We start from the raw sequence: 72,089 nt of genomic DNA on the forward strand, positions 1-72,089 counted from the left end.
GTGTGATACTGTATATAGGGGTGCACTGACCTCTGTGATACTGTATATAGGGGTGCACCGACCTCTGTGTGATACTGTATATAGGGGTGCACTGACCTCTGTGTGATACTGTATATAGGGGTGCACTGACCTCTGTGTGATACTGTATATAGGGGTGCACCGACCTCTGTGTGATACTGTATATAGGGGTGCACTGACCTCTGTGTGATACTGTATATAGGGGTGCACTGACCTCTGTGAGATGCTGTATATAGGGGTGCACTGACCTCTGTGTGATACTGTATATAGGGGTGCACCGACCTCTGTGAGATGCTGTATATAGGGGTGCACCGACCTCTGTGTGATACTGTATATAGGGGTGCACCGACCTCTGTGAGATACTGTATATAGGGGTGCACCGACCTCTGTGATATACTGTATATAGGGGTGCACCGACCTCTGTGATATACTGTATAGAGGGGTGCACTGACCTCTGTGAGATACTGTATATAGGGGTGCACTGACCTCTGTGATACTGTATATAGGGGTGCACTGACCTCTGTGATACTGTATATAGGGGTGCACTGACCTCTGTGAGATACTGTATATAGGGGTGCACTGACCTCTGTGATATACTGTATATAGGGGTGCACCGACCTCTGTGAGATACTGTATATAGGGGTGCACCGACCTCTGTGAGATACTGTATATAGGGGTGCACCGACCTCTGTGATATACTGTATATAGGGGTGCACCGACCTCTGTGATATACTGTATAGAGGGGTGCACTGACCTCTGTGAGATACTGTATATAGGGGTGCACTGACCTCTGTGAGATGCTGTATATAGGGGTGCACTGACCTCTGTGACATACTGTATATAGGGGTGCACTGACCTCTGTGATACTGTATATAGGGGTGCACTGACCTCTGTGATACTGTATATAGGGGTGCACTGACCTCTGTGTGATACTGTATATAGGGGTGCACTGACCTCTGTGAGATGCTGTATATAGGGGTGCACTGACCTCTGTGTGATACTGTATATAGGGGTGCACCGACCTCTGTGTGATACTGTATATAGGGGTGCACTGACCTCTGTGAGATACTGTATATAGGGGTGCACTGACCTCTGTGATACTGTATATAGGGGTGCACTGACCTCTGTGAGATACTGTATATAGGGGTGCACTGACCTCTGTGATACTGTATATAGGGGTGCACTGACCTCTGTGATACTGTATATAGGGGTGCACCGACCTCTGTGAGATACTGTATATAGGGGTGCACTGACCTCTGTGATATACTGTATATAGGGGTGCACTGACCTCTGTGATATACTGTATATAGGGGTGCACTGACCTCTGTGATACTGTATATAGGGGTGCACTGACCTCTGTGATACTGTATATAGGGGTGCACTGACCTCTGTGATACTGTATATAGGGGTGCACTGACCTCTGTGATATACTGTATATAGGGGTGCACCGACCTCTGTGATACTGTATATAGGGGTGCACTGACCTCTGTGATATACTGTATATAGGGGTGCACTGACCTCTGTGAGATACTGTATATAGGGGTGCACTGACCTCTGTGTGATGCTGTATATAGGGGTGCACCGACCTCTGTGAGATACTGTATATAGGGGTGCACTGACCTCTGTGATACTGTATATAGGGGTGCACTGACCTCTGTGATACTGTATATAGGGGTGCACTGACCTCTGTGATACTGTATATAGGGGTGCACTGACCTCTGTGATACTGTATATAGGGGTGCACCGACCTCTGTGTGATACTGTATATAGGGGTGCACTGACCTCTGTGATACTGTATATAGGGGTGCACCGACCTCTGTGTGATACTGTATATAGGGGTGCACTGACCTCTGTGAGATACTGTATATAGGGGTGCACTGACCTCTGTGATACTGTATATAGGGGTGCACTGACTTCTGTGAGATGCTGTATATAGGGGTGCACTGACCTCTGTGAGATGCTGTATATAGGGGTGCACTGACCTCTGTGAGATACTGTATATAGGGGTGCACTGACCTCTGTGAGATGCTGTATATAGGGGTGCACTGACCTCTGTGATACTGTATATAGGGGTGCACTGACCTCTGTGATACTGTATATAGGGGTGCACTGACCTCTGTGAGATACTGTATATAGGGGTGCACTGACCTCTGTGATACTGTATATAGGGGTGCACCGACCTCTGTGTGATACTGTATATAGGGATGCACTGACCTCTGTGAGATACTGTATATAGGGGTGCACTGACCTCTGTGAGATGCTGTATATAGGGGTGCACCGACCTCTGTGTGATACTGTATATAGGGGTGCACTGACCTCTGTGTGATACTGTATATAGGGGTGCACTGACCTCTGTGATATACTGTATATAGGGGTGCACTGACCTCTGTGAGACGCTGTATATAGGGGTGCACTGACCTCTGTGTGATGCTGTATATAGGGGTGCACTGACCTCTGTGATACTGTATATAGGGGTGCACGGACCTCTGTGATACTGTATATAGGGGTGCACTGACCTCTGTGAGATACTGTATATAGGGGTGCACTGACCTCTGTGATACTGTATATAGGGGTGCACTGACCTCTGTGATACTGTATATAGGGGTGCACCGACCTCTGTTATACTGTATATAGGGGTGCACCGACCTCTGTGTGATACTGTATATAGGGGTGCACTGACCTCTGTGATACTGTATATAGGGGTGCACTGACCTCTGTGATATACTGTATATAGGGGTGCACTGACCTCTGTGATACTGTATATAGGGGTGCACTGACCTCTGTGAGACGCTGTATATAGGGGTGCACTGACCTCTGTGAGACGCTGTATATAGGGGTGCACTGACCTCTGTGTGATGCTGTATATAGGGGTGCACTGACCTCTGTGATACTGTATATAGGGGTGCACGGACCTCTGTGATACTGTATATAGGGGTGCACTGACCTCTGTGAGATACTGTATATAGGGGTGCACTGACCTCTGTGATACTGTATATAGGGGTGCACTGACCTCTGTGATACTGTATATAGGGGTGCACCGACCTCTGTTATACTGTATATAGGGGTGCACCGACCTCTGTGTGATACTGTATATAGGGGTGCACTGACCTCTGTGATACTGTATATAGGGGTGCACTGACCTCTGTGATATACTGTATATAGGGGTGCACTGACCTCTGTGATACTGTATATAGGGGTGCACCGACCTCTGTGAGATACTGTATATAGGGGTGCACTGACCTCTGTGAGATACTGTATATAGGGGTGCACTGACCTCTGTGAGATACTGTATATAGGGGTGCACTGACCTCTGTGAGATACTGTATATAGGGGTGCACTGACCTCTGTGACATACTGTATATAGGGGTGCACTGACCTCTGTGATGCTGTATATAGGGGTGCACTGACCTCTGTGATACTGTATATAGGGGTGCACTGACCTCTGTGAGATACTGTATATAGGGGTGCACTGACCTCTGTGATACTGTATATAGGGGTGCACCGACCTCTGTGAGATACTGTATATAGGGGTGCACCGACCTCTGTGAGATACTGTATATAGGGGTGCACTGACCTCTGTGAGATACTGTATATAGGGGTGCACTGACCTCTGTGAGATGCTGTATATAGGGGTGCACTGACCTCTGTGATACTGTATATAGGGGTGCACTGACCTCTGTGAGATACCGTATATAGGGGTGCACTGACCTCTGTGATACTGTATATAGGGGTGCACTGACCTCTGTGATACTGTATATAGGGGTGCACTGACCTCTGTGATACTGTATATAGGGGTGCACTGACCTCTGTGATACTGTATATAGGGGTGCACTGACCTCTGTGATACTGTATATAGGGGTGCACTGACCTCTGTGAGATGCTGTATATAGGGGTGCACCGACCTCTGTGATATACTGTATATAGGGGTGCACTGACCTCTGTGAGATACTGTATATAGGGGTGCACTGACCTCTGTGATACTGTATATAGGGGTGCACTGACCTCTGTGATACTGTATATAGGGGTGCACCGACCTCTGTGTGATACTGTATATAGGGGTGCACCGACCTCTGTGATACTGTATATAGGGGTGCACTGACCTCTGTGATACTGTATATAGGGGTGCACTGACCTCTGTGAGATTCTGTATATAGGGGTGCACTGACCTCTGTGATACTGTATATAGGGGTGCACTGACCTCTGTGAGATGCTGTATATAGGGGTGCACTGACCTCTGTGAGATGCTGTATATAGGGGTGCACTGACCTCTGTGATACTGTATATAGGGGTGCACTGACCTCTGTGAGATGCTGTATATAGGGGTGCACTGACCTCTGTGATACTGTATATAGGGGTGCACCGACCTCTGTGATACTGTATATAGGGGTGCACTGACCTCTGTGAGATGCTGTATATAGGGGTGCACTGACCTCTGTGATACTGTATATAGGGGTGCACTGACCTCTGTGAGATGCTGTATATAGGGGTGCGCTGACCTCTGTGATACTGTATATAGGGGTGCACTGACCTCTGTGAGATGCTGTATATAGGGGTGCACCGACCTCTGTGTGATACTGTATATAGGGGTGCACTGACCTCTGTGATATACTGTATATAGGGGTGCACTGACCTCTGTGAGATGCTGTATATAGGGGTGCACTGACCTCTGTGAGATGCTGTATATAGGGGTGCACTGACCTCTGTGATACTGTATATAGGGGTGCACCGACCTCTGTGAGATACTGTATATAGGGGTGCACCGACCTCTGTGAGATACTGTATATAGGGGTGCACTGACCTCTGTGATACTGTATATAGGGGTGCACTGACCTCTGTGAGATACTGTATATAGGGGTGCACTGACCTCTGTGTGATACTGTATATAGGGGTGCACCGACCTCTGTGAGATACTGTATATAGGGGTGCACTGACCTCTGTGAGATGCTGTATATAGGGGTGCACTGACCTCTGTGAGATACTGTATATAGGGGTGCACTGACCTCTGTGATACTGTATATAGGGGTGCACTGACCTCTGTGTGATACTGTATATAGGGGTGCACTGACCTCTGTGAGATACTGTATATAGGGGTGCACTGACCTCTGTGATACTGTATATAGGGGTGCACTGACCTCTGTGAGATACTGTATATAGGGGTGCACTGACCTCTGTGAGATACTGTATATAGGGGTGCACTGACCTCTGTGTGATACTGTATATAGGGGTGCACCGACCTCTGTGTGATACTGTATATAGGGGTGCACTGACCTCTGTGTGATACTGTATATAGGGGTGCACCGACCTCTGTGTGATACTGTATATAGGGGTGCACTGACCTCTGTGATACTGTATATAGGGGTGCACTGACCTCTGTGTGATACTGTATATAGGGGTGCACCGACCTCTGTGTGATACTGTATATAGGGGTGCACTGACCTCTGTGTGATACTGTATATAGGGGTGCACTGACCTCTGTGAGATACTGTATATAGGGGTGCACCGACCTCTGTGATACTGTATATAGGGGTGCACTGACCTCTGTGAGATACTGTATATAGGGGTGCACTGACCTCTGTGATACTGTATATAGGGGTGCACTGACCTCTGTGAGATACTGTATATAGGGGTGCACTGACCTCTGTGTGATACTGTATATAGGGGTGCACTGACCTCTGTGAGATACTGTATATAGGGGTGCACTGACCTCTGTGAGATGCTGTATATAGGGGTGCACTGACCTCTGTGATATACTGTATATAGGGGTGCACTGACCTCTGTGAGATACTGTATATAGGGGTGCACTGACCTCTGTGAGACACTGTATATAGGGGTGCACTGACCTCTGTGATACTGTATATAGGGGTGCACTGACCTCTGTGAGATACTGTATATAGGGGTGCACTGACCTCTGTGTGATACTGTATATAGGGGTGCACTGACCTCTGTGAGATACTGTATATAGGGGTGCACTGACCTCTGTGAGATACTGTATATAGGGGTGCACTGACCTCTGTGAGATACTGTATATAGGGGTGCACTGACCTCTGTGATATACTGTATATAGGGGTGCACTGACCTCTGTGATACTGTATATAGGGGTGCACTGACCTCTGTGATATACTGTATATAGGGGTGCACTGACCTCTGTGAGATACTGTATATAGGGGTGCACTGACCTCTGTGTGATACTGTATATAGGGGTGCACTGACCTCTGTGAGATACTGTATATAGGGGTGCACTGACCTCTCTGTGAGATACTGTATATAGGGGTGCACTGACCTCTCTGTGTGATACTGTATATAGGGGTGCACTGACCTCTGTGTGATACTGTATATAGGGGTGCACTGACCTCTGTGATATACTGTATATAGGGGTGCACTGACCTCTGTGATACTGTATATAGGGGTGCACCGACCTCTGTGTGATACTGTATATAGGGGTGCACTGACCTCTGTGATATACTGTATATAGGGGTGCACTGACCTCTGTGATACTGTATATAGGGGTGCACTGACCTCTGTGAGATACTGTATATAGGGGTGCACTGACCTCTGTGTGATACTGTATATAGGGGTGCACTGACCTCTGTGAGATACTGTATATAGGGGTGCACTGACCTCTGTGAGATACTGTATATAGGGGTGCACTGACCTCTCTGTGAGATACTGTATATAGGGGTGCACTGACCTCTCTGTGTGATACTGTATATAGGGGTGCGCTGACCTCTGTGTGATACTGTATATAGGGGTGCACTGACCTCTGTGAGATGCTGTATATAGGGGTGCACTGACCTCTGTGATACTGTATATAGGGGTGCACCGACCTCTGTGAGATACTGTATATAGGGGTGCACTGACCTCTGTGATACTGTATATAGGGGTGCACTGACCTCTGTGATACTGTATATAGGGGTGCACTGACCTCTGTGATACTGTATATAGGGGTGCACTGACCTCTGTGAGATACTGTATATAGGGGTGCACTGACCTCTGTGAGATACTGTATATAGGGGTGCGCTGACCTCTGTGGACCGTGTTAACCCCTCACCTGCCACAATCCCTCTCATCTCTTGCAATCTTACACATTCAGGCCAGGATGCAGTCACACAGATGTGGCCCTCAACTAACACAGGGGCCCCATTCCACCCTGGACCTCTGCACCCCTATAGCACCATTACAACAGTCACCGACCAATAATTGTGACTGGGAATGGTTGTGCTTCTACAGTCACATGACCGCGCGCTCCCATTTTACACAGTTGCTATGACGACTCATGTGGCGTCAGCAGGACCAAAAGATGGAGGCCGCGGCCATCAGCAGGACCAAAGATGGAGGCCCCGGTCATCAGCAGGACCAAAAGATGGAGGCCGCGGCCATCAGCAGGACCAAAAGATGGAGGCCGCGGCCATCAGCAGGACCAAAGATGGAGGCCGCGGTCATCAGCAGGACCAAAAGATGGAGGCCGCGGCCATCAGCAGGACCAAAGATGGAGCTGTGTATCGTGTGATACTGTCTTGTATCTAACCCCTTGTGGTGCTGTCTGATGTATCTAATCCCGCGTGGTGCTGTCTGATGTATCTAATCCCTTGTGGTGCTGTCTGATGTATCTAATCCCATGTGGTGCTGTCTGATGTATCTAATCCCGTGTGGTGCTGTCTGATGTATCTAATCCCGTGTGGTGCTGTCTGATGTATCTAACCCCTTGTGGTGCTGTCTGATGTATCTAATCCCGCGTGGTGCTGTCTGATGTATCTAATCCCGTGTGGTGCTGTCTGATGTATCTAATCCCGTTTGGTGCTGTCTGATGTATCTAATCCCGCGTGGTGCTGTCTGATGTATCTAATCCCGCGTGGTGCTGTCTGATGTATCTAATCCCGCGTGGTGCTGTCTGATGTATCTAATCCCGTGTGGTGCTGTCTGATGTATCTAATCCCGTTTGGTGCTGTCTGATGTATCTAATCCCGCGTGGTGCTGTCTGATGTATCTAATCCCGCGTGGTGCTGTCTGATGTATCTAATCCCGCGTGGTGCTGTCTGATGTATCTAATCCCGCGTGGTGCTGTCTGATGTATCTAATCCCGCGTGGTGCTGTCTGATGTATCTAATCCCGCGTGGTGCTGTCTGATGTATCTAATCCCTTGTGGTGCTGTCTGATGTATCTAATCCCTTGTGGTGCTGTCTGATGTATCTAATCCCGCGTGGTGCTGTCTGATGTATCTAATCCCGCGTGGTGCTGTCTGATGTATCTAATCCCGCGTGGTGCTGTCTGATGTATCTAATCCCGCGTGGTGCTGTCTGATGTATCTAATCCCGCGTGGTGCTGTCTGATGTATCTAATCCCGTGTGGTGCTGTCTGATGTATCTAACCCCTGGTGGTGCTGTCTGATGTATCTAATCCTGGGTGATACTGACACATCTCATTACACACCGGAAGTCAGTTGTGCGCCATATAATATCTTCCCCCACAGGGCTCCAGGCCTCGCGTTCTCTGCTCCACGGAGTTGAGCTCCCTCCCCGGAACATTGGTGCTGTGGCGCTGTGTCCGGGGGAAGTGATTATCAGGACACGCTTCATTAGGCGCTCCGTTACCATGGCTGCGGCTCTCGGGTGATTGGCAGGTGAGCTGCTGGATGCGGGGAAGGGGGTGAACCGAGAAGGGGCCCCGACCAGTCCACAGGAGCCGGGATGTGTGTGACCAGCGGAGCGGTGCAGAGAGCAGAGCAATGGGGTGCGGGACAGGGACGCTGACTGCTGGGGTGCGGGACAGGGACGCTGACTGCTGGGGTGCGGGGCAGGGACGCTGACTGCTGGGGTGCGGGGCAGGGACGCTGACTGCTGGGGTGCGGGACAGGGACGCTGACTGCTGGGGTGCGGGACAGGGACGCTGACTGCTGGGGTGCGGGACAGGGACGCTGACTGCTGGGGTGCGGGACAGGGACGCTGACTGCTGGGGTGCGGGGCAGGGACGCTGACTGCTGGGGTGCGGGACAGGGACGCTGACTGCTGGGGTGCGGGACAGGGACGCTGACTGCTGGGGTGCGGGACAGGGACGCTGACTGCTGGGGTGCGGGACAGGGACGCTGACTGCTGGGGTGCGGGACAGGGACGCTGACTGCTGGGGTGCGGGACAGGGACGCTGACTGCTGGGGTGCGGGGCAGGGACGCTGACTGCTGGGGTGCGGGACAGGGACGCTGACTGCTGGGGTGCGGGACAGGGACGCTGACTGCTGGGGTGCGGGACAGGGACGCTGACTGCTGGGGTGCGGGACAGGGACGCTGACTGCTGGGGTGCGGGACAGGGACGCCTGACTGCTGGGGTGCGGGGCAGGGACGCCTGACTGCTGGGGTGCGGGGCAGGGACGCCTGACTGCTGGGGTGCGGGGCAGGGACGCCTGACTGCTGGGGTGCGGGGCAGGGACGCCTGACTGCTGGGGTGCGGGACAGGGACGCCTGACTGCTGGGGTGCGGGACAGGGACGCCTGACTGCTGGGGTGCGGGACAGGGACGCCTGACTGCTGGGGTGCGGGACAGGGACGCCTGACTGCTGGGGTGCGGGACAGGGACGCCTGACTGCTGGGGTGCGGGACAGGGCGCCTGACTGCTGGGGTGCAGGACAGGGACTGCTGGGGTACAGGACGCTGACTGCTGGGGTGCGGGACAGGGACGCCTGACTGCTGGGGTGCGGGACAGGGACGCCTGACTGCTGGGGTGCAGGACAGGGACGCCTGACTGCTGGGGTGCAGGACAGGGACGCCTGACTGCTGGGGTGCAGGACAGGGACTGCTGGGGTGCAGGACAGGGACTGCTGGGGTGCAGGACAGGGACGCCTGCCTGCTGGGGTGCGGGGCAGGGACGCCTGCCTGCTGGGGTGCGGGGCAGGGACGCCTGACTGCTGGGGTGCAGGACAGGGACGCCTGACTGCTGGGGTGCAGGACAGGGACGCCTGACTGCTGGGGTGCAGGACAGGGACGCCTGACTGCTGGGGTGCAGGACAGGGACTGCTGGGGTGCAGGACAGGGACGCCTGCCTGCTGGGGTGCGGGGCAGGGACGCCTGCCTGCTGGGGTGCGGGGCAGGGACGCCTGCCTGCTGGGGTGCGGGGCAGGGACGCCTGCCTGCTGGGGTGCGGGGCAGGGACGCCTGCCTGCTGGGGTGCGCGGCAGGGACGCCTGACTGCTGGGGTGCGGGGCAGGGACGCCTGACTGCTGGGGTGCGGGGCAGGGACGCCTGACTGCTGGGGTGCGGGGCAGGGACGCCTGACTGCTGGGGTGCGGGGCAGGGACGCCTGACTGCTGGGGTGCGGGGCAGGGACGCCTGACTGCTGGGGTGCGGGGCAGGGACGCCTGACTGCTGGGGTGCGGGGCAGGGACGCTGACTGCTGGGGTGCGGGGCAGGGACGCTTGCCTGCCTGCTGGGGTGCGGGGCAGGGACGCCTGCCTGCCTGCTGGGGTGCGGGCAGGGACGCCTGCTGCTGGGGGGCAGGGACGCCTGCCTGCTGGGTGCGGGGCAGGGACGCCTGCCTGCTGGGGTGCGGGGCAGGGACGCCTGCCTGCTGGGGTGCGGGGCAGGGACGCCTGCCTGCTGGGGTGCGGGGCAGGGACGCCTGCCTGCTGGGGTGCGGGGCAGGGACGCCTGCCTGCTGGGGTGCGGGGCAGGGACGCCTGCCTGCTGGGGTGCGGGGCAGGGACGCCTGCCTGCTGGGGTGCGGGGCAGGGACGCCTGCCTGCTGGGGTGCGGGGCAGGGACGCCTGACTGCTGGGGTGCGGGGCAGGGACGCCTGACTGCTGGGTTGCGGGGCAGGGACGCCTGACTGCTGGGTTGCGGGGCAGGGACGCTAACCCAGCAGCAGTCGTGTCGCACCAGATGGAGGGGAAGGGGGACCCTTATCTACGGATGGGAAATAGAACGGACACCCCTGACTAACCCTAAGCTGGCACCTGTCTGCCCTGATACCCTAGACGGGGTGTGAACCCGTGCGGCGAGCAGGATGCCTAAACCCTCAGTCACCCTAACAAGACTAGACTGGGGAAAGGCAGATGGGAGCACTAGTCACCATCACTCATGTCTAGGAGAACAACAGGGGAAGACAGCAACAAACAAACAATCTACAGCAGAGATAGACTTATCCAGTCACGAGCAGAGAAGGTGATCCCAATAACGACAGTCCACGCCCGACCAGAGCTCCACAGCAATACCGTCAAACGATCTCCTTCAAAGGTCAGAATAGCACTGGAAGTAAGGACTATATCTGGCAATGACTGCAAGTGAAACTGAAACTAATATAGTAGCTGGGAGTGGCAGACAGGACTCACCTGAGAAGGATGCCTACAAACTCCCAGTCAGGACAAAAAGGTTCACAAGCCAAAACCCAGATGACATACCCTGAACCACGGAGCAAACTCACAAGCTATCGCGAGTAGCAAGTCGCTGCGACCTTCTCCTCCCAGACCTGTTGACAATTTCTTCGAAAAGAAAGCACACGGACGCCATTCACCAGGGGACGGGCCCTGAGAAAGTACCGCTCCCACCCCCACCTCTGATGCGTCAACCTCTACAATAAAAGGAAGCGAGACATCTGGCTGTACGAGAATAGGGGCCGAGGTGAATCTCTCCTTCAGAGATGTAAAGGCAGTTTTGGCTGCATGTGACCATTTGGAAAAATCGGATCCCTTTCGGGTCATGTCCGTCAGTGGTTTGACCACCAAGGAATAGTTCTTTATAAACTTTCTATAAAAATTGGCAAACCCCAGGAAGCGTTGCAATGCCTTCAGGTTCTCAGGCAGATCCCAGTCCATAATCGCCCGGACTTTCTCTGGATCCATGCGGAAACCTGAATCTGACAACACATACCCCAGAAATGGCAGTTCTTTTACGGCGAACACATTTCTCTAATTTAGCAAACAATTTGTTGGCCCTTAATATCTGCAGCACTTGTCTCACGTGGATCTTATGTGTCTCCAGATCCGGAGAATAGACCAGGATGTCATCAAGATATATCACAACAAATCTCCCGATAAGGTGACTAAAAATATCGTTGACAAAATGTTGGAACACCGCAGGCGCATTAGTAAGACCAAATGGCATGACCAGATTTTCATAGTGCCCTTCTGGAGTATTAAAAGCCGTCTTCCACTCATCCCCCTCTTTGATGCGAACCAGGTTATAGGCTCCTCTGAGATCCATTTTAGAGAACCATTTAGCACCAGCAACCTGATTAAAGAGGTCGGGAATGAGAGGAAGAGGATAGAGATCTCGGATAGTTATCCGGTTTATTTCCCGGAAATCCGGGCAAAGACGCAGGCCCCTATCTTTCTTTTTAACGAAAAAGAACCCTGCAGCCACGGGTGAAGAAGAGGGTCTGATGTGTCCCTTAGCCAAACTCTCCGAAATATAATCTTTCATAGCCTTCCTCTCCGGGCCGGAAAGATTGTATAACCGGGTTTTAGGTAGATTTGCCCCAGGCACAAGATTAATCGGGCAATCATATGGACGATGAGGTGGTAACCCCTGACAACCCTTCTCAGAAAACACATCCATAAAATCTGACAGAAAGGCAGGTAGAGATGTTACAGAGAGTGTAGAGAACCTACTACTCAAGCAGTTGTCCTTACAATGTTCACTCCACAATCTCCCCGGCCTGCCAATCCACCACTGGATTGTGGGTCACCAGCCAGGGAAGCCCCAATACCATAGGAGCCGGGAGACCGTCCAGGACATAACAAGAGATAATTTCTTTATGGAGGTCCCCTACCTGCAGATGGATGTTATGGATGATCTGAGTAAGAGGGGAGGAGTCGATGGCAAAAACAGGAATAGTTCTGCGTACCGGTTCCGGAGTAAAACCCAGAGCCTGAGCAAACCGTGAATCCACCAAGTTGACCCCCGCCCCACTGTCCAAAAAGACGGAACAGATCTCAGTCTTATTGCCCGCCTCAACTGTAGCGGACAACAAAAACTGAGACATGCGTATGGAGGAAACGAATACGCCCAGACTGTTATCCTCCGCACAATCTGGGGACTCTAGTTTTCCGGCGGCTCCCTTGTTTGTGGTCTCTTGGGTTCTGAGGGACATACCTTTACAAAATGACCCCTCCCCCCACAACGAAAACAAACCTCTGACCTACGGCGGACCTTAGAAGGATTCACCCGTCTAGTGGCGCCCCCAATTTGCATTGGTTCGACTAGATCATAACAAACCGATCCCTGCCCTATAGAGGCCTCTGTAGAATTCAATAGTCTCTCCCTGAGTCGTCTGTCGATTCTTATGGACAGAGACATAGCAGCCTCAAGAGACCCAGGGACCTCGTATACCGCCTGCGCGTCTTTTAATTTTTCAGACAACCCCTGGCAGAACTGACTCCTAAGGGCCGAGTCGTTCCATGATGTATCAGTAGCCCACCTACGGAATTCGGAACAATATAGTTCAGCAGACCGGTTCTCTTGCCGAAGTCTACGTAGCTTAGACTCAGCCAGTGAGACCCTGTCCGGGTCATCATATACGAGACCCAGGGCTTTAAAAAACTCCTCCACTGATCGTAAGGCCGGAGAGTCTGATGGTAGGGAGAAAGCCCAAGCCTGCGGATCTCCTTGCAGGAGCGAAATTACAATGCCCACCCGTTGTTCCTCACCGCCGGAGGACCTAGGGCGTAACCTGAAGAACAATTTACAAGCTTCTCTGAAGGTTACAAATTGGTCTCTTCCTCCTGAGAACCTATCAGGTAAAGCCACTTTTGGCTCAGGAGTACCCTGGTTTCCCGTAGCAACGGTGGAACCCAAGGATTGCTGCTGCTGCAGCACTGTTGCTTTTAATCCTGGCACTTCAAGGGATAACCCCTGTAATTGTTTCGCCAAAACCGTAACCGGATCCATAGTGGAACAGAAAAATACAAAGCAAAACAGCAAGCAAAAAAAAAGAAATGTCACTTTTTTTTTTTTTTTAAATGGCCAGATATACTGTCACGACCGCTATCCAGCAGCAGTCGTATCGCACCAGACGGAGGGGAAGGGGGACCCTTATCTATGGATGGGAGATAGAACGGCCACCCCTGACTAACCCTAAGCTGGCACCTGTCTGCCCCGATACCCTAGACGGGGTGTGAACCCGTGCGGCGAGCAGGATGCCTAAACCCTCAGTCACCCTAACAAGACTAGACTGGGGAAAGGCAGATGGGAGCACTAGTCACCATCACTCATGTCTAGGAGAACAACAGGGGAAGACAGCAACAAACAAACAATCTACAGCAGAGATAGACTTATCCAGTCACGAGCAGAGAAGGTGATCCCAATAACGACAGTCCCCGCCAGACAAGAGCACCGCAGCAATACCGTCAACCGATCTCCTTCAAAGGTCAGAATAGCACTGGAAGTAAGGACTATATCTGGCAATGACTGCAAGTGAAACTGAAACTAATATAGTAGCTGGGAGTGGCAGACAGGACTCACCTGAGAAGGATGCCTACAAACTCCCAGTCAGGACAAAAAGGTTCACAAGGCAAAACCCAGATGACATACCCTGAACCACGGAGCAAACTCACAAGCTATCGCGAGTAGCAAGTCGCTGCGACCTTCTCCTCCCAGACCTGTCTGGATCAGTCACGGGGCAGGGACGCCTGACTGCCGGGTTACGGGGCAGGGACGCCTGACTGCCGGGTTACGGGGCAGGGACGCCCGACTGCCGGGTTACGGGGCAGGGACGCCCGACTGCCGGGTTACGGGGCAGGGACGCCCGACTGCCGGGTTACGGGGCAGGGACGCCCGACTGCCGGGTTACGGGGCAGGGACGCCCGACTGCCGGGTTACGGGGCAGGGACGCCCGACTGCCGGGTTACGGGGCAGGGACGCCCGACTGCCGGGTTACGGGGCAGGGACGCCCGACTGCCGGGTTACGGGGCAGGGACGCCCGACTGCCGGGTTACGGGGCAGGGACGCCTGACTGCCGGGTTGCGGGGCAGGGACGCCCTGCCTGCCGGGTTGCGGGGCAGGGACGCCTGACTGCCGGGTTACGGGGCAGGGACGCCTGACTGCCGGGTTACGGGGCAGGGACGCCTGACTGCCGGGTTACGGGGCAGGGACTGTGACGCCGACTCCCGGGGGTACAGCGAGGTGACTGTGCTTGATCAGATTATTAGTGGTGTCATCTCTTTCGTTGCAGGTCATGTGAGTCACGTTGATGTGGTTCCGCCGGTTGTGGGGCCCCTCGGGGTTAATATGAGGTTGGTTCTGCAGCGTCTGGATTCTCGGGGTGATTCCCAGGAGCGCTGATCCACCATGAGCGTGGGGCGAGTGCCGCTTGCGGAGAAGGCCATGTCAGAGGGATACGCCCGGCTGAGATACCGCGATACCTCGCTGCTTATATGGCAGCAGCAGCAGCAGAAGCTGGAGACGGCCCCCCTCGGCACTTACCTGAGCCGCAGTCAGAGCATGTGGTACTCACAGTACGGGAACCAGTCCATACTGGTCCGGGATAAGAACAGCATCTCCCGGGACACCGGACAGTCCAAGTTCTGCACGGTTATGTGACTCGGCGTCACCGTAGATTTGGCACCACTGGAATAGAGACTGAACCTCATCACGTACAGGCCCCCCCCCCCCCTATAGTCTGCGGGGGGGCCTGTGTACACACGGCAAGCACACCTAGGGGCCCCACCCCACCGTCATGGGTTTGGCAGTCTACATAAGGGAATAGGACATGTGACACACACACTGATGACATCAGCGGTCCTGAATGCTGCTGCTACGGCCATGTGTGACATCAGGGGTCTGAGGTGAACCCCATTCATTGCCTGATGCTGACAGAGAAAGCCAAGTGCAACCAATCCCACGGTGCGCCCCTGTCTGGGATGTCGTGGATGCTGCGTGGCGGGCGGCTGCACTATTATCACTATTACTATTGTGTGCTGTACGTTGTTTTCACGCTGTATTCAGAGTAAAGCTGCTGCTCGTCTCCTCACCACTGTCATGGCTGCCGGGGGGGGGGGAGAGAGGCACGGTTACCGCTAAAGTGTACGGACCACCTTGGGGCAATTTAAAATAATCAGTGCGTGCAAGCTGTCACTTTGTGTTTTCTTTGAATCCTGTCATCTGACGACTCACGTGCAGCTCTGTTCTCCTGACCTCAAACACTCATTATATCTCAATTCTTATCACACTAAGGCCTCATGCACACGGCAGTATTTTTTCACGGTCTGCAAAACGGGATTCCGTTGGTCCGTGACCGTTTTTTCGTCCGTGGGTCTTCCTTGATTTTTGGAGGATCCACGGACATGAATAATAAGTTGTTTTGGTGTCCGCCTGGCCGTGCGGAGCCAAACGGATCCGCCCTGAATTACAATGCAAGTCAATGGGGACGGATCCGGTTTGACGTTGACACAATATGGTGCAATTGCAAACGGATCCGTCCCCTATTGACTTTCAATGTAAAGTCAGGAGTCCCTATCAGAGTTTTCTCCAATCCGATGGTATATTTTAACTTGAAGCGTCCCCATCACCATGGGAACGCCTCTATGTTAGAATATACCATCAGATTTGAGTTACATTGTGAAAACTCATATCCGCCAGTATATTCTAACAGAGGCGTTCCCATGGTGACAGGGACGCTTCTAGTTAGAATATACTAAGAACTGTGTACATGACTGCCCCCTGCTGCACCTGAAGGGGTTAATTGTGCGTATCATATCCCCCTGTAAGAGATCAGAGCTACACATGAGCCGTCAGATGACAGGATTCAAAGAAAACACAAAATGACAGCTTGCACACACTGATTTTTTTAACCCTTGTATCTCAGAAACAGCTGAACATTTTTAATAAAGAGAAATTGAAATGCAATCAAAGAAAGTTATAACGTATCCCAAGGCCTCGTTCTCATCGCTTGCCCGATCCTCTCCTTCAGCACCGGATCCCCACTGACCGCAGTGAGGTCCAGCGGCGATCCGGCAGATTGCTCGCATAAATGCCGGGTTTCGGCCGGGCATAAACCGCTGCACGCATGGTTTTCTTCTGGCCGGACCCCATTACAGTGAGCGGGGATGCCTGCCGCATCCACAAACTGAGGTCCTCTGGAGACCTCCCAGCATCCCCTGAATGTTATCTGACCCGCAGAGGATCCGCTCCCAGCACCGGGCGTGCCACTCGCTGATGCAGGAGTTATTTCCTACTGAATCCAACTGCAGCGCGTGAACACGGCCTAAAGGAGAAACCGCCAGAGGCTGCTCCTCGTACAGGTCACACACTTCTCGCCAGTCTGCCCAGTACGTCGTGTCACTGGGCGACCGCATCAGTCAGGCAGCGCTATAGCAGGGACACCTCATACACAGGGAAAAGCTCATCCACCATGACCGCTGCAGAGGAAGGGACCGGGACTGTGGGAGATCACAAAGGAGCACCTCCAGCTGTACTGAAACTACCACTCCCAGAATCCTCATGCTGGGAGTTGTAGTTTCACAGCAGCTGATCTACGTGCACCTCCTCTCTGGCCTTAGGCCGGGGCCTACAGTGGCTTCTGGGTCCTCACGGAGAAGCCTCGAGGATTTCACGAGTATAGAAACCGCTCCCGTCATCAGGGGAAAGACGTAAACACTCACATTCGCTGGGACAGAGAGACGACACAGGTAAAAATAGACAACTACTTTTATTGTTCACAAACCCTTTAAAATGCGCCAGTATGAACAGCGAGCTACAACCTCACAGCTGCCATCTTGGTTTTTGTATTTTGGTAGCTGCTAAAAATGGATATAACAGCCTGAACTGTGAAAAACACGAAATGGAAGAAACCAGAGGACGAGGCAGGAGACCAAAAATGTAAAAAAATAACCGTCTTCTAATCCAGAGCCGCTGATCTCCTCCAGCAAGGAAAGGGTCAACACCAGAAAAACAAAAGTCCTCTCCCATTTCATGCAAGTCTAGAAGAAGAAGCAACAACCCTTCCGTTGTGGACGTTCATACTGTGCGGCCACGACCCGTCCACCGCCGCTGCTCCGGCATAAAAAACGCAATATATTTATCATTAAAGCCCAAGCCCCCAATATATAAAACATGGATGTCAGAGTATATACACACACCACAACATGGAGCGCGCCCCCTCCGTCTGCAGGGTAAACATGGACGCCAACCCTCCCCCTCCCCCTCCCCCGTTATCAAAAGACTAACAAAAGAAAACCAGGGTATGATATGGTTAATAAATAACGTGATTCTATGTACATACAATATGGCGTCGTACGGAAGCTAATGGAATGTGTCGCGGCGGGGGAGGGGGGGGCACAAACTATTCTGGACCAACCGTGCGAAAGGGAAAAGAAAAAAAAAGATGAAAATTCTTAGCGTTAGAAAATAAGGTTTGCGTTTTGTATATTTTGTTCTGAGGTAAATAAGAAAATACATTAAAAATATATATCCGGAGCGAGCAGGCGAGAAGAGCGCGCCCACCGCTGCCGCGCGCCATGATCCGAAGAGACATAAGTAACGATGTGTGAAGACGGGAGAGGAGTCCGGCGGGCGGGCTCAGTACAGCTACGGACTACGACCAGGCGACACAGCTAGGTAATTACAAGGCAGAGTCCAAGGCGAGCGCGCGAGTACCGGCACACGCAGGGAGGGTCCGCCGGGCGCGCAGTCCGGCAGCTGAGCGTCTTATCCCAGAGAAACACCAAATTAAAAACAGAATTAAAACCTCTTTATTAATATATAGTGAACCTTCAGCGCCGAGGCCTCCCGCGCTGCTTATTGCTGACGCCTCTTCGCCCGCACTTTACCGTCTCGTCTTCTTTAAAAATAAAAGTCGTTTTCCGGTTTTTGGGAATTTGTTTCTAAAATATTTTGTTCCTTTTTTGTTTTCTTTTTTTTCCCCATTTTTCTTTAAACCTCACACCAAAAGTGTTACGTGAGCCGCCGGCAGCGCGCTACTCAGAGTCACTGCTGTCTGAACTGGATCCGCTGGAACTACTGCTGCCCGATTCCGAGGAGCTGCTGCTGCTGCTGAGCCGCGAGGGTCCTCCTGCCGCCCCCGAGCCGGACTTCTCTGCAGACGAAGGGAGAACGTGGTCAGGCCGTGGAGGGAACAAAGACATACAGCATCACAGGACAGGCGGCCGCCAGAAGAGGGGAAAGTGGCTGCAGCGGGAATACATCAAGCAGCAAAGGGGGATGAATGCAGCAGTTGTAAGGAGCGCACGCGCATGCCTACAACATGGGGGAGGGCTTCATGCAGCAGCCACATGGAGCACACACGCATCCCTACAACATGGGGGAGAACTTCATGCAGCAGCCACATGGAGCGCACACGCATCCCTATAACATGGGGGAGGACTTCATGCAGCAGCCACATGGAGCGCACGCATCCCTACAACATGGGTGAGGGGCTTCATGCAGCAGCCACAAGGAGCACACGCATCCCTACAACATGGGGGAGGACTTCATGCAGCAACCACATGGAGCACACGCATCCCTACAACATGGGGGAGGGCTTCATACAGCAGCCACAAGGAGCACACGCGCATGCCTACAACATGGGTGAGGGCTTCATGCAGCAGCCACATGGAGCACACGCATGCCTACAACATGGGGGAGGACTTCATGCAGCAGCCACAAGGAGCACACGCATCCCTACAACATGGGTGAGGGCTTCATGCAGCAGCCACAAGGAGCACACGCATCCCTACAACATGGGTGAGGGCTTCATGCAGCAGCCACATGGAGCACACGCATCCCTACAACATGGGTAAGGGACTTCATGCAGCAGCCACATGGAGCGCACACGCATCCCTACAACATGGGTGAGGGCTTCATGCAGCAGCCACATGGAGCACACGCATCCCTACAACATGGGGGAGGACTTCATGCAGCAGCCACATGGAGCACACGCGCATCCCTACAACATGGGGGAGGACTTCATGCAGCCGCCACATGGAGCACGCGCATCCCTACAACATGGGTAAGGGGCTTCATGCAGCTGCCACATGGAGCTCACACGCATCCCTATAACATGGGGGAGGACTTCATGCAGCAGCCACATGGAGCACACGCATCCCTACAACATGGGTGAGGGCTTCATGCAGCAGCCACATGGAGCACACGCATCCCTACAACATGGGGGAGGACTTCATACAGCTGCCACATGGAGCACACACGCATCCCTACAACATGGGGGAGGACTTCATGCAGCAGCCACATGGAGCGCACACGCATCCCTACAACATGGGGGAGGACTTCATGCAGCAGCCACATGGAGCACACACGCATCCCTACAACATGGGTGAGGTCTTCATGCAGCAGCCACATGAGGCGCACACGCATCCCTACAACATGGGTGAGGGCTTCATGCAGCAGCCACATGGAGCGCACACGCATCCCTATAACCTGGTGGAGGACTTCATGCAGCAGCCACATGAGGCGCACACGCATCCCTACAACATGGGTGAGGGCTTCATGCAGCAGCCACATGGAGCGCACACGCATCCCTACAACATGGGGGAGGACTTCATGCAGCAGCCACATGGAGCGCACACGCATCCCTACAACATGGGTGAGGGCTTCATGCAGCAGCCACATGAGGCGCACACGCATCCCTACAACATGGGTGAGGGCTTCATGCAGCTGCCACATGGAGCACACGCATCCCTACAACATGGGTGAGGGCTTCATGCAGCAGCCACATGGAGCACACGCATCCCTACAACATGGGGGAGGACTTCATGCAGCTGCCACATGAGGCACACACGCATCCCTACAACATGGGGGAGGGCTTCATGCAGCTGCCACATGGAGCACACACGCATCCCTATAACATGGGGGAGGACTTCATGCAGCAGCCACATGGAGCACACGCATCCCTACAACATGGAGGAGGACTTCATGCAGCAGCCACATGGAGCACACGCATCCCTACAACATGGGGGAGGACTTCATGCAGCTGCCACATGGAGCACACGCATCCCTACAACATGGGGGAGGACTTCATGCAGCTGCCACATGGAGCACACGCATCCCTACAACATGGGTGAGGGCTTCATGCAGCTGCCACATGGAGCACACGCATCCCTACAACATGGGGGAGGACTTCATGCAGCAGCCACATGGAGCACACGCATCCCTACAACATGGAGGAGGACTTCATGCAGCAGCCACATGGAGCACACGCATCCCTACAACATGGGGGAGGGCTTCATGCAGCTGCCACATGGAGCACACACGCATCCCTATAACATGGGGGAGGACTTCATGCAGCAGCCACATGGAGCACACGCATCCCTACAACATGGAGGAGGACTTCATGCAGCAGCCACATGGAGCACACGCATCCCTACAACATGGGGGAGGACTTCATGCAGCAGCCACATGGAGCACACGCATCCCTACAACATGGGGGAGGGCTTCATGCAGCTGCCACATGGAGCACACACGCATCCCTATAACATGGGGGAGGACTTCATGCAGCAGCCACATGGAGCACACGCATCCCTACAACATGGAGGAGGACTTCATGCAGCAGCCACATGGAGCACACGCATCCCTACAACATGGGTGAGGGCTTCATGCAGCAGCCACATGGAGCACACGCATCCCTACAACATGGGTGAGGGCTTCATGCTGCAGCCACATGGAGCACACACGCATCCCTACAACATGGGGGAGGGCTTCATGCAGCAGCCACATGGAGCACACGCATCCCTACAACATGGGTGAGGGTTTCATGCTGCAGCCACATGGAGCACACACGCATCCCTACAACATGGGGGAGGACTTCATGCAGCAGCCACATGGAGCACACACGCATCCCTATAACATGGGGGAGGACTTCATGCAGCAGCCACATGGAGCGCACACGCATCCCTACAACATGGGTAAGGGACTTCATGCAGCAGCCACATGGAGCACACGCATCCCTATAACATGGATGAGGGCTTCATGCAGCAGCCACATGGAGCACACGCATCCCTACAACATGGGGGAGGACTTCATACAGCTGCCACATGGAGCACACACGCATCCCTACAACATGGGGGAGGACTTCATACAGCTGCCACATGGAGCGCACACGCATCCCTACAACATGGGTGAGGACTTCATGCAGCAGCCACATGGAGCACACACGCATCCCTACAACATGGGGGAGGACTTCATGCAGCAGCCACATGGAGCACACGCATCCCTACAACATGGGTGAGGTCTTCATGCAGCAGCCACATGGAGCACACATGCATCCCTACAACATGGGGGAGGGCTTCATGCAGCTGCCACATGGAGCACACGCATCCCTACAACATGGGGGAGGGCTTCATGCAGCTGCCACATGGAGCACACACGCATCCCTAGAACATGGGTGAGGGCTTCATGCAGCAGCCACATGGAGCACACGCATCCCTACAACATGGGTGAGGTCTTCATGCAGCAGCCACATGAGGCGCACACGCATCCCTACAACATGGATGAGGGCTTCATGCAGCAGCCACATGGAGCGCACACGCATCCCTACAACATGGGTGAGGGCTTCATGCAGCTGCCACATGGAGCACACGCATCCCTACAACATGGATGAGGGCTTCATGCAGCTGCCACATGAGGCACACACGCATGCCTACAACATGGGGGAGGGCTTCATGCAGCAGCCACATGGAGCACACGCATCCCTACAACATGGGGGAGGACTTCATGCAGCCGCCACATGAGGCGCACACGCATGCCTACAACATGGGGGAGGACTTCATGCAGCAGCCACATGGAGCGCACACGCATCCCTACAACATGGATGAGGGCTTCATGCAGCAGCCACATGGAGCACACGCATCCCTACAACATGGGGGAGGACTTCATGCAGCCGCCACATGAGGCGCACACGCATGCCTACAACATGGGTGAGGGCTTCATGCAGCAGCCACATGGAGCGCACACGCATCCCTACAACATGGGGGAGGGCTTCATGCAGCTGCCACATGGAGCACGCGCATCCCTACAACATGGATGAGGGCTTCATGCAGCAGCCACATGGAGCGCACACGCATCCCTACAACATGGATGAGGGCTTCATGCAGCAGCCACATGGAGCGCACACGCATCCCTACAACATGGATGAGGGCTTCATGCAGCTGCCACATGAGGCGCACACGCATCCCTACAACATGGGTGAGGGCTTCATGCAGCAGCCACATGGAGCACACACGCATGCCTACAACATGGGGGAGGGCTTCATGCAGCAGCCACATGGAGCACACACGCATGCCTACAACATGGGGGAGGGCTTCATGCAGCAGCCACATGGAGCACACGCATCCCTACAACATGGGGGAGGACTTCATGCAGCCACCACATGGAGCACACGCATCCCTACAACATGGGTGAGGGCTTCATGCAGCAGCCACATGAGGCGCACACGCATGCCTACAACATGGGGGAGGACTTCATGCAGCAGCCACAAGGAGCACACGCATCCCTACAACATGTGTGAGGGCTTCATGCAGCAGCCACATGGAGCACACGCATCCCTACAACATGGGGGAGGACTTCATGCAGCCGCCACATGGAGCGCACACGCATCCCTACAACATGGGGGAGGACTTCATGCAGCCGCCACATGGAGCGCACACACATCCCTACAACATGGATGAGGGCTTCATGCAGCTGCTACATGGAGCACACACGCATCCCTATAACATGGGGGAGGACTTCATGCAGCCGCCACATGGAGCACACGCATCCCTAGACCATGGGGGAGGACTTCATGCAGCTGCTACATGGAGCACACACGCATCCCTACAACATGGGGGAGGGCTTCATGCAGCAGCCACAAGGAGCGCACACGCATCCCTACAACATGGGGGAGGACTTCATGCAGCCGCCACATGGAGCGCACACACATCCCTACAACATGGATGAGGGCTTCATGCAGCTGCTACATGGAGCACACACGCATCCCTATAACATGGGGGAGGACTTCATGCAGCCGCCACATGGAGCACACGCATCCCTAGACCATGGGGGAGGACTTCATGCAGCTGCTACATGGAGCACACACGCATCCCTACAACATGGGGGAGGGCTTCATGCAGCAGCCACATGGAGCACACACGCATCCCTACAACATGGGGGAGGGCTTCATGCAGCTGCCACATGGAGCACGCGCATCCCTATAACATGGGTGAGGTCTTCATGCAGCCGCCACATGGAGCACACGCATCCCTACAACATGGGTGAGGGCTTCATGCAGCTGCTACATGGAGCACACGCATCCCTACAACATGGGTGAGGGCTTCATGCAGCCGCCACATGGAGCACACGCATCCCTAGAACATGGGTGAGGTCTTCATGCAGCAGCCACATGGAGCACACGCATCCCTACAACATGGGGGAGGACTTCATGCAGCTGCTACATGGAGCACACGCATCCCTACAACATGGGTGAGGGCTTCATGCAGCTGCTACATGGAGCACACGCATCCCTACAACATGGGTGAGGGCTTCATGCAGCAGCCACATGGAGCACACGCATCCCTACAACATGGGTGAGGTCTTCATGCAGCCGCCACATGGAGCACACACGCATCCCTACAACATGGGTGAGGTCTTCATGCAGCCGCCACATGGAGCACACACGCATCCCTACAACATGGGTGAGGTCTTCATGGAGCGCACACGCATCCCTACAACATGGGTGAGGGCTTCATGCAGCCGCCACATGGAGCACACGCATCCCTACAACATGGGGGAGGACTTCATGCAGCAGCCACATGGAGCACACGCATCCCTACAACATGGGTGAGGGCTTCATGCAGCAGCCACATGGAGCACACGCATCCCTACAACATGGGGGAGGACTTCATGCAGCAGCCACATGGAGCGCACACGCATCCCTATAACATGGGGGAGGACTTCATGGAGCGCACACGCATCCCTACAACATGGGTGAGGGCTTCATGCAGCAGCCACAAGGAGCACACGCATCCCTACAACATGGGTGAGGGCTTCATGCAGCTGCCACATGGAGCACACGCATCCCTACAACATGGGTGAGGGCTTCATGCAGCAGCCACATGGAGCACACACATCCCTACAACATGGATGAGGGCTTCATGCAGCAGCCACAAGGAGCGCACGCATCCCTACAACATGGGTGAGGGCTTCATGTAGCAGCCACATGGAGCACACGCATCCCTACAACATGGATGAGGGCTTCATGCAACAGCCACATGGAGCGCACACGCATCCCTACAACATGGGTGAGGGCTTCATGCAGCAGCCACAAGGAGCGCACACGCATCCCTACAACATGGGGGAGGACTTCATGCAGCTGCTACATGGAGCACACGCATCCCTACAACATGGGTGAGGGCTTCATGCAGCCGCCACATGGAGCACACACGCATCCCTAGACCATGGATGAGGTCTTCATGTAGCTGCCACATGGAGCACACATGCATCCCTACAACATGGGTGAGGGCTTCATGTAGCTGCCAGATGGAGTACACATGCATCCCTAGACCATGGATGAGGGATTCATGCTGCAGCCATATGGAGCACATGCATCCCTAGACCATGGATGAGGGCTTCATGCAGCAGCCACATGGAGCACACGCATCCCTGGATCATGGATGAGGGCTTCATACAGCTGCCACATGGAGCACACGCATCCCTAGACCATGGATGAAGGCTTCATGCTGCAGCCACATGGAGCACACACGCATCCCTAGACCATGGATGAAGGCTTCATGCAGCTGCCACATGGAGCACACGCATCCCTAGACCATGGATGAAGGCTTCATGCAGCTGCCACATGGAGCACACACGCATCCCTAGACCATGGATGAGGGCTTCATGCTGCAGCCACATGGAGCACACGCATCCCTACAACATGGGTGAGGGCTTCATGTAGCTGCCAGATGGAGCACACGCATCCCTAGACCATGGATGAGGGATTCATGCTGCAGCCATATGGAGCACATGCATCCCTAGACCATGGATGAGGGCTTCATGCAGCAGCCACATGGAGCACACGCATCCCTGGATCATGGATGAGGGCTTCATACAGCTGCCACATGGAGCACACGCATCCCTAGACCATGGATGAAGGCTTCATGTAGCTGCCAGATGGAGCACACACGCATCCCTAGACCATGGATGAAGGCTTCATGCAGCTGCCACATGGAGCACACGCATCCCTAGACCATGGATGAAGGCTTCATGCAGCTGCCACATGGAGCACACGCATCCCTAGACCATGGATGAGGGCTTCATGCTGCAGCCACATGGAGCACACGCATCCCTAGACCATGGATGAGGGCTTCATGCAGCAGCCACAAGGAGCGCACACGCATCCCTAGACCATGGATGAAGGCTTCATGCTGCAGCCACATGGAGCACACGCATCCCTAGACCATGGATGAGGGCTTCATGCAGCAGCCACATGGAGCACACGCATCCCTAGACCATGGATGAGGGCTTCATGCAGCAGCCACAAGGAGCGCACACGCATCCCTAGACCATGGATGAGGGCTTCATGCAGCAGCCACATGGAGCACACGCATCCCTAGACCATGGATGAAGGCTTCATGCTGCAGCCACATGGAGCACACGCATCCCTAGACCATGGATGAGGGCTTCATGCAGCTGCCACATGGAGCACACGCATCCCTAGACCATGGATGAGGTCTTCATGCAGCTGCCACATGGAGCACACACGCATCCCTAGACCATGGATGAGGGCTTCATGCTGCAGCCACATGGAGCACACACGCATCCCTAGACCATGGATGAGGGCTTCATGCTGCAGCCACATGGAGCACACGCATCCCTAGACCATGGATGAGGGCTTCATGCAGCTGCCACATGGAGCACACACACATCCCTAGACCATGGATGAGGGCTTCATGCAGCTGCCACATGGAGCACACGCATCCCTAGACCATGGATGAAGGCTTCATGCAGCAGCCACATGGAGCACACACACATCCCTAGACCATGGATGAGGTGTTTATACAGCCGCCACATGGAGCACACGCATCCCTAGACCATGGATGAGGGCTTCATGCCGCTGCCACATGGAGCACACACGCATCCCTAGACCATGGATGAGGGCTTCATGCTGCAGCCACATGGAGCACACGCATCCCTAGACCATGGATGAGGGCTTCATGCTGCAGCCACATGGAGCACACGCATCCCTAGACCATGGGTGAGGGCTTCATGCAGCTGCCACATGGAGCACACATGCATCCCTAGACCATGGATGAGGGCTTCATGCAGCTGCCACATGGAGCACACGCATCCCTAGACCATGGGTGAGGGCTTCATGCAGCTGCCACATGGAGCACACGCATCCCTAGACCATGGATGAGGGCTTCATGCAGCTGCCACATGGAGCACACGCATCCCTAGACCATGGATGAGGGCTTCATGCAGCACGTTTCCTGCACTAACCACTAGTCACATCCTCCACCAGTCAGGAGAGCGTTCAGCGTTGGCCCAGTCCCCTTTACTTGTCTGATCCTCCGTCCTCCACTAGGCCCCAGCTGAAGCCTGTGCCGACTATGGCAACATAACAGCACTGACCCTGCTAAAGGTGGAGACTGGGAGTTGTAGTATTTCCAGTTGCCAGCACAGACTAGGGGAGGATGGTGGAGCCTCTGGGACTGGCCAATCGCTGGATCTACTCTCATCATCTGCTTCTCGTCTCAGTCACAACAGAATCAATGACGAGAAGAATAAATGGAAACTGACATCTGCAGCGTCCGGGCTCATTAACCCTTTGGGGAGGGGAACGGTACCTTTTTTTGCAGGTTTCTTGTTATTTAATTGGCCGCTCACATCCTGGAGTCTCCTCTCCAACTCCTTTTTCTTTTCCTGAGCCAACTCCTCCTTGGACTTTACACCTTGCTTCTTCCCCGACGCTGCTGGGAAAGTGAAGCAATCAGCCAGATGCCAACAGACAGAGGTTCACAGAACGACCTCTAGAGCAGTGTTTGCCAACTCTGCTCCTCAAGCCCCGCCGGCGGCGCAGGTTTTAAGGATACCCTCCCTGCAGACAGTGAGAAGACACAGCTCCGCTCACAAAGTGCCTGCCAGAGCCCGAGATTATCCTCAAAACCTGACCTGTTGGGGGGGCTTGAGGACTAGAGTTGGAAAACACTGCTCCGGAGGGCTCGAGGGAACTTTGCAGGACTCCCAACAGGCCAAATTTTAAGCTTGAATCACTGCCTGGGCAGAGGGGGCGATCGGCGTGAGCAGCGAGCGCCCCACCTGCGGCCATGCAGCGATCCAATAGTCTGAGCAAAGATGTTTTCAACGAGAAGCAAATCATGAAAGGTTTGGATGTCGGAGCTGAAGTGTGAAAGCAGCAGATGCCGAGAAACGGGACCATCCAGAACCGGATGCGGAACACAAGGACTACTTCCACATCATCTGCATCACCCACTTACACTGCAGGAAAGTGATGAAAATGAAAATGCAGAACTGAAGTCTGAAATATGGAGGGGCGAGGTTGGGGGATGGGGGGGGATACAGCGAGCCCCCAGGACACCTCGTAATTCACAACCATCCCCAGTGTCAAAGGGCTGCTTGGTGCTACCTTAAAGCGACCCTCCGGTTCATAAAATTGAGGAAAGAACAGATGACTTACCTGGTGCCCGCCTTTTCCCGGGCTCCTCTTCTGTCATCCAAGATGGCCGCTCCGTATCTACCAATGCAGGCAGTGCGAGAAGCGGTGCAGCCATCTTGGATGGAAGAAGAGGACCCAGAAATTGACGAATCTGAAGCCGAGAAGATGAAAGATCAGTTGTGTCTTGAACCGGAGGGTCCTATTAATGTAAGAGGCATCTACTCCAGGACCCAAGGGTATCTGGAGGGGGTTAGTACACACCAGACAACCCCTCTAATGACTAGCAGGAAGGTGGCTGCAGCAGTGAACCTGTGAGACGGTCCGCTCATCCTGGTCATGGACCCAGGAGCCTCCGTCTACTCACAGAAAGGCTTCCTCTGCTTCTTCTGTAAACAGGACTTGACGTATCGCTCCAGCTCCCGCAGCGTCGTTGGTTTCAAGGTTTCAAAGTCAATCTCTATCTCGTCGGGGTTGGAGTCTCTTAGAGAAGGTTCTCGGGATTGTATAATGTGGACCACACGGCCCAGTTTCTCCCCCGGGAGCCGGTTGATGTCCAGGCTGAGCTGCCGCTTCTCGTCGTACGTCATGGGCAGACCTTCCTCCTCCTCGTCGGAGTCGTAGCTTGCAGATGGAGGCTGTTTACCCCCTTTTTTCGGCTGTTTGCTGCAGGGGGACAAGAAGTGCCTGGATTAAAAGGTGGACATGTAATGGGGGCAACATCTCCCTGTACTGTGTAGACCGACTGCGCCATAGGTTATGCCCGGTACTGCAGCGCATGAGGCTGAGCCGCAATACCACGTATCCTGCAGACAGGGGTGGGGCTGGAAGCAAGCAGCCACGTGGGTGACAGGAGAGCTGTCCAACACCCCTGCACACAGGCCGCCCTGTATGGCTCACCTGTTGGCGGTGGGGGCGGCTGTGCTGGATGTAGTGGTGGCTGTAGTGCTGTTTGCCTTCTTGGTGGGGGCCTTTTTCGGAGGCACTGGCTTGGCGGGCTGCGCTGCCTTCACCTTCTTCTCCTCCTCAGTTTTCATCTTGTGCTTCTCTTTCTCCTTCTCCTTCTCTTTGTCCTTTTTCTTTTTCTCCTTCTCCTTCTCCTTTTTCTCCTTCTTCTTCTTTGGTTTATTGACAGGCGCCTGGGACAACGCCGCCAGCTGTTCGTGAACGGCCTTCAGCTGCCGAGACAAACACGCCGCATGTTAGAGAATTAAAGGGAAGCAAATCATTTACCAGCAGGCGACATCAGCTCCGTTACAGTGTGTCAGCGCAGGTAAGGGCTGCAAGCCTGGAGTCCGGTCCATTATGTGCTCCTAGGCTAAAAACCCTCAGTTGTGTGTGGGCCATCAGCCTCGGTGTCAGGTCTTTAAAGATGGCGTCCAGAGCGGACACCCAGGGCTAAGGCCTGTGACTGCCAACATGTAGAGCTGTAGTTCCTACAGAGGCCAGCAGGTGGCAGGGCTCCACAGGAAAAGCAGGATGAATGCAATCTGAAGATCACATGGCCAAGATCCCTGGGCGTCAAGTGTTAGAAAAAAGAATTGAAAAAATAAAAATTTAATGAAATAAAAAATCAGCCCCACTTTCCCCAAATTAAAAATCAAACAAAAAAAAATTAAAATCACAAGCACCGCCAAACGATAAAAAATAAAAGTATTTATCCTGTACGGTGAACGCAATACAAGAAGGAAAGTCAAGACGGACGATTTGCAGTTTTCTTCATCACTTTGCAAAAAAAAATAAAAAAATGATCAAAAAGTCAAACACCCCAAAGTGATATCATTAAAAACAGAAAAACAGATCAATCCACCAAAAAATGAGCCCCCACACATCTCCGTAGATGTAAATATAAAAAGTTATAGGGATGCAAAGAAAAAAACTATGCGCGCCGCTTCACAGCACAGCCGTGGCGGGAAGAAGACCCAGCGCACTGGAGGTGAGGAGCGGCGGCGTCCAGGAGCAGGAGAGGTAAGTGGTTTATTTTATTTTATTTGCGCTGATGGCCGACAAAGCTGGGGGGCTACATGAGGCTGATGGCCGATAAAGCTGGGGGGCTACATGAGGCTGATGGCCGACATAAAGCTGGGGGGCTACATGAGGCTGATGGCCGACATAAAGCTGGGGGGCTACATGAGGCTGATGGCCGACATAAAGCTGGGGGGCTACATGAGGCTGATGGGCGACATAAAGCTGGGGGCTACATGAGGCTGATGGCCGACATAAAGCTGGGGGGCTACATGAGGCTGATGGCCGACATAAAGCTGGGGGGCTACATGAGGCTGATGGCCGACAAAGCTGGGGGGCTACATGAGGCTGATGGCCGACATAAAGCTGGGGGGCTACATGAGGCTGATGGCCGACATAAAGCTGGGGGGCTACATGAGGCTGATGGCCGACAAAGCTGGGGGGCTACATGAGGCTGATGGCCGACATAAAGCTGGGGGCTACATGAGGCTGATGGCCGACATAAAGCTGGGGGGCTACATGAGGCTGATGGCCGACAAAGCTGGGGGGCTACATGAGGCTGATGGCCGACATAAAGCTGGGGGGCTACATGAGGCTGATGGCCGACATAAAGCTGGGGGGCTACATGAGGCTGATGGCCGACAAAGCTGGGGGGCTACATGAGGCTGATGGCCGACATAAAGCTGGGGGGCTACATGAGGCTGATGGCCGACATAAAGCTGGGGGGCTACATGAGGCTGATGGCCGACATAAAGCTGGGGGGCTACATGAGGCTGATGGCCGACATAAAGCTGGGGGGCTACATGAGGCTGATGGCCGACATAAGCTGGGGGGCCGACATGAGGCTGGGGGGCCGACATGAGGCTGGGGGGCCGACATGAGGCTGGGGGGCCGACATGAGGCTGGGGGCCGACATGAGGCTGGGGGCCGACATGAGGCTGGGGGCCGACATGAGGCTGGGGGCCGACATGAGGCTGGGGGCCGACATGAGGCTGGGGGCCGACATGAGGCTGGGGGCCGACATGAGGCTGGGGGGCCAACATGAGGCTGGGGGGCCAACATGAGGCTGATGGCCGACATAAAGCTGGGGGGCTACATGAGGCTGATGGCCGACAAAGCTGGGGGGCTACATGAGGCCGATGGCCGACACAAAGCTGGGGGCTACATGAGGCCGATGGCCTACATGAGGCTGATGGCCGACACAAAGCTGGGGGGCTACATGAGGCTGATGGCCGACATAAAGCTGGGGGGCTACATGAGGCTGATGGCCGACAAAGCTGGGGGGCTACATGAGGCTGATGGCCGACATAAAGCTGGGGGGCTACATGAGGCTGATGGCCGACAAAGCTGGGGGGCTACATGAGGCCGATGGCCGACACAAAGCTGGGGGCTACATGAGGCCGATGGCCTACATGAGGCTGATGGCCGACACAAAGCTGGGGGGCTACATGAGGCTGATGGCCGACATAAAGCTGGGGGGCTACATGAGGCTGATGGCCGACACAAAGCTGGGGGCTACATGAGGCTGATGGCCTACATGAGGCTGATGGCCGACACAAAGCTGGGGGGCTACATGAGGCTGATGGCCGACATAAAGCTGGGGGGCTACATGAGGCTGATGGCCGACAAAGCTGGGGGGCTACATGAGGCTGATGGCCGACAAAGCTGGGGGCTACATGAGGCTGATGGCCGACATAAAGCTGGGGGGCCAACATGAGGCTGATGGCCGACATAAAGCTGGGGGGCCAACATGAGGCTGATGGCCGACATAAGCTGGGGGGCTACATGAGGCTGATGGCCGACATGAGGCTGATGGCCGACATGAGGCTGGGGGGCTACATGAGGCTGGGGGGCTACATGAGGCTGGGGGGCTACATGAGGCTGGGGGGCTACATGAGGCTGGGGGGCTACATGAGGCTGGGGGGCTACATGAGGCTGGGGGGCTACATGAGGCTGGGGGGCTACATGAGGCTGGGGGGCTACATGAGGCTGGGGGGCTACATGAGGCTGGGGGGCTACATGAGGCTGGGGGGCTACATGAGGCTGGGGGGCTACATGAGGCTGATGGCTGACATAAAGCTGGGGGGCTACATGAGGCTGATGGCTGACATAAAGCTGGGGGGCTACATGAGGCTGATGGCCTACCTGAGGCTGATGGCCGACAAAGCTGGGGGGCTACATGAGGCTGATGGCCGACAAAGCTGGGGGGCTACATGAGGCTGATGGCCGACAAAGCTGGGGGGCTACATGAGGCTGATGGCCGACAAAGCTGGGGGGCTACATGAGGCTGATGGCCGACATGAGGCTGATGGCCGACATGAGGCTGGGGGGCTACATGAGGCTGGGGGGCTACATGAGGCTGGGGGGCTACATGAGGCTGGGGGGCTACATGAGGCTGGGGGGCTACATGAGGCTGGGGGGCTACATGAGGCTGGGGGGCTACATGAGGCTGGGGGCTGATCTGAGGTCAGATTGAGGGTCTGATTTCTGGTCTGACCTGAGGTGTAATGAAAAATATGTTCTCTTATTGCCCCCTCTAAAACCTCGGTGCGTCTTATAGGACGGAAAATATGATATTTTCAGGTTATTTTTAACACACTAACATATGCCTGTGATGTCGGAGAACTGGTGCTGCCCGGAGATTGGGGAACCTGGCAGAATGCCAGATACAGGACAAGCAATGGGCAGTGGTATTCCTCACGTAGACGCTGATCTATTGTGTGTGATGATGAAGCTTCATTATTAGGAAGCCCCTTTAATTGGACGGGCCTGTCCGTCACACTATGGTGCCTGCTGAACACGGTCGGCTCAATGACCGGAGAGCCATGGGGCAGCTGACGGCTATCCCCGTCTCACCTGCTCCTGCAGCTCAGCCAGCCGCGTGGCGCGCTCCTCTTCAGAGTCTGAACTATCGGACTGGGAGGAGCTCTCTTCACTGGTGTGACTGCTCTCCACGCTTTTGCTGACCACCGGGGCCACTGCTGGGGGAGGGGCGGGGGGCTCTGCCGGCTCATCGGGCATCTTGGCAAATCTCATCTCAAAAACATCCTGTGGAAAGAGATCAGATCACAGAGCCTGACGAGGAGGATGAGGAGCAGGGGGCAGAGCGAGGGCAGGCCACAGGCGAGGAAGACCAGGACCACACAGAAGCTGCAGGTCTCCTGCCTCAGCCATGGTTCCTGGTGAGCCGTTTATAGGCGACGTGTGTGGGATGGGCCAACAGCTATAATGGACAGTATATATATATATATATATATATATATATATATATATATATATATACACACACTACTCACAAAAAGTTCAGGATATTTGGCTTTCGGGTGAAATTTATGGAGAACATAAAAAGTTCCAGCTCCAGTGATATTATATGATGAAAGTCGGGCAGTAATGGTGATCTCCTCATCTCAGAAGCCGACCCCAGTGCTGGGTACACCGCCACAGAAATGTCAGTGTCTCACCGACCCCAGTGCTGGGTACACCGCCACAGAAATGCCAGGGTCTCACTGACCCCAGTGCTGGGTACACCGCCACAGAAATGCCAGGGTCTCACCGACCCCCGTGCTGGGTACACCGCCACAGAAATGCCAGGGTCTCACTGACCCCAGTGCTGGGTACACCGCCACAGAAATGCCAGGGTCTCACCGACCCCAGTGCTGGGTATACCGCCACAGAAATGCCAGGGTCTCACCGACCCCAGTGCTGGGTACACCGCCACAGAAATGTCAGTGTCTCACCGACCCCAGTGCTGGGTATACTGCCACAGAAATGCCAGTGTCTCACCGACCCCAGTGCTGGGTATACCGCCACAGAAATGCCAGGGTCTCACTGACCCCAGTGCTGGGTACACCACCACAGAAATGCCAGGGTCTCACCGACCCCAGTGCTGGGTATACCGCCACAGAAATGCCAGGGTCTCACCGACCCCAGTGCTGGGTATACTGCCACAGAAATGCCAGGGTCTCACCGACCCCAGTGCTGGGTATACCGCCACAGAAATGCCAGGGTCTCACTGACCCCAGTGCTGGGTACACCACCACAGAAATGCCAGGGTCTCACCGACCCCAGTGCTGGGTATACCGCCACAGAAATGCCAGGGTCTCACTGACCCCAGTGCTGGGTATACCGCCACAGAAATGCCAGGGTCTCAGGAAACTGTCCAGGGGCCTTCAGCATCAATTCCAGCTTGACAACGACGTCTCCTGCTGTTCACAAGTCGCCTTATTGTCGGCTGAGGCACGGCATCCCACTCTTCTTGAAGGGCGGCCCTCAGGTCATTGAGGTTCTGGGGTACAGAGTTACGCGCCTCTACACAGCGTCTCAGCTGATCCCAGAGGTTTTCAATGAGAGTCAGGTCTGGAGAAAGTGCAGCCGCTCCATGTGAGGCCCCCCAGTCTCCAGCAGGCGTTTCCTAATGATGGACCTCGATGAGGTGGAGCATTGTCCTCCATGAAGATGACATCAGGCCGGTGCTGTTCCTGCACAATGACTGGAGTAATGATGGTCTTCAGGTAGTCTGGGCTGTCACCGGAGCAGTCACACAGTGTAGGGCAGGTCTGTACAGACTAGACACCGGCCCACACTGTGACACCGCCACCACCAAAGGCCCGTCTGGTGACCAGTGGCTGATGCAGAGCGCTCTATGTGACGTCTCCAACATCGTTGGCCGCCATCATCTCTGCTCAGCGTGAATCGCCTTTAATCAGTGAACAGCACTGAGGCCACTGGTCCCTCGTCCAGCGTACATGCTCCCTGGCCCATACAAGTCGATGACGCCTGCGCCTGGTGGTGCGGTCAGATACCTTGCAGGTCGTCTATCACGGTCTGACGTGACACTTGGGTGCCTCTCACCTCCCTTACATGTGCCTGGAGTTGTGTGGCATTCATCATCGGGTTCCGCAGGGCATTGGTCACAATGAAATGGTCATCAGTGTGGGATGGGGCCAGAGGACGCCCACTTCTCTGCCTGTGACTCTTCTAGTCTCTGTCTCTCTGATACAACCTGCTGATGACACTCTGTGACACTAAGCTCAGGGGCCACTTCTGTTTGAGAACATCCTGCTTAAAGCCTCTCAATGGCGAGGTCGTGTTCATCAACTGGTAGGTGTCGTCTTGGTCTCATGATGTCACAATGTGAGCAGCATGATGAGGAGGACTGTTTAATACCAATTCTAACTGAACCAGGAAATGGATTCATGGATCAAACACCTGGTGTGAATTTTGCCGTTAAAAGGGGTTTTCCCATCTCAGACAATGGGGGCATATCGCTAGGATATGCCCCATTGTCTGATCGCACCTACAATGAGAACATGAGCGATATGCCCCCATTGTCTGTGATGGGAAAACCCCTTTAAGCTCCTCGTTAGAGAACAGCAAGTTGTGCAGAAAGTCCTGACACATTGAAGAGTGACATTAAGTTCTCCTGTAAAGGTCAGAGGGCATTTTAGGGTCATGCGGAAATTTCACCCATAAGACAAATATCGCGGACACTTTGTGAGGATTGTATATATGTCATGACCCCCCACTGACCAGCAGCCTGACCGCCTGCACATGGGGGGAGAACTGAGGTGAACTGCAAACCACAAGACATGTCAGATGCTGCGCAGAACGTTACCTGGAGCTTTCGGGCCATGGCCACCACCTCGTGATCGGGGGGATTGTACTTGTAACAGTTGGAGAACATTAACCGTATATCAGCCGCAAACGCCTGCGCGTCCTGGTAATCCCGATCATCCATTTTCTTCTGCAATGAAATAAGAGCAACATATGAGGAAGAAAAGGAGAGACAAATTCTGCAGATGTAGCAGAGCCGAGTATGTCATGTAGACGAGCAATCTGCTCAAAGTCTCCTGCTTTCTCTGTATGAGCTGCGGGACAACTGGGGCCCCAGGACGTAATCTCTGCGGGGTCTAGAAACTGATCGCATACCGAGAGGAAACAGATGACAACCTCGGCTCTGCTACATCCTTAAAAAAGTTAAAATACAGCCACAAAGGGTCCTGTAGTGCTTCAGCTGCTCACCATTTTCAAGCTGTCTGCTTGATGTCAAGGAATGGTACAGTGTTTAGATCCAGACGCTGAAACCCTGTTATGTCATAGTTCTGATAACACAGCTGAGGTTTTGTTACAATGTAACAATGAAGGTAAGAACTGTCAGACAGAAGAGAGATATTTGTACTGCCACACTGAGGATCTCCCAGACTGGAAACAAGAACGTTACGCCGTTCATTGACAGCAAGCAGAGATATTTAAGTGGAGTTAAACATACAGTTATTAGACTTTATTTACACAAAACTAGAACCCCCCCCCCCCCCCTACAATTTTACAAATTACTCACAACTTTTGGCCCTTTCGAGGAGTTCTCCAAAAGTTAACTCCTGATTGTCCTGCCAGTAGGACAGGTGTTCAATATCTGATGGGTGGGGTCTGACTCCTGGCGCCCCCTCAATCAGCGGGTGGACGAGCGCTCCGGCCTCTTCCAAGTACACCAAGCACAGCGCCATACATTGTATAGTGGTTGTTGTTGGTACTGCAGCCATGTGATGCCACAGACCAAAGCCCTTACTGGAGCACTGTGGCCCCTTCCAACAACTGATCTGCCTGGAGTTGGGGCCCCACCGATCCGATATTAATTTACTATCCTGAGGTCATCAATATTTAACCCCTAGAAAACCTATCCAATAACATCGATGACATTAAACAGATGAGCCTCCAGTAAAGTGAAGGACAAACCTTGACAGTGCTGAGGTCCATGGGGTGCTTGATGATATCGTGGTAGTCGTGCAGCTCCAGGGCCTCGGCGTCCACCGGTTTGTAGAAGGGCCAGGCGTAGGCGGCGTGCTTCTTGGACAGCATCTCCTTCAGGATACTGTCGCAGTACTTCAGGTGCTCGGTCAGTTTGCCCTTCTTGCCGGCGTGCTGCGGGATCTCCCCTTCCTCCAGGTCCTTCTTTGGGGGTTTGATGGGGCGCCCGGTGCTCTCTCTCCTGTTTGCCACTTTCGCTTGCTTAGGATCGGAGATTGGTACAGGCGACTCGCTGCGGCTGGCGGTTATGGCGGAGGTGGTCGGGGTGGTCGTGTCAGCTTTTCTTTTTACACCTTTTTTCTAATGAAAGAAGAAAGACAATAACTGTGCAGACGCCGCAAAAGCCGCCTCATTCTACGGCGTACAGATATGAAGACTGCCCAGCAGTGCCTGCAGATATTAAAGGGGAACTCAAACCCCACAGGACCCCTTAAGAACATAAAAGCAGAAGTGACACATTTGGGGGGGGGAGCAGGTTATGGGATCGTCCAGGTAGAAAGTCCCAGCCAATCGGATCTCAGACATGGAGAGACCCCTATGTGCCGAGCGAGCGGGACGAGTACTGGGTCCTATTCAGATTCATGGGACTGGTGCATTATACACAGTGCAGAGCGACCGCCGGGTGCAGCACAGACAGCAGCTAATCTGCAGAGCGACCGCCGGGTGCAGCACAGACAGCAGCTAATCTGCAGAGCGACCGCCGGGTGCAGCACAGACAGCAGCTAATCTGCAGAGCGACCGCCGGGTGCAGCACAGACAGCAGCTAATCTTCAGAGCGACCGCCGGGTGCAGCACAGACAGCAGCTAATCTGCAGAGCAACCGCCGGGTGCAGCACAGACAGCAGCTAATCAGAAGAGCGACCGCCGGGTGCAGCACAGACAGCAGCTAATCTGCAGAGCGACCGCCGGGTGCAGCACAGACAGCAGCTAATCTGCAGAGCGACCGCCGGGTGCAGCACAGACAGCAGCTAATCTGCAGAGCAACCGCCGGGTGCAGCACAGACAGCAGATAATCTGCAGAGCGACCGCCGAGTGCAGCACAGACAGCAGCTAATCTGCAGAGCGACCGCCGGGTGCAGCACAGACAGCAGATAATCTGCAGAGCAACCGCCGGGTGCAGCACAGACAGCAGCTAATCAGAAGAGCGACCGCCGGGTGCAGCACAGACAGCAGCTAATCTGCAGAGCGACCGCCGGGTGCAGCACAGACAGCAGATAATCTGCAGAGCAACCGCCGGGTGCAGCACAGACAGCAGCTAATCAGAAGAGCGACCGCCGGGTGCAGCACAGACAGCAGCTAATCTGCAGAGCGACCGCCGGGTGCAGCACAGACAGCAGATAATCTGCAGAGCAACCGCCGGGTGCAGCACAGACAGCAGCTAATCAGAAGAGCGACCGCCGGGTGCAGCACAGACAGCAGCTAATCTGCAGAGCGACCGCCGGGTGCAGCACAGACAGCAGCTAATCTGCAGAGCGACCGCCGGGTGCAGCACAGACAGCAGCTAATCTGCAGAGCGACCGCCGGGTGCAGCACAGACAGCAGCTAATCTGCAGAGCGACCGCCGGGTGCAGCACAGACAGCAGCTAATCTGCAGAGCGACCGCCGGGTGCAGCACAGACAGCAGCTAATCTGCAGAGCGACCGCCGGGTGCAGCACAGACAGCAGCTAATCTGCAGAGCGACCGCCGGGTGCAGCACAGACAGCAGCTAATCTGCAGAGCGACCGCCGGGTGCAGCACAGACAGCAGCTAATCTGCAGAGCGACCGCCGGGTGCAGCACAGACAGCAGCTAATCTGCAGAGCGACCGCCGGGTGCAGCACAGACAGCAGCTAATCTGCAGAGCGACCGCCGGGTGCAGCACGGACAGCAGCTAATCTGCAGAGCGACCGCCGGGTGCAGCACAGACAGCAGCTAATCTGCAGAGCGACCGCCGGGTGCAGCACAGACAGCAGCTAATCTGCAGAGCGACCGCCGGGTGCAGCACAGACAGCAGCTAATCAGAAGAGCAACCGCCGGGTGCAGCACAGACAGCAGCTAATCTGCAGAGCAACCGCTGGGTGATGCACAGACAGCAGCTAATCTGCAGAGCGACCGCCGGGTGCAGCACAGACAGCAGCTAATCTGAAGAGCGACCGCCGGGTGCAGCACAGACAGCAGCTAATCTGCAGAGCGACCGCCGGATGCAGCACAGACAGCAGCTAATCTGCAGAGCGACCGCCGGGTGCAGCACAGACAGCAGCTAATCTGCAGAGCGACCGCCGGGTGCAGCACAGACAGCAGCTAATCTGCAGAGCGACCGCCGGGTGCAGCACAGACAGCAGCTAATCTGAAGAGCGACCGCCGGGTGCAGCACAGACAGCAGCTAATCAGAAGAGCGACCGCCGGGTGCAGCACAGACAGCAGCTAATCTGCAGAGCGACCGCCGGGTGCAGTACAGACAGCAGCTAATCAGAAGAGCAACCGCCGGGTGCAGCACAGACAGCAGCTAATCTGCAGAGCGACCGCCGGGTGCAGCACAGACAGCAGCTAATCTGAAGAGCGACCGCCGGGTGCAGCACAGACAGCAGCTAATCTGCAGAGCGACCGCCGAGTGCAGCACGTACAGCAGCTAATCTGCAGAGCAACCGCTGGGTGCAGCACAGACAGCAGCTAATCTGCAGAGCGACCTCCGGGTGCAGCATGTACAGCAGCTAATCTGCAGAGCGACCGCCGGGTGCAGCACAGACAGCAGCTAATCTGCAGAGCGACCGCCGGGTGCAGCACAGACAGCAGCTAATCTGCAGAGCGACCGCCGGGTGCAGCACGGACAGCAGCTAATCTGCAGAGCGACCTCCGGGTGCAGCACAGACAGCAGCTAATCTGCAGAGCGACCTCCGGGTGCAGCACAGACAGCAGCTAATCTGCAGAGCGACCTCCGGGTGCAGTACAGACAGCAGCTAATCTGCAGAGCGACCTCCGGGTGCAGCACAGACAGCAGCTAATCTGCAGAGCGACCGCCGGGTGCAGCACAGACAGCAGCTAATCTGCAGAGCGACCGCCGGGTGCAGCACAGACAGCAGCTAATCTGCAGAGCAACCGCCGGGTACAGCACAGACAGCAGCTAATCTGCAGAGCGACCGCCGGGTGCAGCACAGACAGCAGCTAATCTGCAGAGCGACCGCCGGGTGCAGCACAGACAGCAGCTAATACCAACAAGGGATATGTGTGCAGACAGCCTATCACACCTTATATACCCACCAAGGGATATGTGTGCAGACAGCCTATCACACACCTTATATACCCACCGAGGGATATGTGTGCAGACAGCCTATCACACCTTATATACCCACCAAGGGATATGTGTGCAGACAGCCTATCACACACCTTATATACCCACCGAGGGATATGTGTGCAGACAGCCTATCACACCCCTTATATACCCACTGAGGGATATGTGTACAGACAGCCTATCACACACCTTATATACCCACCGAGGGATATGTGTACAGACAGCCTATCACACACCTTATATACCCACCGAGGGATATGTGTGCAGACAGCCTATCACACCTTATATACCCACCGAGGGATATGTGTGCAGACAGCCTATCACACCCCTTATATACCCACTGAGGGATATGTGTGCAGACAGCCTATCACACCCCTTATATACCCACCGAGGGATATATGTGCAGACAGCCAATCACACCCCTGATATATCACTGAGAGATATGTGTGCAGACAGCCTATCACCCCTTATATACCCACCGAGGGATATGTGTACAGACAGCCTATCACACACCTTATATACCCACCGAGGGATATGTGTGCAGACAGCCTATCACCCCTTATATACCTAACGAGGGATATGTGTGCAGACAGCCTATCACCCCTTATATACCTAACGAGGGATATATGTGCAGACAGCCTATCACACCCCTTATATACCCACCGAGGGATATGTGCGCAGACAGCCTATCACACCCCTTATATACCCACTGAGGGATATGTGTGCAGACAGCCTATCACACACCATATATATCACCGAGGGACATGTGTGCAGACAGCCTATCACCCCTTATATACCCACTGAGGGACATGTGTGCAGACAGCCTATCACATCTTATATACCCACCGAGGGATATATGTGCAGACAGCCTATCACACCCCTTATATACCCACCGAGGGATATGTGTGCAGACAGCCTATCACACCCCTTATATACCCACTGAGGGACATGTGTGCAAACAGCCTATCACCCCTTATATACCCACTGAGGGACATGTGTGCAGACAGCCTATCACACCTTATATACCCACTGAGGGACATGTGTGCAGACAGCCTATCACATCTTATATACCCACCGAGGGATATATGTGCAGACAGCCTATCACACCCCTTATATACCCACCGAGGGATATGTGTGCAGACAGCCTATCACACCCCTTATATACCCACTGAGGGACATGTGTGCAAACAGCCTATCACCCCTTATATACCCACCGAGGGATATGTGTGCAGACAGCCTATCACACCCCTTATATACCCACCGAGGGATATGTGTGCAGACAGCCTATCACCCCTTATATACCCACCGAGGGACATGTGTGCAGACAGCCTATCACCCCTTATATACCCACCGAGGGATATGTGTGCAGACAGCCTATCACACCTTATATACCCACCGAGCCCGCTCAGCCGAGGTGACTTCCTTCATGATCAATGCTCTGCTGAGGTCTAAAGGAAATGCTCAGAATAATGGGACTCCGCTGTGTGCATGAGGGTGTCAGACACTGACTCAACAGCTATACCGCCAGCATGCAGCTGTGTCTCTACCGACTATCATACGGGCCAGAAGACCATGGATGGAGTGACTGTTTATTGTATCCCCATTCCCTCCTCTCCGTTTCTAGGTAATCTGTTCCTCAGCGATTACTTGTACATATCATCCATCCATGTACCAAATTCCCGCTGAGCGTGTGCTTACAGACAGCAGCGGAGCAGTGTAAAGCATGGGGGACTGCCACGGACTCTAATAGACACTGCAGCTGGAGCCACTGATCCCAGCGGCTTCCTCATGAAGCAGGCAAGTGGAGCCCCAACTTATAGGAGACCTGCACGGAGGCGCCCCAAGAATCCCTCCAGCCCCTCCATAATCCTCTCCCAAAACATGGACTATCCATTACCTTAACGACTGGGGCAGCTGGCGGAACGACTGGTGCTACTGGGACTGGTGCGGCTGGAGGCGGCTGAGGAGCAGCGGTGGCGACGGGTACCGTTACGTTAGCGGTTATAGTTGGCACAGGAGTGACGGCGATGACTGGCGTCTGGGACACCAGAGGAGCGATGTTGGTGAGCTGGACCGTGGGGCTGACCACCGTGGAGACGCTGGAGGCTTGGGTGGTGGCTGGAAGGAGACAACATGGGTTCAGTTTTAACGGCATGGCTCCTGGGTGACAACCACTGATGGCCCCCATTATACTGCCCACAGGAGCTGCCAATCAGCTCTATAAATTACACCGTTACATTCTCCTCCCACTGATCAGCTCATGTGTCAGTCCTAACAGTAACTATGGCATTCTATTCATGAATGAGGAGGCTGTGGATGCACAGAGCTGGAGATTGGAGGACGTGGCAGACAGATGAAACTTCACATGAGATTGGTTCCTTGAGCCCTGGCCCCCCATGCTGGCAGCCCTCGCCCCCCAGTCCCAGCCCTCGCCCCTGATTCATGCCTACTCCATCACATCTGCAGGGCATCTATTCATTATATGGCGCTGACGCGCTCCGCAGCGCTGTACAGTTATCCCTCCTCATTAGCACAGTCAGTGTAGGACCTTTATATCGCTCCCGACGCCTCTCCATGGGCGGCTCGGCTCGTCTTCCGGAGCTGCGCTCCACTACGGCAGGCTTGGGGGGGCTGCGCTCCACTACAGCCACTTTAGGGGGACTGCGCTCAACCACCACCGGTTTGGGAGACACGGCGGCTTTCTCAACAGGCGGCTCTTGTTCTGTGATGACTGGAGAAAAAGGGATCTGGTTAAGAGGACACCGAGCGGCGGCACTGCCTGGTTAGGGGGGGGGAGACGTGTGCCGAAATTAGGCTACTTTCACACTCGCGTTTTGTGCCGATCCTTTTCCATTCAGAATGCATTAGACTGCAAACTGATCCGTTTTGGACGCTGAGCCCTGAACGGATCTCACAAACGGACACCAGAACGCCAGTGTGAAGGTAGCCCTACACAGCGGTCGTGCAGGAAAGACCCCCGCTCAGCGTCAGAGGAACGCACCTGGGGTCTGCGCAGCTGGAGGGGGCGGCTTCTTTCCTTTGCCTTTCGGGACGGGCGGCAGTAACTCCACCTCTTCCTGCGGCATCTGGGCGACTTTCTGGAGGAAAATCTTTTCCAAGGCTTGAGCCATGAGGACGATGTCATCTGTGGACTGAGGGCGGCAGCGGTCAGCGGCCATCCGTATCGCCCCACTGCGGCCCCCTCATGCGGACACTTACCTTGTTGTAGATGTAACAGTTGGTGAACATGGTGTTGAAGTCCTGCATGCACTCGTTGGCGCTCCAGTAGTAATTATTCTCCAGCCGCTTCTTGATTGTCCCCATGTCCATGGGATTCTTAATGATCTTGTGATAGTCCTGGAAGACAGAGCGCCACAATGGGAATCGGCGTCCGCAGCGGGGAGTCTACAGGACGCCAACCATGCGCTACACATCCTGAAGACTTCCACGTATTAACTTCACAACAATTTCAAGATCTCTGCTGTCTGTCAGTGAGTAAATATATTGGGGGCAGCATAAGACCTCCGCGGGGCTCGCGCTGTATGGTAAACCTGGCGCCTCTTGCGCGCGCTGCCGTCTTTAGACCACATTGTGTATGCATTTTCCAAACCAATACACGGAGCACGAGGTGCGGACAACGCTTCGTTGGCGCCTCTGTCACATTTCACTTTCTGAAAGCCAGCGCAGGCCAATTGTTTCCCACAGCTGAGGGTTTGTTACAATGTGTCCCTGGGATGAAGGCAGGACACACCTCTCTCCTGATTTGTTACAATGTGTCAGTGCATGTATCAGAGGCCAGGCCGTCTCCACTGCTTACAACTGTGGCAAAACCTCAGCTGTGGGAGCAGACAGGTTTTCACAAGTACATGTTCTCTAGCCACAGACAGCAAGCAGAGATCTTGGAGTTGGCGGCCGTCTGTGGGGACTCACGGGCAGGCTGAGCTTGATGCAGTCCACGGGCTGGTAGAAGGGCCAGGCGAACTGATGCTTCCACAGCGTCTTCACCACCACGTTCTGCATGTACTGCAGCTGGTTGGTCTTGCGCCCGGGCTTGTTGGGGTTGGTGACTTCGGGAGGGGGCGGGTTCACGGGCCCTTGAGGGGCCGGGGCCGCGGCCGGAGCAGCAGACATTTTGCTGTTCTCACTTTCTTTCACAGTAACTCTGCAGCACAATCTCTTCCTTTATGGCCCCCGACAGGGAAGGACATCCCATCTCAGGGGTCCAACCATAGAACCTGAGGAGCAGGAGAAGACAACATCAGAAAGATCCACCCCCCACCTATAACGGACAGCGCCATCCTCCATAACCAAACCGCCATCGCTGCAGAACCCCCCACCTATAACGGACAGCGCCATCCTCCATACCTAAACCGCCATCGCTGCAGAACCCCCCACCTATAACGGACAGCGCCATCCTCCATAACCAAACCGCCATCACTGTAGAACCCCCCACCTATAACGGACAGCGCCATCCTCCATAACCAAACCGCCATCGCTGCAGAACCCCCCACATATAACGGACAGCGCCATCCTCCATAACCAAACCGCCATCGCTGCAGAACCCCCCACCTATAACGGACAGCGCCATCCTCCATACCTAAACCGCCATCGCTGCAGAACCCCCCACCTATAACGGACAGCGCCATCCTCCATAACCAAACCGCCATCGCTGCAGAACCCCCCACCTATAACGGACAGCGCCATCCTCCATAACCAAACCGCCATCGCTGCAGAACCCCCCAAATTATAACGGACAGCGCCATCCTCCATACCCAAACCGCCATCGCTGCAGAACCCCCACCTATAACGGACAGCGCCATCCTCCATAACCAAACCGCCATCGCTGCAGAACCCCCCAAATTATAACGGACAGCGCCATCCTCCATACCTAAACCGCCATCGCTGCAGAACCCCCCACCTATAACGGACAGCGCCATCCTCCATACCTAAACCGCCATCGCTGCAGAACCCCCACCTATAACGGACAGCGCCATCCTCCATAACCAAACCGCCATCGCTGCAGAACCCCCCACCTATAACGGACAGCGCCATCCTCCATACCCAAACCGCCATCGCTGCAGAACCCCCCACCTATAACGGACAGCGCCATCCTCCATACCTAAACCGCCATCGCTGCATAACCCCCCCACCTATAACGGACAGCGCCATCCTCCATACCTAAACCGCCATCGCTGCAGAACCCCCCACCTATAACGGACAGCGCCATCCTCCATAACCAAACCGCCATCGCTGCAGAACCCCCCACCTATAACGGACAGCGCCATCCTCCATACCTAAACCGCCATCGCTGCAGAACCCCCCACCTATAACGGACAGCGCCATCCTCCATACCTAAACCGCCATCGCTGCAGAACCCCCCAAATTATAACTGACAGCGCCATCCTCCATAACCAAACCGTCATCGCTGCAGAACCCCCCACCTATAACGGACAGCTCCATCCTCCATAACCAAACCGCCATCGCTGCAGAACCCCCCACCTATAACGGACAGCGCCATCCTCCATAACCAAACCGCCATCGCTGCAGAACCCCCCAAATTATAACGGACAGCGCCATCCTCCATAACCAAACCGTCATCGCTGCAGAACCCCCCACCTATAACGGACAGCGCCATCCTCCATACCTAAACCGCCATCGCTGCAGAACCCCCCAAATTATAACTGACAGCGCCATCCTCCATAACCAAACCGTCATCGCTGCAGAACCCTCCACCTATAACGGACAGCTCCATCCTCCATAACCAAACCGCCATCGCTGCAGAACCCCCCACCTATAACGGACAGCGCCATCCTCCATAACCAAACCGTCATCGCTGCAGAACCCCCCACCTATAACGGACAGCTCCATCCTCCATAACCAAACCGTCATCGCTGCAGAACCCTCCACCTATAACGGACAGCTCCATCCTCCATAACCAAACCGCCATCGCTGCAGAACCCCCCACCTATAACGGACAGCGCCATCCTCCATACCTAAACCGCCATCGCTGCAGAACCCCCCAAATTATAACGGACAGCGCCATCCTCCATAACCAAACCGCCATCGCTGCATAACCCCCCCCCACCTATAACGGACAGCGCCATTCTCCATAACTAAACCGCCATCACTGCAGAACCCCCCACCTATAACGGACAGCTCCATCCTCCATAACCAAACCGCCATCGCTGCAGAACCCCCAAATTATAACGGACAGCGCCATCCTCCATAACCAAACCGTCATCGCTGCAGAACCCCCCAAATTATAACTGACAGCGCCATCCTCCATAACCAAACCGTCATCGCTGCAGAACCCCCCACCTATAACGGACAGCGCCATCCTCCATACCCAAACCGCCATCGCTGCAGAACCCCCCACCTATAACGGACAACGCCATCCTCCATACCTACGGTAAACAGCCAGCGCTGCAGACCCCCCCCCCCCCCACCTATAACGGACAGCGCCATCCTCCATACCTACGGTAAACCGCCATCGCTGCAGAACCCCCCAAATTATAACTGACAGCGCCATCCTCCATACCTACGGTAAACAGCCAGCGCTGCAGACCCCCCCCCACCTATAACGGACAGCGCCATCCTCCATACCTACGGTAAACAGCCAGCGCTGCAGACCCCCCCCCACCTATAATGGACAGCGCCATCCTCCATACCTACGGTAAACAGCCAGCGCTGCAGACCCCCCCCCCCACCTATAACGAACAGCGCCATCCTCCATACCTACGGTAAACAGCCAGCGCTGCAGACCCCCCCCCACCTATAACGGACAGCGCCATCCTCCATACCTACGGTAAACAGCCAGCGCTGCAGACCCTGCCACCACGGCTACGTTGCTCAGCGCATTAGTCACATGACCACAATAAGGACAGATACCCTTGTGCGGTGGTCACGAGGCGGCCATCTTGGATCAGGAGGTCATTCTAGAAGGCACCGTTCAGATTCCTCACCAGCTGTGGTCCCAATCTAAGGCTCGTCCTCAAGACTGCGGAGAAGAAAACCAGGAAGGGTCAAAGAAGGAACGAGACTCCCGAAAGAGCAAAAATCTAAGACACGGCGGGGGAGGGCGAGCAAACGGCGGCCAAGATGGCGGGCACTGCAGACCCCATAACACTGGGCACCCGCCCCAAGGACGGCCACCGACTACTGCATACATGACCGCCGACAACCAGCCACCTGAGGACTGCTGGGTGATCGGACAGGGACTGCACAAGGGTCCTGCGTGTGACACTCACCATCTGTATGCTCCCTGGAGACAAGGATGATGGGAGTGATTGTGGTACCACGGTAAAAAGGTTTGTGCACACGTGTGTAAAACGAGTCAGACAACGGCGACCACAGATAACTGGAGGGGGCCCAATCACGAGGAAGGGGGACCCCTAGCACCCCCACTCTATGGCTGCAGGGGTCAGTGAGGGGCACGCCACCCCCACTAAAACCCACAAATGGCTCTATACAAAAGATGACCCCCAAGCAAGAGGGCAACGAGACCCCACAACACACACAGAACCTCCAGAAAGTCCAAGATCCAGAAGAGACAGAGGGCCGAGAGCAACGACAGACCGCTCTCAGGATCTGCTCCCCAGCAGTCACATCATAGCTGAGTGTAATGACAGACCTCTCTCAGGATCTGCTCCCCAGCAGTCACATCATAGCTGAGTGTAATGACAGACCTCTCTCAGGATCTGCTCCCCAGCAGTCACATCATAGCCGAGAGCAACGACAGACCGCTCTCAGGATCTGCTCCCCAGCAGTCACATCATAGCTGAGTAATGACAGACCTCTCTCAGGATCTGCTCCCCAGCAGTCACATCATAGCTGAGTGTAATGACAGACCGCTCTCAGGATCTGCTCCCCAGCAGTCACATCATAGCTGAGTGTAATGACAGACCGCTCTCAGGATCTGCTCCCCAGCAGTCACATCATAGCTGAGTGTAATGACAGACCGCTCTCAGGATCTGCTCCCCAGCAGTCACATCATAGCTGAGTGTAATGACAGACCTCTCTCAGGATCTGCTCCCCAGCAGTCACATCATAGCTGAGTGTAATGACAGACCGCTCTCAGGATCTGCTCCCCAGCAGTCACATCATAGCTGAGTGTAATGACAGAGAGCTCTCAGGATCTGCTCCCCAGCAGTCACATCATAGCTGAGTGTAATGACAGACCGCTCTCAGGATCTGCTCCCCAGCAGTCACATCATAGCTGAGTGTAATGACAGACCGCTCTCAGGATCTGCTCCCCAGCAGTCACATCATAGCTGAGTGTAATGACAGACCTCTCTCAGGATCTGCTCCCCAGCAGTCACATCATAGCTGAGTGTAATGACAGACCTCTCTCAGGATCTGCTCCCCAGCAGTCACATCATAGCTGAGTGCAATGACAGACCGCTCTCAGGATGTGCTCCCCAGCAGTCACATCATAGCTGAGTGTAATGACAGACCGCTCTCAGGATCTGCTCCCCAGCAGTCACATCATAGCTGAGTGTAATGACAGACCTCTCTCAGGATCTGCTCCCCAGCAGTCACATCATAGCTGAGTGTAATGACAGACCTCTCTCAGGATCTGCTCCCCAGCAGTCACATCATAGCTGAGTGTAATGACAGACCGCTCTCAGGATCTGCTCCCCAGCAGTCACATCATAGCTGAGTGTAATGACAGACCTCTCTCAGGATCTGCTCCCCAGCAGTCACATCATAGCTGAGTGTAATGACAGACCTCTCTCAGGATCTGCTCCCCAGCAGTCACATCATAGCTGAGTGTAATGACAGACCTCTCTCAGGATCTGCTCCCCAGCAGTCACATCATAGCTGAGTGCAATGACAGACCTCTCTCAGGATCTGCTCCCCAGCAGTCACATCATAGCTGAGTGTAATGACAGACCTCTCTCAGGATCTGCTCCCCAGCAGTCACATCATAGCTGAGTGTAATGACAGACCTCTCTCAGGATCTGCTCTCCAGCAGTCACATCATAGCCGAGTGTAATGACAGACCGCTCTCAGGATCTGCTCTCCAGCAGTCACATCATAGCTGAGTGTAATGACAGACCGCTCTCAGGATCTGCTCTCCAGCAGTCACATCATAGCTGAGTGTAATGACAGACCGCTCTCAGGATGTGCTCCCCAGCAGTCACATCATAGCTGAGTGTAATGACAGACCGCTCTCAGGATGTGCTCCCCAGCAGTCACATCATAGCTGAGTGTAATGACAGACCGCTCTCTGGATCTGCTCCCCAGCAGTCACATCATAGCTGAGTGTAATGACAGACCGCTCTCAGGATCTGCTCCCCAGCAGTCACATCATAGCTGAGTGTAATGACAGACCGCTCTCAGGATCTGCTCCCCAGCAGTCACATCATAGCTGAGTGTAATGACAGACCGCTCTCTGGATCTGCTCCCCAGCAGTCACATCATAGCTGAGTGTAATGACAGACCTATCTCAGGATCTGCTCCCCAGCCGTCACATCATAGCTGAGTGTAATGACAGACCGCTCTCAGGATCTGCTCCCCAGCAGTCACATCATAGCTGAGTGTAATGACAGACCGCTCTCAGGATCTGCTCCCCAGCCGTCACATCATAGCTGAGTGTAATGACAGACCGCTCTCAGGATCTGCTCCCCAGCAGTCACATCATAGCTGAGTGTAATGACAGACCGCTCTCAGGATCTGCTCCCCAGCCGTCACATCATAGCTGAGTGTAATGACAGACCTCTCTCAGGATCTGCTCCCCAGCAGTCACATCATAGCTGAGTGTAATGACAGACCGCTCTCAGGATCTGCTCCCCAGCCGTCACATCATAGCTGAGTGTAATGACAGACCGCTCTCAGGATCTGCTCCCCAGCAGTCACATCATAGCTGAGTGTAATGACAGACCGCTCTCAGGATCTGCTCCCCAGCAGTCACATTAATGACAGACCGCTCTCAGGATCTGCTCCCCAGCAGTCACATCATAGCTGAGTGTAATGACAGACCTCTCTCAGGATCTGCTCCCCAGCAGTCACAGGGGTGGCCAAGAAGACCTCACATGGTGCTGCCACCATCACTTCCTCTTTCCTTTACATATGTCTATATCAGCACAACAGTGACATGCAGTGTTATCATAGTCCCTGTGCAGGTGGCAGTACCCATGGTGTTTTCCCCGATGACCGTACTCCTAACATACGAGCCCCTACGTTTTGCACTCACGCAGGTCACCTGAAGTCAACGGCCGCTCGACTACTCTACGGAGGTGGCAGACAAGCAGAGTCGGAGCAGCCCCCAAACAGCTCTTCTGAAGGACACACCCGCTCACTACTAGTAGTCACACGCCCAAGTCCTGGCCTAATGCCGCCTGATACCTGCAGACGGTCACAGGTCGTTCACACAGCTCCTCGCCGGCCGGACGCTACAGCCCAGGACTGGAGGGACCTGCATGTTATACACCCCGTCTAAGCATCGGGAGGTCGCCATGGCAACCAAGACAAACCCCTCCATGCAAGACGGGTCAGCAGCCTCCACAAAATACTCCCAGCATGCTCTATTCACGTCTATGGGAGTTCTGGCAAGCAAGTGGGCATGCTGGGGGTTGTAGTTTGACAATGTAAGATGCTTCATGACCCATGCACAGAGTTCCGTCCACCCATGTGGATACTGTCACCAGGGCCCTGAAGTAGAACAGGTGTGCATTACAGCCTGAACGCTGTCCTACCACAACTCCCAGCATGCCCTGCCAGACTATGAGACCGTGCAGGATCTGCTCATGCTACGTGTGGTCCTGATGCTGGAGGAAAGCAGCGGGCATGCTCTCCGCTGTCCCACAGGACGGTCGGGGGGGGGCGACGCTGTAGACTCTAATTACAGACAAAAACATCACATTATTCCCCAAAAGACGGATAAGATTTTACCCACAAATCCCGGGGGAGCAGAAGGAGCTGATCAGGTGCCGCCGTCCCTGAAGGAATATCGTGTAACCGCCCAGTACAGCAAACCCTCCGTAATGTCACAGCGCCGCCGCCGCATGGGGAATACGAGCAGAAGGGCCGAGACCCTCCAGACCAGTCACCGGCTGTGGACACATCTCATCCCTGCAGGATCCCCATCAGGCAGATCACCCATCCAGTCGTGCTGGGAGTTGTAGTTTCACAACCGCTGGAGACACTAAGACATTCCATTAATAGAGAGCAACACCAGTCAGGCCCGAGCCCCCCACCACAAGGGTGACGTCCGGCCCGAGCCCCCCACCACAAGGGTGACGTCCGGCCCGAGCCCCCCCACCACAAGGGTGACGTCCGGCCCGAGCCCCCCACCACAAGGGTGACGTCCGGCCCGAGCCCCCCACCACAAGGGTGACGTCCGGCCCGAGCCCCCCACCACAAGGGTGACGTCCGGCCCGAGCCCCCCACCACAAGGGTGACGTCCGGCCCGAGCCCCCCACCACAAGGGTGACGTCAGGCCCGAGCCCCCCACCACAAGGGTGACGTCAGGCCCGAGCCCCCCACCACAAGGGTGACGTCAGGCCCGAGCCCCCCACCACAAGGGTGACGTCAGGCCCGAGCCCCCCACCACAAGGGTGACGTCAGCCCTCAGACCCTCACATCAGTGGGGGCAGAGCCCGTCTCAGGTTTGTCCCCAGTGTAATGTCAGATGTCATCGGGCACAACCAGAATGGACAGATCCTTGAAGAAAGTTCAGTATCTCTGAGAAGACACGAGGGACCACCGCTCACAGGGAGCCCCTCACTCAGCAACTGAAGAAACCAATCCACTACTGCTCCAACCATGGTCAGACGAGATGAACTGGGCTTATACTAGGGGCCACAAGACGACCCCTCAGGGTCTCTATGGGGGGGGGGGGAGGGGGGCTGTCAGCAGACATCAGGGTCTCTATGGGGGGGGGGGGGAGATGTCAGCAGACATCAGGGTCTCTATGGGGGGGGCGCTGTCAGCAGACATCAGGGTCTCTATGGGGGGGAGATGTCAGCAGACATCAGGGTCTCTATGGGGGGGGCGCTGTCAGCAGACATCAGGGTCTCTATGGGGAGGGGCTGTCAGCAGACATCAGGGTCTCTATGGGGGGAGGGGCTGTCAGCAGACCTCAGGGTCTCTATGGGGGGGAGGGGCTGTCAGCAGACATCAGGGTCTCTATGGGGGGGAGGGGCTGTCAGCAGACATCAGGGTCTCTATGGGGAGGGGCTGTCAGCAGACATCAGGGTCTCTATGGGGAGGGGCTGTCAGCAGACATCAGGGTCTCTATGGGGAGGGGCTGTCAGCAGACATCAGGGTCTCTATGGGGAGGGGCTGTCAGCAGACATCAGGGTCTCTATGGGGAGGGGCTGTCAGCAGACATCAGGGTCTCTATGGGGAGGGGCTGTCAGCAGACATCAGGGTCTCTATGGGGAGGGGCTGTCAGCAGACATCAGGGTCTCTATGGGGAGGGGCTGTCAGCAGACATCAGGGTCTCTATGGGGAGGGGCTGTCAGCAGACATCAGGGTCTCTATGGGGAGGGGCTGTCAGCAGACATCAGGGTCTCTATGGGGAGGGGCTGTCAGCAGACATCAGGTCTCTATGGGGAGGGGCTGTCAGCAGACATCAGGGTCTCTATGGGGAGGGGCTGTCAGCAGACATCAGGGTCTCTATGGGGAGGGGCTGTCAGCAGACATCAGGGTCTCTATGGGGAGGGGCTGTCAGCAGACATCAGGGTCTCTATGGGGAGGGGCTGTCAGCAGACATCAGGGTCTCTATGGGGAGGGGCTGTCAGCAGACATCAGGGTCTCTATGGGGAGGGGCTGTCAGCAGACATCAGGGTCTCTATGGGGAGGGGCTGTCAGCAGACATCAGGGTCTCTATGGGGAGGGGCTGTCAGCAGACATCAGGGTCTCTATGGGGAGGGGCTGTCAGCAGACATCAGGGTCTCTATGGGGAGGGGCTGTCAGCAGACATCAGGGTCTCTATGGGGAGGGGCTGTCAGCAGACATCAGGGTCTCTATGGGGGGGGGCTGTCAGCAGACCTCAGGGTCTCTATGGGGGGGGGCTGTCAGCAGACATCAGGGTCTCTATGGGGGGGGGCTGTCAGCAGACATCAGGGTCTCTATGGGGGGGGGCTGTCAGCAGACCTCAGGGTCTCTATGGGGGGGGCTGTCAGCAGACCTCAGGGTCTCTATGGGGGGGGGCTGTCAGCAGACATCAGGGTCTCTATGGGGGGGGGGGGCTGTCAGCAGACATCAGGGTCTCTATGGGGGGCTGTCAGCAGACATCAGGGTCTCTATGGGGGGCTGTCAGCAGACATCAGGGTCTCTATGGGGGGGGCTGTCAGCAGACATCAGGGTCTCTATGGGGGGGGGCTGTCAGCAGACATCAGGGTCTCTATGGGGGGGGGCTGTCAGCAGACATCAGGGTCTCTATGGGGGGGGGGGCTGTCAGCAGACCTCAGGGTCTCTATGGGGGGGGCTGTCAGCAGACATCAGGGTCTCTATGGGGGGGGGCTGTCAGCAGACCTCAGGGTCTCCATGGGGGGGGCTGTCAGCAGACCTCAGGGCCTCTATGGGGGGGGGTCTGTCAGCAGACATCAGGGTCTCTATGGGGGGGGGGGGCGCTGTCAGCAGACATCAGGGTCTCCATGGGGGGGGGGCTGTCAGCAGACATCAGGGTCTCCATGGGGGGGGGGGCTGTCAGCAGACCTCAGGGTCTCCATGGGGGGGGGGGGGCGCCTGTCAGCAGACATCAGGGCCTCTATGGGGGGGGGGGGGCTGTCAGCAGACATCAGGGTCTCCATGGGGGGGGGGGCTGTCAGCAGACCTCAGGGTCTCCATGGGGGCGGTCACACAGCCGGACACTACAGCCGCCTCTACCTGCAGGCTCCGCCGCGGAGATGAGGGGCCCCGGCCGGTCTCACCCTCACAGCCCGGGATCCGCCTCTCCCAGAAGCCGGAGCCGCCTCCTGCTCCCCCTCCGTGGATTGCTCCCCTTTAAAAGATGGCGGGCAGGGAAAATGTCCCCTGCTCCCCGGGTTGGGCGCCCCCCCCCCAGCAGCCCCCCGCCCCGGGCCGAGCCGCGCGCACGGCGCCCCGTCCCCCGCTCAGTCACTTGGTACGGCCGGGTTCCGCGCGGAAGCTTTTGTTTTACAATGTATCACAAAGGCTCGTCCGGAGCGGCCGCTACCACACAGCGGCGGGGGGAGGGGGCCCCAGGTCCGCGGCTCTGCTGCCCCCACCGCCGGCCCCGCACCCCACCGACAGCACTTAGAGACACACAGACACAAGCAGACAAGGAGAGGCGATCATTACTTTCCCCCGCCGCTCGGTACCGTCCCCGCTCGTCCCCTCCAGCGCCTCTTCGTTTTATCCTCACCAAGGCAGCATAATAGACGAATTCGAAGTGAACGGCGCGCATGCGCAAAGCGCCCACTGCCCGCCGGGACTTGTAGTCTCCCAGCCGCATGCGCTGCTACTGCAGGAAATGGAAATGCGCGGTCTGGACAGACTACAACTCCCAGCAGCGCCCAGGGGTTTCCTTCCCTTCCCCCCTCCATGGAGTGGCCGGGAAAGGGAGAGAGGGACTTGGGAGGGGGTTTGATTCCTCGGTTAGGGGCTTGGTGTCACCTTTGTGGTGGGCTGCTGGAGGGGTGAGTGGCCCCTGGCTGGTGCTGCTCATGGGGGCCCTGGCCCTAGTGAGACTGGAGAGAAGGGAGGAGCCCAGGAGCCCCCCTGCTCCTCCTCCATGACTTCCCTGTATTCTAGTCGGCAGAGCTCATTGTTATATAGCGCTGTGCCCAGCGTAGGGGCCCCACACCTGGCAAGAAGCACAAACTGTGCCAACATGGTGGCACCGCCACGGCGCAGTGAAATAATCCAGGCATGTACGGCAAATATTCGTCGCTATCGGTGAAAGTGCGGCAAAGTTAGGGGCGCGATGATAGGGCTATGTACTAGAGAATACAGCGGGCAGCAGTAACACCCGGGGCCCCCATATACAGACCCTCAGACCGGACGGTGGTCTTCCTGAAATGAGAAGCGGCTCCGGAGATGTACGCAATCTGTCCGGGGTGGGGACGTGAAACCTGTGACAAAAGTGTACTAACGGTTCTGGAAATATAAAAAGATAAATACAAAAACGAAAAACCTCTTTTCTCCCGTATTACATGACCGGTATCGCCGCGGCATCTAAAAAAGCCTGACCTATTAGCGTAACGCATTTATCCACATGGCGAACATCGTGACAGACCCCAGGCGCTGACATAGGGACTCGAGGACCCGCACAGCTCCAGTCACGTGACCTTATCTGGAAGGTTCTTCACAAGTACCCAGTGAGGAGCCCCCTCAACACAGATTACAACGTTACGTCTTGTGAGCCCAAAGTCACGTGTGGAGCGTCGGCCATCCAGCCGAGGTGTTCCTGAGCCATGACCTCAGCGGATGGGACATTCAGTGTCTGCGCCTGCTCTCTTTAAACAGTCTCAGTTTCGCATTTCTACTCCACCCCAGGGCTGGCCTGTTATTCTTCTTCTGTTTGCATTAAAAGTTACACTTTCCGGGAGACATGCAACTTTTTTCATGCACAAGTACGGTAACTTAGACCAGTCTTAGTGAATATGAACCTAACTGAAAAACAACCACCAGAGGTCAGACCAGCAGCAATACGCCGAGTCTAGCTCATCAACGGCTGGGTGACATTTTATAAATACTCGGCAAAAGACCAACAGATGAATCAAATATGCCTGTCTAACTGTACGCCTGAAACGTAGATATGCCCCCACAACCTTCCATTCACAGACCCGGGGGGTCCTGATTTCCATCCTCTAGGGGCAGCTGACGGTGCTATCTCTAGGGTTACAGCAGAGACCTGATCTCTTCCCATACTCCTGCTCCCATCTTACCACACAGTTGGGAGAAGGGCTCCTGTGACTCCCAAGCAGGAGACCATGGACTATAGAGACCAGGACTGCAGAGACTATGGACTGTAGAGACCAGGATTGTACAGACAATAGACTGTAGAGACAATCGACTTTAGAGACCATGGACTATAGAGACCAGGACTGTAGAGATCATGGACTTTAGAGACCAGCACTGTAGAGACCATAGACTGTAGAGGCCAGGACTGTAGAGACCAGATTTGTAGAGACCAGCGCTGTAGAAACCATGGACTATAGAGACAATAGACTGTAGAGACAATAGACTTTAGGGACCAGGAATGTACAGACCATGGACTGTAGAGACCAGAACTATAGAGACCATGAACTGTAGAGACCATGGACTGTGGAGACCAGAGACTATGGACTGTAAAGACCATGGAGTATATAGAGACCATGGACTTCAGAGACCAGGACTGTAGAGACCAGCATTGTAGAGACCATGCACTATAGAGACAAGGACTGTAGAGACCAGGGCTGTAGAAACCATGGGCTATAGAGACCATGAACTATAGAGACCAGGACTGTAGAGACCAGGGATGTAGAAACCATGGACTATAGAGACCAGGACTGTAGAGACAATAGATTTTAGAGACCATGGACTATAGAGACCAGGGATGTAAAGACAATAGATTTTAGAGACCATGGACTATAGAGACTAGGACTGTAGAGACAATAGACTTTAGAGATCATGGACTATAGAGACCAGGACAGTAGAGATCATGGACTTAAGAGACCAGGACTGTAGAGACTATGGACTGTAGAGACCAGAACTGTGGAGAGCAGGGCTGTAGAGACCAGGACTTTAGAGAACATGGACTGTAGAGACCATGGACTGTGGGGACCTGGACTGTAGAGACCATGGACTATAGAGACTAGAACTGTAGAAACCATGGACTATAGAGACCAGGACTGTAGAGACCATGGACTGCAGAGACAATGGACTGTAGAGACATGGACTGTAGAAACCATGGACTATAGAGACAAGGACTGTAGAGACAATAGACTGTGGAGACCAGGACTGTAAAGACCATGGACTGTGAACATCGTGGACTGTAGAGACCATGGACTGTAGAGACCATGGGCTGTAGAGACCAGGACTGCAGAGACCATGGACTGTGGAGACCAGGACTGTAGAAACCATGGACTATAAAGACCAGGACTGTAGAGACCATGGACTGCAAAGACTTGGACTGTAGCGACCAGAACTATAGAGACCATGGACTGTGAACACCATGGATTGTAGAGACCATGGACTGTAGAGACATGGACTGTAGAAACCATAAACTATAGAGACCAGGACTGTAGAGACCATGTACTGTAGAGACAATAGACTGTAGAGACCAGGGCTGTAGAGACCATGGATGGTTGAGACTGTGGACTGTAGAGACCAGGACTGCAGAGACCATGGACTGCAGAGACCATGGACTGCAGAGACCATGGACTGTAGAGACTATGGACTGTAGAGACCATGGACTATAGAGACCATGGACTATAGAGACCATGGACTGTAGAGACCATGGACTGTGGAGACCAGAGACTATGGACTGTAGAGACCATGGAGTATATAGAGACCAGCACTGTAGAGACCATGGACTTCAGAGACCAGCACTGTAGAGACCATGCACTATAGAGACCAGGACTGTAGAGACCAGGGCTGTAGAAACCATGGGCTATAGAGACCAGCACTGTAGAGACCATGAACTATAGAGACCAGGGATGTAGAAACCATGGACTATAGAGACCAGGACTGTAGAGACAATAGACTTTAGAGACCATGAACTATAGAGACCAGGGATGTAGAAACCATGGACTATAGAGACTAGGACTGTAGAGACAATAGACTTTAGAGATCATGGACTATAGAGACCAGGACTGTAGAGATCATTGACTTAAGAGACCAGGACTGTAGATACTATGGACTGTAGAGACCAGAACCAGGACTGTAGAAACCATGGACTATAAAGACCAGGACTGTAGAGACCATGGACTGCAAAGACTTGGACTGTAGCGACCAGAACTATAGAGACAATGGACTGTAAAGACCATGGACTGTGAACACCATGGATTGTAGAGACCATGGACTGTAGAGACCAGGACTGTAGAGACATGGACTGTAGAAACCATAAACTATAGAGACCAGGACTGTAGAGACCATAGACTGTAGAGACCATGGACTGTAGAGACCAGGGCTGTAGATACCATGGATGGTTGAGACTGTGGACTGCAGAGACCATGGACTGTGGAGACCATGGACTGTGGAGACCAGGACTGTAGAGACTATGGACTATAGAGACCATGGACTGTGGAGACCAGAGAATATGGACTGTAGAGTATATAGAGACCAGCACTGTAGATACCATGGACTTCAGAGACCAGGACTGCAGAGACCAGTACTGTAGAGACCATGCACTATAGAGACTAGGACTGTAGAGACAATAGACTTTAGAGATCATGGACTATATAAACCAGGACAGTAGAGATCATGGACTTAAGAGACCAGGACTGTAGAGACTATGGACTGTAGAGACCAGAACTGTGGAGAGCAGGGCTGTAGAGACCAGGACTTTAGAGAACATGGACTGTAGAGACCATGGACTGTGGAGACCTGGACTGTAGAGACCATGGACTATAGAGACTAGGACTGTAGAAACCATGGACTATAGAGACCAGGACTGTAGAGACCATGGACTGCAGAGACAATGGACTGTAGAGACATGGACTGTAGAAACCATGGACTATAGAGACAAGGACTGTAGAGACAATAGACTGTAGAGACCATGGACTGTAGAGACCATGGACTGTAAGAGACCATGGGCTGTAGAGACCAGGACTTCAGAGACCATGGACTGTGGAGACCAGGACTGTAGAAACCATGGACTATAAAGACCAGGACTGTAGAGACCATGGACTGCAAAGACTTTGACTGTAGCGACCAGAACTATACAGACCATGGACTGTGAACACCATGGATTGTAGAGACCATGGACTGTAGAGACCAGGACTGTAGAGACATGGACTGTAGGAACCATAAACTATAGAGACCAGGACTGTAGAGACGATGTACTGTAGAGACCATGGACTGTAAAGACCATGGACTGTAGAGACCATGGATGGTTGAGACTGTGGACTGTAGAGACCAGGACTGCAGAGACCATGGACTATAGAGACCATGGATTATAGAGACCATGAACTATAGAGACCAGGACTATAGAAACCATGAACTGTAGAGACCATGGACTGTGGAGACCAGAGACTATGGACTGTAGAGACCATTGAGTATATAGAGACCAGCACTGTAGAGATCATGGACTTCAGAGACCAGGACTGTAGAGACCAGGACTGCAGAGACCAGCACTGTAGAGACCATGCACTATAGAGACCAGGGCTGTAGAAACCATGGGCTATAGAGACCAGCACTTTAGAGACCATGAACTATAGAGACCAGGACTGTAGAGACCAGGGATGTAGAAACCATGGACTATAGAGACCTGGACTGTAGAGACAATAGACTTTAGAGACCATGGACTATAGAGACCAGGACAGTAGGGATCATGGACTTAAGAGACCAGGACTGTAAATACTATGGACTGTAGAGACCAGAACTGTGGAGAGCAGGGCTGTAGAGTCCTGGACTGTAGAGACCAGGACTTTAGAGAACATGGACTGTGGAGACCTGGACTGTAGAGACCATGGACTTAAGAGACTAGGACTGTAGAAACCATGGACTATAGAGACCAGGACTGTAGAGACCATGTACTGTAGAGATCATGGACTGCAGAGACAATGGACTGTAGAGACATGGACTGTAGAAACATGGACTATAGAGACAAGGACTGTAGAGACCATGTACTGTAGAGACAATAGACTGTAGAGACCATGGACTGTGGAGACCAGGACTGTAAAGACCATGGACTGTGAACATCATGGACTGTAGAGATCATGGACTGTAGAGACCAGGACTGTAAGAGACCATGAGCTGTAGAGACCAGGACTGCAAAGACCATGGACTGTGGAGACCAGGACTGTAGAAACCATGGACTATAAAGACCAGGACTGTAGAGACCATGGACTGCAAAGACTTGGACTGTAGCGACCAGAACTATAAAGACCATGGACTGTAAAGACCGTGGACTGTGAACACCATGGATTGTAGAGACCATGGACTGTAGAGACCAGGACTGTAGAGACATGGATAGTAGAAACCATAAACTATAGAGACCAGGACTGTAGAGACCATGTACTGTAGAGACAATAGACTGTAGAGACCATGGACTGTAAAGACCATGGACTGTAGAGACCAGGGCTGTAGAGACCATGGATGGTTGAGACTGTGGACTGTAGAGACCAGGACTGCAGAGACCATGGACTGTGGAGACCTTGGACTGTGGAGACCATGGACTGTGGAGACCAGGACTGTAGAGACTATGGACTATAGAGACCATGGACTATAGAGACCATGAACTATAGAGACCAGGACTATAGAGACCATGGACTGTAGAGACCATGGACTGTGAAGACCAGAGACTATGGACTGTAGAGACCATGGAGTATATAGAGACCAGCACTGTAGAGACCATGGACTTCAGAGACCAGGACTGTAGAGACCAGGACTGCAGAGACCAGGACTGCAGAGACCATGCACTATAGAGACCAGGACTGTAGAGACCAGGGCTGTAGAAACCATGGGCTATAGAGACCAGCACTGTAGAGACCATGAACTATAGAGACCAGGACTGTAGAGACCAGGGATGTAGAAACCATGGACTATAGAGACCAGGACTGTAGAGACAATAGACTTTAGAGACCATGGACTATAGAGACCAGGGATGTAGAAACCATGGACTTTAGAGACCAGGACTGTAGAGACAATAGACTTTAGAGATCATGGACTATAGAGACCAGGACAGTAGAGATCATGGACTTAAGAGACCAGGCCTGTAGATACTATGGATTGTAGAGACCAGAACTGTGGAGAGCAGGGCTGTAGAGACCTGGACTGTAGAGACCAGGACTTTAGAGAACATGGACTGTGGAGACCTGGACTGTAGAGACCATGGACTTAAGAGACTAGGACTGTAGAAACCATGGACTATAGAGACCAGGACTGTAGAGACCATGTACTGTAGAGACCATGGACTGCAGAGACAATGGACTGTAGAGACATGGACTGTAGAAACCATGGACTATAGAGACAAGGACTGTAGAGACCATGTACTGTAGAGACAATAGACTGTAGAGACCATGGACTGTGGAGACCAGGACTGTAAAGACCATGGACTGTGAACATCATGGACTGTAGAGACCATGGACTGTTAAGGCTGTGGATTGTAGAGACCAGGACTCAGGACTGTAAGAGACCATGGACTGTAGAGACCAGGACTGCAGAGACCATGGACTGTGAACATCATGGACTGTAGAGACCATGGACTGTTAATACTGTGGATTGTAGAGACCAGGACTCAGGACTGTAAGAGACCATGGACTGTAGAGACCAGGACTGCAGAGACCATGGACTGTGGAGACCAGGACTGTAGAAACCATGGACTATAGAGACCAGGACTGCCGAGACCATGGACTGTTGAGACTGTGGACTGTAGAGACCAGGACTGCAGAGACCATGGACTGTGGAGACCAGGACTGTGGAGACCAGGACTGTAGAGACATGGACTGTAGAGATCATGGACTGCAGAGACTTGGACTGGTAGCGAACAGAACTGTAGAGACCATGGACTGCAGAGACTTGGACTGGTAGCGACCAGAACTGTAGAGACCATGGACTGTGAACACCATGGATTGTAGAGACCATAGACTGTAGAGACTTTGGACTGTAGAGACCAGGGCTGTAGAGATGAGGCACCCCTGGACTCAGATGAGAAAAAGTCCTCCACACAGATATTTTTTCTCCCATCTAAGGCTACATGCACACGACCATGCCATTTTTTGCGGTCCGCTAACCGTGGATCCGCAAAAAACTGAATTGTAGACATGCCTATTCTTTTGTAGACATGCCTATTCTTGTCCGCAAAACGAACAAGAATAATACATCCTGTATTTTTTTGCGGGGCCTGGGAACGGAGCAACGGATGCGGACAGCACAAGGAGTGCTGTTCGCATCTTTTACGGCCCCATTGAAGTGAATGGGTCCGCATCCGAGCTGCAAAACCTGCGGCTCGGATGTGGACCATAACTACGGTCGTGTGCATGAGGGCTTAGTCTACTTTGACACTGGTTGGTTTCCGTTTGTGAGATCCGTTCAGGGCTCAGCGGTCCAAAACAGATCAGTTTTGCTCTAATGCATTCTGAATGGATGAGGATCCGCTCAGAAGGCATCAGTTTGCCTCCGTTCCGCCTCCATTCCGCTCTGGAGGCCGCCTGCAGCGTTTGGGTGTCCGTCTGACGAAACTGAGCCAAACGGATCCGTCCTGACACACAATGTAAGTCAATGGGGACAGATCCGTTTTCTCTGACACAATCTGGTACAATAGAAAACGGATCCGTCCTCCATTGACTTTCAATGGTGTTCAAGACGGATCCGTCTTGGCCATGTTACAGATAATACAAGCGGATCCGTTCTGAACTATTATCTGAACGGATCCGCACAAAACGTGAGTGTGAAAGATGCCTTAAATAACGGATCTCGGACTGATCCGACAAAAACGGATTCATACTGGCCACAATGGATGCTCAAAAACTAAATGGTGATGTGAAGCCGGCCTACAGGGTGTCGCCAGGACAATGCACCAGTGCGGATCTCCAAATCCCAACCTCAGCCCAGAGATTAGGACTCCTCTCCCTCAATAATTTAGGAATTAAATTAAAGAGCGCGGCCTTGTGGTAACGAGTGGCATCTGGGAGCCATTATCTCATCTTTGAATTAGGCCTCTTGCGTGCTGGCCGTGCCTGTGCTGCGGACCGCATATTGCTGTCAGGCCGTGGGCCAGCTGCATGCGGATCGCGCCACTATTCACTTGAATGGGGTCCGCGATTCGTCCGTTCCGCAAAAAGATAGGACAATTATATCTTTTTGCGGAATGGAAGCATAAAACTGAACCCCGCGAAAGCACTCCGTAGTGCTTCAGTTCTGTTCTGCTCTGTATCTCCGGATTTGCGGACCCATTCAAGTGATGCAGAACGCACACGGCTGGTGTCCCGTGTATTGTGGACCCGCTGTAAGCGGTTCGCATGGGGGACACGCGTTCGTGTGCAAGAGGCCTTAAGGTGGGATAACCGAGGGGGAGGCTGATTCCCTCCCAACAAACTGACACCCAGAATAACGTGCCTTAGTAAAGATCACAATTAAACTGTGGACATAAGTCTTCAGCCCCTTCAACATAGACATAAGTCTTCAGCCCCTTCCACATAGACATAAGTCTTCAGCCCCTTCCACATAGACATAAGTCTTCAGCCCCTTCCACATAGACACAAGTCTTCAGCCCCTTCCACATAGACATAAGTCTTCAGCCCCTTCCACATAGACATAGGTCTTCAGCCTCTTCAACATAGACATAAGTCTTCAGCCCCTTCAACATAGACATAAGTCTTCAGCCCCTTCCACATGGACATAAGTCTTCAGCCTCTTCAACATAGACATAAGTCTTCAGCCCCTTCAACATAGACATAAGTCTTCAGCCCCTTCCACATGGACATAAGTCTTCAGCCCTTTCAACATAGACATAAGTCTTCAGCCCCTTCCACATAGACATAAGTCTTCAGCCTCTTCAACATAGACATAAGTCTTCAGCCCCTTCCACATGGACATAAGTCTTCAGCCTCTTCAACATAGACATAAGTCTTCAGCCCCTTCCACATGGACATAAGTCTTCAGCCCCTTCCACATAGACATAAGTCTTCAGCCCCTTCCACATAGACATAAGTCTTCAGCCCCTTCCACATAGACATAAGTCTTCAGCCCCTTCCACATGGACATAAGTCTTCAGCCTCTTCAACATAGACATAAGTCTTCAGCCCCTTCCACATGGACATAAGTCTTCAGCCCCTTCCACATGGACATAAGTCTTCAGCCCCTTCCACATGGACATAAGTCTTCAGCCCCTTCCACATGGACATAAGTCTTCAGCCCCTTCCACATGGACATAAGTCTTCAGCCCCTTCCACATGGACATAAGTCTTCAGCCCCTTCCACATGGACATAAGTCTTCAGCCCCTTCCACATGGACATAAGTCTTCAGCCCCTTCCACATGGACATAAGTCTTCAGCCTCTTCAATATAGACATAAGTCTTCAGCCCCTTCCACATGGACATAAGTCTTCAGCCCCTTCCACATGGACATAAGTCTTCAGCCGCTATCAGCTAATGGAGAAAGCATGGCCTGTGATACAACCAGACTGTGCTCACATCTACCACCGCTCAGGACAGAGGGTCCGGAACACAATCAGGCGTCCAGGATCAAGTACTTACTAAAGACAGGGCCCCTATAAGACACCGACACACTGCACATGCATAATGCTTTCATACGGTTCATACGGACCCCCCCCCCCCCCCCACATGAAATCTCTCATCCTCTTTCTCTGCTCTGTCCACAATCGTCCCCAGGATTTCTCTCATGAGGATAGAAGACTTGTGTCCTCCGTTGTGGAGCCCCTCTGAGCATCTCTATAGTACTGGCAGAAATAGGGGAGCACAGCGCTCGGCTATCTAACAGCGGAGTACAGCGCCCGGCTATCTAACAGCGGAGTACAGCGCCCGGCTATCTAATAGCGGAGTACAGCGCCCGGCTATCTAACAGCGGAGTACAGCGCCCGGCTATCTAACAGCGGAGTACAGCACTCGGCTATCTAACAGCGGAGTACAGCGCCCGGCTATCTAACAGCGGAGTACAGCGCCCGGCTATCTAACAGCGGAGTACAGCGCCCGGCTATCTAACAGCGGAGTACAGCGCCCGGCTATCTAATAGCGGAGTACAGCACCCGGCTATCTAATAGGGGAGTACAGCGCTCGGCTATCTAATAGAGGAGTACAGCACCCGGCTATCTAATAGCGGAGTACAGCGCCCGGCTATCTAACAGCGGAGTACAGCGCTCGGCTAGCTAATAGCGGAGTACAGCGCTCGGCTAATAGCGGAGTACAGCGCATGGCTAATAGCGGAGTACAGCACCCGGCTATCTAACAGCGGAGTACAGCGCTCGGCTATCTAATAGGGGAGTACAGCGCTCGGCTATCTAACAGCAGAGTACAGCGCTCGGCTATCTAATAGAGGAGTACAGCGCTCGGCTATCTAATAGCGGAGTACATCGCTCGGCTAATAGGGGAGTACAGCGCCCGGCTATCTAACAGCGGAGTACAGCGCCCGGCTATCTAACAGCGGAGTACAGCGCTCGGCTATCTAATAGGGGAGTACAGCGCTCGGCTATCTAACAGCGGAGTACAGCGCTCGGCTATCTAATAGAGGAGTACAGCGCTCGGCTATCTAATAGCGGAGTACAGCGCCCGGCTATCTAACAGCGGAGTACAGCGCTCGGCTAGCTAATAGCGGAGTACAGCGCATGGCTAATAGCGGAGTACAGCACCCGGCTATCTAACAGCGGAGTACAGCGCTCGGCTATCTAATAGGGGAGTACAGCGCTCGGCTATCTAACAGCAGAGTACAGCGCTCGGCTATCTAATAGAGGAGTACAGCGCTCGGCTATCTAATAGCGGAGTACATCGCTCGGCTAATAGGGGAGTACAGCGCCCGGCTATCTAACAGCGGAGTACAGCGCCCGGCTATCTAACAGCGGAGTACAGCGCTCGGCTATCTAATAGGGGAGTACAGCGCTCGGCTATCTAACAGCGGAGTACAGCGCTCGGCTATCTAATAGAGGAGTACAGCGCTCGGCTATCTAATAGAGGAGTACAGCGCTCGGCTATCTAACAGAGGAGTACAGCGCTCGGCTATCTAATAGAGGAGTACAGCGCTCGGCTATCTAACAGCGGAGTACAGCGCTCGGCTATCTAATAGAGGAGTACAGCGCTCGGCTATCTAACAGGGGAGTACAGCGCTCGGCTATCTAATAGGGGAGTACAGCGCTCGGCTATCTAACAGCAGAGTACAGCGCTCGGCTATCTAATAGAGGAGTACAGCGCTCGGCTATCTAATAGCGGAGTACATCGCTCGGCTAATAGGGGAGTACAGCGCCCGGCTATCTAACAGCGGAGTACAGCGCCCGGCTATCTAACAGCGGAGTACAGCGCTCGGCTATCTAATAGGGGAGTACAGCGCTCGGCTATCTAACAGCGGAGTACAGCGCTCGGCTATCTAATAGAGGAGTACAGCGCTCGGCTATCTAACAGCGGAGTACAGCGCTCGGCTAATAGCGGAGTACAGCGCCCGGCTATCTAACAGCGGAGTACAGCACTCGGCTATCTAACAGCGGAGTACAGCGCTCGGCTATCTAACAGCGGAGTATAGCGCCCGACTATCTAACAGCGGAGTACAGCGCTCGGCTATCTAATAGGGGAGTACAGCGCTCGGCTATCTAATAGCGGAGTACAGCGCTCGGCTATCTAACAGCGGAGTACAGCGCTCGGCTATCTAATAGAGGAGTACAGCGCTCGGCTATCTAATAGCGGAGTACAGCGCCCGGCTATCTAACAGCGGAGTACAGCGCTCGGCTATCTAATAGAGGAGTACAGCGCTCGGCTATCTAATAGCGGAGTACAGTGCTCGGCTATCTAATAGCGGAGTACAGCGCTCAGCTATCTAATAGGGGAGTACAGCGCTCGGCTATCTAATAGCGGAGTACAGCGCTCGGCTATCTAATAGCGGAGTACAGCGCTCGGCTATCTAATAGGGGAGTACAGCGCTCGGCTATCTAACAGCGGAGTACAGCGCCCGGCTATCTAACCGCGGAGAACAGCGCTCGGCTATCTAATAGTGGAGTACAGCGCTCGGCTAATAGGGGAGCACAGCGTTCGGCTATCTAATAGCGGAGTACAGTGCTCGGCTAATAGCGGAGTACAGCGCCCGGCTATCTAACAGCGGAGTACAGCGCTCGGCTATCTAATAGAGGAGTACAGCGTCCGGCTATCTAATAGCGGAGTACAGCGCTCGGCTATCTAATAGCGGAGTAAAGTGCCCGGCTATCTAATAGCGGAGTACAGCGCTCGGCTATCTAATAGCGGAGTAAAGTGCCCGGCTATCTAATAGCGGAGTACAGCTCCTGGCTATCTAACAGCGGAGTACAGCGCTCGGCTATCTAACAGCGGAGTACAGCGCCCGGCTATCTAACAGCGGAGTACAGCGCTCGGCTATCTAATAGAGGAGTACAGCGCCCGGCTATCTAATAGCGGAGTACAGCGCTCAGCTATCTAATAGCGGAGTAAAGTGCCCGGCTATCTAATAGCGGAGTACAGCGCTCGGCTATCTAATAGCGGAGTAAAGTGCCCGGCTATCTAATAGCGGAGTACAGCGCTCGGCTATCTAATAGGGGAGTACAGCGCTCGGCTATCTAATAGCGGAGTACAGCGCTCGGCTATCTAATAGCGGAGTACAGCGCTCGGCTATCTAATAGGGGAGTACAGCGCTCGGCTATCTAACCGCGGAGAACAGCGCTCGGCTATCTAATAGTGGAGTACAGCGCTCGGCTATCTAATAGGGGAGTACAGCGCTCGGCTATCTAATAGGGGAGTACAGCGCTCGGCTATCTAATAGCGGAGTACAGCGCTCGGCTATCTAATAGTGGAGTACAGCACCCGGCTATCTAATAGTGGAGTACAGCACCCGGCTATCTAATAGGGGAGTACAGCGCTCGGGTATCTAATAGCGGAGTACAGCGCTCAGCTAATAGGGGAGTACAGCGCTCGGCTATCTAATAGCGGAGTACAGCGCTCGGCTAATAGGGGAGCACAGCGCTCGGCTATCTAACAGCGGAGTACAGCGCTCGGCTATCTAATAGGGGAGTACAGCGCCCGGCTATCTAATAGCAGAGTACAGCGCCCGGCTATCTAATAGCGTAGTACAGCTCTCGGCTATCTAATAGCGGAGTACAGTGCTCGGCTATCTAATAGGGGAGTACAGCGCTCGGCTATCTAACAGCGGAGTACAGCGCTCGGCTATCTAATAGGGGAGTACAGCGCTCGGCTATCTAATAGCGGAGTACAGCGCTCGGCTATCTAATAGCGGAGTACAGCGCTCGGCTATCTAATAGCGGAGTACAGCGCTCGGCTATCTAATAGGGGAGTACAGCGCTCGGCTATCTAATAGCGGAGTAAAGTGCCCGGCTATCTAATAGCGGAGTACAGCGCTCGGCTATCTAACAGCGGAGTACAGCGCTCGGCTATCTAATAGGGGAGTACAGTGCCCGGCTATCTAATAGCGGAGTACAGCGCTCGGCTATCTAACAGCGGAGTACAGCGCTCGGCTATCTAATAGGGGAGTACAGCTCTCGGCTATCTAATAGCGGAGTACAGCGCTCGGCTATCTAATAGGGGAGTACAGCGCTCGGCTATCTAACAGCAGAGAACAGCGCCCGGCTATCTAATAGCGAAGTACAGCGCTCGGCTATCTATCAGGGGAGTACACCGCTCGGCTATCTAATAGCGGAGTACAGCGCTCGGCTATCTAATAGGGGAGTACAGCGCTCGGGTATCTAATAGCGGAGTACAGCGCTCGGCTATCTAATAGCGGAGTACAGCGCTCGGCTATCTAACAGCGGAGTACAGTGCTCGGCTATCTAATAGGGGAGTACAGCGCTCGGCTATCTAATAGGGGAGTACAGCGCTCGGCTATCTAATAGGGGAGTACAGCGCTCGGCTATCTAACAGCAGAGAACAGCGCCCGGCTATCTAATAGCGAAGTACAGCGCTCGGCTATCTATCAGGGGAGTACACCGCTCGGCTATCTAATAGCGGAGTACAGCGCTCGGCTATCTAATAGGGGAGTACAGCGCTCGGCTATCGAACAGGGGAGTACAGCGCTCGGCTATCTAATCGCAGAGTACATCGCTCGGCTATCTAATGGGGGAGTACAGCGCTCGGCTATCTAATAGCAGAGTACATCGCTCGGCTATCTAATGGGGGAGTACAGCGCTTGGCTATCTAATGGGGGAGTACAGCGCTCGGCTATCTAATAGGGGAGTACAGCGCTCGGCTATCTAATAGCAGAGTACATCGCTTGGCTATCTAATGGGGGAGTACAGCGCTCGGCTATCTAACAGCGGAGTACAGCGCTCGGCTATCTTATAGCGGAGTACATCGCTCGGCTATCTAATAGCAGAGTACAGCACTCGACTATCGAACAGGGGAGTACAGCGCTCGGCTATCTAACAGCGGAGTACAGCGCTCGGCTATCTAACAGCGGAGTACAGCGCTCGGCTATCTTATAGCGGAGTACATCGCTCGGCTATCTAATAGCAGAGTACAGCGCCCGGCTATCTATTAGCGGAGTACAGCGCTCGGCTATCTAATAGTGGAGTACAGCACTCGACTATCGAACAGGGGAGTACAGCGCTCGGCTATCTAATAGCGGAGTACAGCGCTCGGCTATCTAATAGGGGAGTACAGCGCTCGGCTATCGAACAGGGGAGTACAGCGCTCGGCTATCTAATAGCGGAGTACAGCGCTCGGCTATCGAACAGGGGAGTACAGCGCTCGGCTATCGAACAGGGGAGTACAGCGCTCGGCTATCTAATAGGGGAGTACAGCGCTCGGCTATCGATCAGGGGAGTACAGCGCTCGGCTATCTAATAGGGGAGTACAGCGCTCGGCTATCGAACAGGGGAGTACAGCGCTCGGCTATCTAATCGCAGAGTACATCGCTCGGCTATCTAATGGGGGAGTACAGCGCTCGGCTATCTAATAGCAGAGTACATCGCTCGGCTATCTAATGGGGGAGTACAGCGCTCGGCTATCTAATAGGGGAGTACAGCGCTCGGCTATCTAATAGGGGAGTACAGCGCTCGGCTATCTAATAGCAGAGTACATCGCTTGGCTATCTAATGGGGGAGTACAGCGCTCGGCTATCTAATAGCGGAGTACAGCGCTCGGCTATCTATTAGCGGAGTACAGCGCTCGGCTATCTAATAGCAGAGTACAGCGCCCGGCTATCTAATAGTGGAGTACAGCGCTCGGCTATCTAATAGCGGAGTACAGCGCCCCGCTTTCTAATAGCGGAGTACAGCGCTCGGCTATCTAATAGTGGAGTACAGCGCTCGGCTATCTAATAGTGGAGTACAGCGCTCGGCTATCTAATAGCGGAGTACAGCGCCCGGCTATCTATTAGCGGAGTACAGCGCTCGGCTATCGAACAGGGGAGTACAGCGCTCGGCTATCTAATAGCGGAGTAAAGTGCCCGGCTATCTAATAGCGGAGTACAGCGCTCGGCTATCTAATAGTGGAGCACAGCACTCGGCTATCTAACAGCGGAGTACAGCGATCGGCTATCTAACAGCGGAGTACAGCGCTCGGCTATCTAACAGCGGAGTACAGCGCTCGGCTATCTTATAGCGGAGTACATCGCTCGGCTATCTAATAGCAGAGTACAGCGCCCGGCTATCTATTAGCGGAGTACAGCGCTCGGCTATCTAATAGTGGAGTACAGCACTCGACTATCGAACAGGGGAGTACAGCGCTCGGCTATCTAATAGCGGAGTACAGCGCTCGGCTATCTAAAAGGGAGTACAGCGCTCGGCTATCGAACAGGGGAGTACAGCGCTCGGCTATCTAATAGCGGAGTACAGCGCTCGGCTATCGAACAGGGGAGTACAGCGCTCGGCTATCGAACAGGGGAGTACAGCGCTCGGCTATCTAATAGGGGAGTACAGCGCTCGGCTATCGATCAGGGGAGTACAGCGCTCGGCTATCTAACAGGGGAGTACAGCGCTCGGCTATCTAACAGGGGAGTACAGCGCTCGGCTATCTAATCGCAGAGTACATCGCTCGGCTATCTAATGGGGGAGTACAGCGCTCGGCTATCTAATGGGGGAGTACAGCGCTCGGCTATCTAATAGGGGAGTACAGCGCTCGGCTATCTAATAGCAGAGTACATCGCTTGGCTATCTAATGGGGGAGTACAGCGCTCGGCTATCTAATAGCGGAGTACAGCGCTCGGCTATCTATTAGCGGAGTACAGCGCTCGGCTATCTAATAGCAGAGTACAGCGCCCGGCTATCTAATAGTGGAGTACAGCGCTCGGCTATCTAACAGCGGAGTACAGCAATCGGCTATCTAATAGCGGAGTACAGCGCTCGGCTATCTAACAGCGGAGTACAGCACTCGGCTTTCTAATAGCGGAGTACAGCGCTCGGCTATCTAATAGTGGAGTACAGCGCTCGGCTATCTAATAGTGGAGTACAGCGCTCGGCTATCTAATAGTGGAGTACATCGCTCGGCTATCTAATAGCGGAGTACAGCGCCCGGCTATCTATTAGCGGAGTACAGCGCTCGGCTATCGAACAGGGGAGTACAGCGCTCGGCTATCTAATAGCGGAGTAAAGTGCCCGGCTATCTAATAGCGGAGTACAGCGCTCGGCTATCAAACAGGGGAGTACAGCGCTCGGCTATCTAATAGTGGAGCACAGCGCTCGGCTATCTAACAGCGGAGTACAGCACTCGGCTATCTAATAGCGGAG

General features: G+C 54.2%; 2 protein-coding genes across 6 annotated transcripts; one reads left to right on the forward strand and one right to left on the reverse strand.

The window, feature by feature from the left end:
• The first annotated feature begins 8,556 nt into the window (after positions 1-8,556).
• Positions 8,557-16,271, forward strand: BRD3OS (BRD3 opposite strand). Its single transcript, XM_044278694.1, has 2 exons — positions 8,557-8,635; positions 15,168-16,271. The coding sequence occupies exon 2, from the start codon at positions 15,284-15,286 to the stop codon at positions 15,533-15,535; it is 252 nt and encodes an 83-aa protein (XP_044134629.1). The 5' UTR covers positions 8,557-8,635; positions 15,168-15,283; the 3' UTR covers positions 15,536-16,271.
• A 1,352-nt stretch (positions 16,272-17,623) lies between these two features.
• BRD3 (bromodomain containing 3) lies at positions 17,624-55,016 on the reverse strand. 5 transcript variants are annotated; one of them, XM_044282633.1, is made up of 14 exons: positions 54,898-55,016; positions 47,515-47,623; positions 44,557-44,861; positions 43,846-43,983; positions 43,628-43,778; positions 43,175-43,357; positions 42,524-42,744; positions 37,287-37,658; positions 36,169-36,297; positions 33,411-33,602; positions 29,490-29,767; positions 28,957-29,255; positions 27,763-27,885; positions 17,624-19,028 (listed from the first exon to the last, which is right to left on the reverse strand). In XM_044282633.1, exons 3-14 carry the CDS (start codon positions 44,755-44,757, stop codon positions 18,910-18,912), a joined length of 2,406 nt encoding a protein of 801 aa, XP_044138568.1. In that variant the 5' UTR covers positions 44,758-44,861; positions 47,515-47,623; positions 54,898-55,016; the 3' UTR covers positions 17,624-18,909. The 5 variants fall into 5 exon arrangements, with proteins under 5 accessions (XP_044138568.1, XP_044138565.1, XP_044138567.1 ...); XM_044282630.1 differs by having other exon boundaries at positions 27,763-27,888; XM_044282632.1 differs by having other exon boundaries at positions 27,763-27,888; positions 54,962-54,984.
• Between the last annotated feature and the right edge of the window lie 17,073 nt (positions 55,017-72,089).

This window comes from Bufo gargarizans, chromosome 2 (assembly GCF_014858855.1).
Source record: "Bufo gargarizans isolate SCDJY-AF-19 chromosome 2, ASM1485885v1, whole genome shotgun sequence".
NCBI classification, from domain to species: domain Eukaryota; kingdom Metazoa; phylum Chordata; class Amphibia; order Anura; family Bufonidae; genus Bufo; species Bufo gargarizans.

What these genes read in the sequence shown, in the direction of transcription:
- BRD3OS (XM_044278694.1), top strand. Translation starts at nt 15,284, where the DNA reads ATGAGCGTGGGGCGAGTGCCGCTTGCGGAGAAGGCCATGTCAGAGGGA.
- BRD3 (XM_044282630.1), bottom strand. Translation starts at nt 44,757, where the DNA reads ATGTCTGCTGCTCCGGCCGCGGCCCCGGCCCCTCAAGGGCCCGTGAAC. An exon ending in ACTGTTACATCTACAACAAG is followed by an intron (nt 43,779 to 43,845) that starts GTAAGTGTCCGC and finishes TGCCGCCCTCAG; the next exon opens with TCCACAGATGACATCGTCCT. An exon ending in CAGCTGCCCCAGTCGTTAAG is followed by an intron (nt 37,659 to 42,523) that starts GTAATGGATAGT and finishes TTCTTTCATTAG; the next exon opens with AAAAAAGGTGTAAAAAGAAA.